Consider the following 60,352-nt stretch of genomic DNA (forward strand, 5'->3'; position numbering starts at 1 on the left):
TGGCTCCAATACGCAGCATAATATTTAGTTAACATTTTAAAAAGAAAATAGGATAGATATACCTTGATAAAGAATCTTATATAGCTTTGAAACCGGTCGGTAGAAAATAAAATAAAATAAGTGATCAAAAACAAAGTTAGTGCTTCAAATATTACATTTTTATGGATACATATTTATAATATTAATTATTAAACATATTATCCGATCATCGTAGGGCCGTTATAACATTATAACTGACCTCTAATGGCTACCAACTAATTGTGTACGCTAAGTAAAAAATAGTGTGCTCATAGAAAAGTTAAAAACTAAAATAAAATAAACATTATAGACATTTGTAAAACATTAAAAAACATGAATAAAAATCTTAAACGTCAGTAGTAAAAATATTTATATTATACAAAGGTACTTCTTAATATTAATAATGTATTTGAATATTTTCTATTTTTGGCGTCCAAATCAACTGGAAATATTAAAATCGACGAAGAAATAATTTTCTAATAAGTTTTAGTACAAAAGAATCACAGAAAGAGTAAGACCTTATCAAGGGCGTAATGCCGATTAAAAATAAATTGATATGAAAATATATCCGTAATCGCTAATTAAAATCTTAATTTACAATGACAGGACAGTATAAAATTGATAACAGAACTAACATATAACATTAATGACACTCAATATCGTATTGATATAAAATAATAAATGAAATTTACGCAGAAGTTTGTTCATTATTTCTACAGGTATCTTTGACAGGTTTGGCCTTTTTAGATATGAATCCTTCCTCAATGTCCTGCAGTGTTCTTCCCTTAGTTTCAGGCAAGAAAAAGTAAATGGAACATGTTCCTAATAACGCTATTATTCCGTACGTTAAAAACGTTCCTTCTACTCCTAATCCGCTGAACATACTGGGGGCCAATTTCACTACTATGAAGAATGCGATGAAACACATGCAAGTACAGATTCCAGAACCGATTCCTCGTAGATCCACAGGAAAAACTTCTCCCGTCATTACCCAAGGTAAAGGTGTTATTCCTGCAGTTGTAGCTATAATGTAACCGATCAAAAACATCAACGGCACCCACGAAACATCGGCATACTCCGTATAACTCTTGGATGTTATATATCTGAAAGTCGCGAGTCCAAGAAGTGATATGACTGTGAAGGCTCCGCTTGTAATGGCTAACGGGCGTCTCCCCACAGTTCGCAGAAGCACACACGCGATCACAGATACAATTAACCGCACTACATCTATGATCAACATGGCAGCGTACTCGTTAAAACCGCTTCCAAGAGTCGATTTCATAATAGAAACGGAGTAAAAAGCGATTGCGTTTACGCCAGAAAATTGTAGAGTAAAGAAGAATGCGACCATAATTAAAAGTGGCTTGATAAACTCGGGGCGTTTAAATGTTTCCTTCAGGTTTTTTAGTTTTTGTACGCTGAAGAATGGAACTGGTAATCTTGTTTGCATTTCCAAAGCGGCTTCGGCCTGCTTTTTCAACATAGCGTCCAGCTCTTCCAGCGATTTTGGGTCAGCTCCTCGCAACCATTTGAAAGACTTAATCGCTTTTTCAGATTTTCCTTTTGCGGCCAACCAAGACGGACTCTCGGGCACGAAACTCATGATCAGATAGCTAATGAAAGGAAACACAGAACTGATTGCTGCAGTTAGTTGCCAGTGGCAAAACGTTCCTATGATATGAACTATAAGAAGCCCGGCAGATATAGCCAACGCAATTCCAGCTAGCAAAAATCCTCGATACTTTGGATCGCTGATTTCTCCTATATATATTGACCCTACGGGCCCTAATAACCCTACGCAAATCCCCGTGAGAAATCTTCCAGCCAAGAGCTGCGGCAGGTTGGGAGCTGTTGCGATGAGGACCCAGCCGATTACAAAGGGTACCGCGAGGAGTTGATGAGTCAGGCGACGGCCGCACGGTTCCATCATCAGACCAGATATGATGCATCCGGAGAACATTGGAAGGGCAGCCATGGAAGCTGAAATGAAAATAAAAGAATTAATTATGGAGTAAAAAAAATCTAAAAAAGATATGGAGAACGTACATGTAATCTCTTCAGCATTATAGATCATGTCAGATTGTGCGCTTCAGCTCTGCAATTCTCAGTTTAAATTAATTAATTTCTTATTTAACTGCCTGCCAGGAAAAAAAACAGTGTAAAGAAGTAAATTGCCAGCCTACCAGACCATTTAGCAGAATAATATATTTCTGCTTTGACATCAGCTTACTAAATGAGGAATGTTATTATTGTAATTCCAAAAATCAGTAAAAAAATACGGTTTTTAATTAAACAATAAAAAATGTACCCATATACATTGATATAATTATATATATATGTACACTAGATGATGCACTAACCACCAGGCGCGTTCCGCTCATACATACTGTGGATGCGGCGCATCCCTTGACTATTTGAAAATAATAATACGTAGTTTATTATTAACACTAAAAAATATCAAATGAAAATCTTCAAATATTCCTTAAATAATCGCATTCCAATTCCATTTTTCCTATATCGACCTAGGTACTGAAGATCAAGGTACCTTGGTCTTGACAGTATTTGTTATATACGCTGGAATCTGGATACTTTGAGTCCATTCCTATTACAAGTGATCGAATTTCCTCGCAAGCGCATTAAGGTTCATAGCGTTGTCATATTGCTCTACAAGACTCATGTAGATAAGAGCATCCAACTCGTGTAATGCAAAGGAAAAACTACTCTTATAAGATATAGCATAAAGATTTAAACAGCGTATTATAAAAATTTGGCAGAAATCGATGAACATCTCGAGTTTTAGATACTTATAGAAAAATTAAACAGCATTATTTTCGTAATATAATACCTCAAGCGTATTTTATAAAGTGATTCTATGATATATTTATTTTAAATTTTAATTAGATCCAGGCTAAAGCCTTGCGGGACACCCGAAAAAGTATAGAAAAACTCTGACGCGAAAAGACCATAGTGTTCTTTTTGAACTGACAAATGGCTGCGAAACATTTGTGTTAGCAAAAAAATACACAGATTATCAGCGACACAAAAAGCTATGTAAAGGAGACTGCTGGGTATTTAGTTGAGAGACAAAAGAGCTAACACATGGATAAGACCTAAATCAGAGGCCACCGATGTGGTTTACAGGGTTGCCAACCAGAAATGGAGCTAGGCTGACTAAAAAAGTACAGGACAGGCAGAAGAAGTATCGGCAGGCCTCAGACAAGTGGTCTGCTGACATAAGACGGGTTGCAAGAAATGGTTGGATGCGGTTAGATACCATTGAACAAGAGACGGCTGATGATGATGATGCTGCTGATGATATTATTCTAACAAGTTGAACTTCGCGGAAGCTTGTGCGAACAGCAATTTTTAAAAGTAATAATGAGATAAGCAGTATAAAACATAGCATAACGTTATGGTAATAAACGTTTACACAAATATTATTATTTGATAACAAAAAAATTAAGATGTTTTATGTAAATTGTTTAGTAGACTCTCATTTCTACTATCTAAATAATTTTTATTATTCTTCACGTTGAATAAATATTTAGTTCGTTTTTTAAGGTTATTATGATTATTATTTAATCGATTACATCATACTTTTTATTATATGGTTCAGAAAATGATAAATAATAATATTGCGCAAGATCCAATGCAGTTTTTTATACGATGATTTTTGTGCCAAATATAGATAAGGACGAGGTTGTCAATTATTATTTTTTTTTTTAATGTTCGAGATTAGCAATTAGCAAAAATTGACAAATCTGCTTTCCTTCCATCGTTTTACTTTTATTTGCTTTTTATATATCTTTTTTTTTTTTTTCATTACGTATTTTTGTATTATTTAATTTAGTACTCAGTCTTATTTGGCATTTTATTTATTTCTTTTATTTCTTACTATAGTATGGAGTGAGTTTCTAGAAACCATATCTCAATTATGTTTTTATATATATATTCTTGTTCTATTGATTTCAATGATACTATTATTTTTTTCAGAACTAGGTACTATATTTTACTATTATACTTTTATTTTGTTGATTTTAATAATACTGTTATTTTGTTTATTTGAATATGTATGAATCTAAATTTGTATAATTTATATTTTAATATTTATATCTGTTTATCTTTTTTACATTGTATTATTTGGAATTGTATTATTCATTGCTTATACCTTGTTTTTCTGGATTGTTGTTCTATTGCATCACATGTCATTATGATTTAATCTAATTCATTTTATTATATATTTTTAATTGTTAATTATTATGGCTTGACACGGGCACAGACTAAAAAGCCTTAATATGTTTATTAATATTTGAACGAGTGTAATTTTGGATGAATAAATAAATAAATAAATATTTGCTGTTTTACACGGGGCAGTTTCCGTGATTAAAAATTGCGCTTAAGCATGTAGTGTACGTAGATGTATTCGGCGCCATGACAGATAACGGGCAGTTTCACAGTTGACAAAACAAGCTATCTTGTGACGACACATCTACTGACAATTAGCAATAAACTTTCAACTTTATTTAAAACCAAAATAAAACCTAGGATAAAAAAAGTAACAGGCAAAACAAATGAGGCCTGTAAAGTGCACTTTTTTTTATTTTTTTTTATTTGTTTATTTTTTCATACACATATTATTTACAAAGAAATATAATTACAAAAATACACTTTAGAAAAATACATCTTAAAATTAAGCTATAACATGAATTGTAAAAAATGCCCACAAAGACTTCAGCGTCTGAGCGTGGGCCATCCTTTTTTAAAAATTAAAAAGTTAATATCATATATATATGGTATGACATGAACATGAAAAAAAGAAAAGAAAAACTGAATTAACTTATGCTGATATTACGAAAACATGATTTATTTGCAGAATGCATTTATTTTTAATTTTAATTATTTTTTTGAAGAATGTGTCTATCTGTTCCTTCCATGCTGATCCAAGACCTCAAACCTACTTTAAAATGTACCAGTGATTTGATGTTTTGTAGTTCCTCGGTTAGAAGATTGAAGGATCTTGGACCAACATGTAAGGAGTGCCTCTGTGCGAACTTAGTTCTGCATCCTGGAACTGACAGTACACACGGATCTATTACGAATACGATTTAAATTATTACTAAACAATTTCCTATTCAAGTAAACATATTTTATGCACTGAAATAAATGTATATAATTTTCTAAAACTAAGGAGTCCGCTCTCTACGTATAATTTGTCATGTCTTTAGCTCACTCAGAAACATCCTGGACGTTAGCACTCTTAAAAATGTCTACTTTGCGCTTTTTCAATCGGTGGCTGTTTATGGCATAATTGGCTGGGGAGGTTGCTCGACAGTTGTCATGAACCCCCTAATCAAGACGCAAAAACTTATTCTTAGAGTTATGTTTCGGTGCCCTCCGACCTACCCATCTGAACCAATATTTCAATTGTTAAAAGTTCTTGATATTCGTCAAATCTTTATCAAAAATGTATTGACAGTTTTCTGGTCAGGCGACTACGGAAGGAGGTCCCAACAGAATGCCCGTACGAGGTTTTCGCGTAACCTAAACTACTTAATACCGAGAACGCGTACGATGTTTGCTCGGAGACACTTTTCATATATAGCTCCAAGAGTGTTCAACGTCTTGGATGAACATATTAAGTTCTCCAAAACAACGTCTATATTTAAGATGAAGATCCATAACTAGATTGTATCGAGGGGTAGAGACTACTGTATGAGATTGCTTCGGGAATAAATGCATAACATCGCTGCGGTTTTCATTATTATCCATATACGTATATCGTATATGTGTATGTCATCACTGTCATACATATTATTATATAACTTTTGATTCCATTTTCGACTTGTATTATAAATTTTTATTATTTTTATTTTTCTATTATTATTTTGTATATTGTTTTGATTATTTTGCATATTTTTTTTGATTACCTGTATATTATTTTAATATGTCAATAAATATTTTTGATTTATATATCGAAGAGTCCCGACTTAACACGGAATTTTCTAACAAGTTGGGACATAAAAAACATATAATTGTGTCTATGTAAAATTGTGTATTTTGTGCATTAAATAAATAAAAAATAAATAAATAAATAAAATTGATTACTAGGAAATAGTCTATGTTTTTTGTAAATTATTTGAATTATATTTTTCGGTGCAATTTCTATTGAGCGACTATGCGACTTATTTCAGCACTTTGAAGAAAATGAGTTATAAATGCCACATATTTCTTCAAAATATTTTGAACACAATTTTTCGAAGTGAAGAATTAAATTAAGCCATTAAATCCAGTCCAAAAACCAACTTTAAAGTGTGTGTTAGTTATGTGGGGTCAAGTTCACCCGGAAATGAATGCCCGCTGTCAGCTGACCTACGATGGTATTAAGGACAGTGCAGAAACAAAATCACACATTTCTTGTGGGCAAACAATGGATTACCAAAACACCTAAATTATTGCTGACACGTGTCTATATCAGCCATATCGATACAATCGCTGACAGCCAAGGAAGTAGTTCACGAAATGATTTTCCCACTAGGAAGTAAGGTGAACACTGGACAGCATAAAAGCAGCATCTCTTGTAGTTAAATTACTTAGTTCATACAATGCCGTTATTATTTTTATTCTTACAGGGGGTTCAGTGCTATGCAAGCTCCTGACGTCACTGCAAGCCGTGAAGATCTATTGTGACGGGTTCCCGAGAATAGTTCTCGCCCTCTAAGCCCAGGTCTATGAAGAGCCTTGCTACTGTGTGGAAGGCGAGAGTTTACATTTTGCTAAATCTCCCCCTCCAAGCCCAGATCCGTAAAGTATCAGGCTATTAGGTAGGGGGTGAGCTCTTTAACATCCTCAGGGTTAACGAGTGGTGCCCCGAGGATAAGACTCCTTTTATGATGTAAAGCATCACATAATATGGAATGAGAATATGTTAATCCTCACCTGCACTGCAGAATTTACATCTAAAATAATTATAATAAAATTATGAATAAACTTATCAATGAAACTTCTTGGTTTAGTTTTCCTTTTTATTATTTTGACCAACGAGCGCTTTCGCCTAAGTAGGCATCTTCAAGACTGGTGAATTGTTTACAACATTTACAGTTTTTATACTATTCTAAACATATTTTGGAGATAATATCAAATAAGTATTTGAACAGGGGACAGAAACATAAATATTTACAACTAGTTTGCTAAACAGTTAATTTTTGGGAGTTTTTGGACCGAAATTGGGATTAAGCTTTTATTATTTAAAAGGTGGGAAAGGAACTGTTCCTTAAAGCGCTCGTTAGTCAAAATAATAAAAAGTAAAACTAAACCAAGAAGTTTTATTGATAAGTTTATTTATAATTTAACATAATCATCAACTATGGAGTTTTATCAAAAAATATCAACAAAAAACATCAATATTACATCTGGAAGTTTCGGAAAGATTCATTCTAGCGCGGTGTTCGTTCAATAATGCAGTTAGGGAATAGTTTGGACAGCCTCAAATAGTTCTAACATGTAGTTCAGTTCAACACTTATTTTTCCAATTCCATACTTCGCTTTCATACGTAAGGGTGTTGTGTTTACGTGAACTGCTCTTTCAGACACTTATCAAAATAATCAATTGCATTTATCCTTGAGATATATGATTATATCTGTTTATATTATCACTTACGAGAATTGTGAAGTGCGTTTGATTACATTTTTAAATCTTGAAATAGTACACACATAAACACATTTTATGTGTGCACATAAAGAGCAAACGCAGTGTCGACTTTTCTTCATACTTCAGTATTACCGTGTTTTCTCCCTGGATTATGGCACTAGAGCAGTGATTTTTTTACACACTATAGATATTTACAACAGAATTTTCTTTATTGTTTTTTAAATTTTTTTATTGTTTCTTATGGGCGCTAGGACCATCCAAAAACCCTTAAAAGCGTCGAGTTTTATTAGCCATTTTTGTGTGCACGGTATACAAATTAGTGTAATTGTGATTCTCCACTGTAATTAGGCCTCCTGTGCCTCGATTATAAACGCTATCTTCATCTGTATATATCGAGACGGTATACTTAACTTCTGTACTATCTGTATCTTACCTCGGTATGTTCTACCTACTTGTCATATCGACATCATATGATCGAAACAAGCCAATGAAATGACCGCAAACAGTTAGTCCGCGTTCCTCAACATTTAAAATGGTTCTTATTTATATTTTAAATAGGCTTCTTAATAAAAAGTGCTCACTTCAAAGCGATTATAAACTCCAATAAATCCCAATTCAAGCAAAAAAAATGCTCGCTTGAACATGAATTTTGCATGACTTTTGGAAATCACCTAGACGGTACGCTTAACGATCGTCTGTATGTCTCTACCGATCGACTACAAAGCCGGCTCCTTTAACGTCTCGATACATACACTCGGAAAGATAGTAAAACAGATGGAAAAAATATAATAACTAAATTATTTTTTTAGAGTGGTAACTTTCTGACGCGTAAAATCTGTGTCTGACGCCTAGATACTCTTTTTTGTTAATAGGACAGAACCTAACGACATTATTTTCACATCTAGGCGTTCGTTTTATTAAAGTGACAGTTATGTCGGAATTTCATTCTACTTTAAAACATACTTATTTCTCTTTCATATTTTTAATAGGCTTTTAAGAAAAAAAGTGACTACCTCAAAACGATTAAAATTTTTAATAAATCATAAATAAAGGAAAAATTTCTCGGTGGAACAAAATTTTTGACACTTTTAATGCGTAGATGAACGTATCGAGGGGTTCTAGACCCGTCGGTATAAACCGATGTACTTACATCAACACTTGATGGTGCACTATGCGTTTGTAGTCGGTCGGAAGACTTTTATCTTCAACTATGATGTCATTCTGAAGCTATGTCATTTAAGAGCGTAGATGTGTGTCAGTAGTATATCTTTATAATCGCTAAAGGGAATTTATCTTTAACTATACCGTCAAGGTGAAGGTATGGCGTCTTTATCTTCCCATTATAATCGAGGCCCTGGCCTGTTGTGGTGCAAAAAAAATTGGCTATTTGTCCCACAATAACCAATTCGTAACCTACTAAAGCTAGAGATCAATCTCTTAGACAGGTTTGTTGAATGGAACCAAGGAGAGGTTGAAATTCTCTCTCGAATAATTTTATAGAATACTCCCCTTATATTTGATTTAATTCCCATTGTGCTTTCCATTGACTTCTTGCCTCATTCTGGATTCGAGGGGACATCTCCAATCGAGCTACAGTAATTCATTTTATAACCATCGTGCGATATATCAAAAATGACTTAAGTAACATCATTTTAATAATCAAGAAAATAGTCATGGCGTCTGGCAATATATCACTTTTGAACTTAGTGTTCGATAGAAAGTTATTGGTTTAAATGCCGGGAAAAACCGTTAAAACATTTACAAAAGCACGTTTGGACATATATTAAACTAATCCTTTTATACACTATGAAGGTAAGCCGTCCTCCGACATAAAACAACTATTTATTGTAATTTTATTGAAATCGGACATATTAAAGCAATGAAAATAGGAGATTACAAATTTCTTTGCATAATTCAACGAAATAATGTGAAGTTTGGCCACAAATCCAAGGCTGATGGTGAATTTTGATTTAAATATGGTTGTTTTGCTAAAAATTGTGGAGATATTTGAATGGGAAAAAAGATGATGTCATTTTGAAAGTAACTCACAAGAAATTCCTTGCTAGTCAGTTACAGAAACAAATATATAATTCACAATGAAGGTTTAGTGATCCCGACAATATGCATTAAATCTGTGGGTCAGCAGCCATAGATCGGCGACACACACACGTGCCAAATTATTTTACCAGAAATCTAAAGTGTCGATCAAAGAAAGCAACTTAGCATTTTCAGCTTAATACAATCATTATAGTCTGCGAGACTAACTTTTTAGGTCATCATTTCATGGTGCATTAGGCACTGCAATGGTGCACCAAATACAGCGTATTTCCATTATCAGTTACCCTATGATAAAAAATGAACGGGAATTTGGCAAAAACACGTAAAATTTTGATTTTCAATATTTTTTATTATCCCTTGTAAAATACTCGCCATTTGCGACGACACATTTTTGCCAACATTTAATCCAATTGTCCATGCACTTTTTATAGGCCTGAAAAGGTATTGCCTTTAGCTCTCGCAGCGAATTCTCTTTTATGGCATCAATCGTCACAAAGCGCGTTCCTCTTAATGGCAACTTTAGTCTTGGGAAAAAAAAGGCAGACGGGGAATGGTCTGGAGAATTCGTGGCTAATGAGATTAGTCGAATTATCGGCCAAAAATTTCGAAACAATCACCGCTGTATGAGGTCGTCGTGTAAAATCGTGGTGTAACATCCACAAAATTGTCAGTTCTCATTATTTCAGTGTTTTTGGAACAAGGAAGCAAGTCACGCGTTTCTTACCCAAAACATCTTAATGATGAGAATAACACAGCAAGCTTTTGGATTGGTACACATTGATTTTTCAACACGATTTGCTTAGCTGATTCGAAATTTTCTTCGGTACTTGACGTTGCTGGACGTCCAGTATGTTAATCTAAGCATTCATGAAAGCATTAAAACCTCTTTTACCATTCGTATGCCCGTGTTTTCGACATACACGATTCTCCGAAGTCTTTATTCAACATTCCCAATGATTCGGCAAATGAAATTTCACAAGCAACACATAATTTGAGGCACGCTTGTTGTGCCAATTATTTATCCATTGTAAAAATCGCCACACAGCAATTTCTCGGCTCACTCGAACAGATGCTGATAGGACACTGAGCATCCGATCGCCGTCAAACTTCGACAGATTATCAAAAACAGTGCTGTCAACGATTCAAATACCGATCGGTTCAGCGCGAACACTTCGAATCAGTAATTCCCGTTTATTTTTTATCATATGGTACATGAAGGTAAGATGATCAATCTAATGCTTCAGGTGCCAGACCAGGAACAGTGAAATATTGCGGTGAATCTTTAGAATAAATATTTTACGTTGACCCTGCCAGAAATTGAAACTAGGGCCTCAATCATGGTTGGCGTACGCGCAAACACTACTACACTACACTATCAGGCAGACCTATCAAGCATTGATCGCCAAAACACCAAAACCGACAAAAACAATATTTTACAGGAGAATATTATGTGTATAACACAAGCGTTTGTCAATAAAATAGATATCGAAGCATATTAAATGATATTATATTTCATTTACATTTGTTTTTTTTTCTTCTTTTTAATGCTAGTATTTTAACCGTATCTTATTTTGTTTTTAAAATTATAAATGGGATATTCTGTAATTTATTTTTGTTCTTCAATTTTTAATTACTAACGATATATTTTCAAATTTGTATTTAAGCTTCAATTTTTATTATTATCGGTATGTTTTCCAATTTAAATTTTTGTTAAATTTCTTAATTACTAATTTTATATTATGTGTATTTGTGGTTCAATTTTTATTATTATCGGTATGTTTTATAATTTATAATAATTGTGTCTCATTTATTTACTATTAATGGCATATTTTCTAATTTATTTTTATGATTCAATTTTTATTATTATTACTTGCATGTTTTCTAATTTATATTTATTTTGATTTTTTCTGATGTTATTATTATTCTTTGAATTTATTAAGCATCATTTAATGAAATTAAAAATTAAAAAAGAACACAAGAACAAAATAAGGTCCTTCCTAAACACAGGAATTTCCTAGCTAGTCGGGACCTGAAACAAATAAACTCTGTACATTTTAAAACTGTGAAATACTAAAAAAAATAAAACATAAATAAAAAATAGTCAAAACAGAGAGTCATATATTATTGAGGGTTAACATAAGTTTTATCCATTTTTTCCAAATGAAGAGAGCAAAAGTACACAATAAAAAAAATTGCAACAAATTAGTCAATAAGTATTTATTTCTTTTTACCAGATTTTGGTAACACTAAAATAATATTAACTGACATTCAATATATTTTCGAAAATTGCATTCATGTATAAAGTGCACTCCTGTTGGTAAGAAGAGCCGAGTTTGACATTTGCAAAAAGAATTTTACATTTGAAAATAAATTATTTTATGTTTTGGAATTCAACCATAAATATTTGAATACTAATAATTTTTAGATTTAGAATTCAATCATTAACAAGTACCTAGATACCTACTTATCAATGAAAAGACTTTTTCTAAGCTAATACAATAATAGTCGGGTCCGCTAGTAAATAATAAATGTTCAAAACATTAATAGACAGTGGTTTTGGTTAACGGGAGCCCGACTCGCTGGGCATGTTCAAGCAGACATACGTTGTGACAGATTGGGATTACAATCATCTCCGCAGCAAAATGCGACCTGTTGCAATTGCTGAGACGGACGTTCGAGGTACGATGTTCCTCTAATTCATCTAGTATCATCATCATTAGAGAATTAGGCATCCACAAACAGCCTCCAGACTCTTCTTCAGCCGCAAGCTCAAGTCAGGTTCGAGTCCCTTAAGTCTGACGTGAACTGCGGACGAACACACAGCAACGGACGTAAAAGCAATCACAGTATCTTGTACTGCAATTTTTTATATTTTAAATGGCGTATAACTTTTAGCTATAGAATTACAATATACCAGAAGTCGCTTAGAATCAAGTTTGCATTCACCGCACTGGGTCCGAAAATGGCCAAATTCCCCTCCCCTGCACGACATCCCCCCTGCGCGCATGCATGAAGTGGTCACGTAATGTTGACAAACCGCTAACAATATATTATCATAACACAATTATAAGATAGTTTTATTTTATGTTATGTTATGTTTTACCACAAAAAATATTTTACTGACAGTACTATGAAAAAAACTGGTATTTATATTTTATTAGACAAACCTAAAAAAAAAACATTTGATAATTATTTGGTAATTAAGTCAAATTAATACAGTTTAATATTTACACTAAGGCTTGTTAATAGAAAGCTGGGTAAAAAATTCGACTACCCCTGGAAATACTAACAAAACGTCCGCCTTGTTTTATTTAACTATCTGACAGGCGATAAAATAATTGAATCCTTAAATAACATTATTTGCAAATTCGCTACTTAAACGTGAAATATGATCCCACCCCATTCCCTTTTAATCCCAGCAGCATTTTGACACTTAAAACGACACAACACGGCGCAGTTGAATTCAAATCGGCAGTTGCGTACTAAGCGACGTCTATAGAGTAACTAATGGCCAAAACGTAAAACTATTCATTTTTGAGTAGTATTGTCAGTATCAGTTTGATGTGCGTACGCGGTTTGTAGACTATTATAATTGTATGCCTTTAGCATTTTATTTTAATTATGGGACTCATTTTTATATTAGATAAAAAAAACGACACAACTTTTGTTAACACCTAATCGGTACTTGGAGAGCCAAATTTTAATGAGAAAGTTTAGCAGTTTTTTAAAAACATATTTTTTAGTATTTTTATGTATTTTATTATTATCGCTATGATTTTTTAAAGTTTCGAAATTTTGATATTATTCCGCCCGAGACGTCACAAGTATTCATCGGTGAGCTTTGCTGACACTTAAAAATAGAGCCCCGTAGCGTAAAAATACATTAAACATTGAAAAAAACGGGTACCGGAAACCGGAAATCTATCACAACACATGTAATTAAACGCTGTAATTTATTTAGTACAATAGTCCAGAGCTTACTTCTTCCACTCTTTGGCTATGCGGATGTATGTTATCCAGATGCTAACTCTGAATTACTTGATAAGTAAGAACTATTGCAGAATGTTTGTATACGAAATATCTTTGACCTTCGCAAATTCGACCACATAACCAAATATCGCACGCAACTACACTGGCTCAGTATCAGGCATAGAAGAAACATTCACATTCTATCACTTCTTCACAATATCCCACTTGGCCGTTTATCTGAGAGAGCTCTTCCAGCCTCTATCACAACACGGACTATCTCTTCGTTCTAGTAACGAGAGAACCTTTTTGATACCTTTTCATCGCTCTAATTTTCTTGCTTCCTCTTTCACAGTAGTAGCCGCTCGATTGTGGAATAATCTACCCACTAATGTTAGAGACGCCCCTTCTTTATTTACATTCAAGTCAAGATTGAAATGTCACTATCTAAATATTTAAGTTGTTTCTTTATCCTTCTTCTTTCCTTTCCATCCCCTCTCCGCTCTTCATAGTATAGTGTTATTTTTTTTAATCGTTTTATTTTTTTTAATCTTTGTTTTTCATTTTGTATAAAATCGTAAGATTCAATATGTCCATGTACTTGTAATTTTCTCAATCTGAATGATTTGGGTGGGTAGGAAGAAATTGCCTTAAGGCAATATGCCCGCCCTTATATGTACATACATTGTATATGTATATAAAGTGTCAAGTTAATAGAATAAATAATTAACTGTATGATTCTAAAGAACATGACATATTTCAAAGTAGTTTGTTGTGGGAAAATTTCCCATAGCACTGAACCTCCTCATTAAAATGAGTAAGCTTGTTCTGTGAATTAAAATGACCCCTTTATAAGTCTTTTGTCAACAAACATTTGAAAAACTCAAAATATTGTAGTTAAAAATATGCTCATTTTTCATTTTTAACATGTTTAATTGACTCTTTTGCAAAATTAGCTTTATTGCACATTAGTCGTTTTGCATTTTTACTGTCGTTATCAACCTTAAAATGATTATAATTAATAGAAATTCATTTCGACTCACCTCTGCGTAAACAATCAACACGGCAAAATATTGTTTTTTCCTTCCTCAATTTATTGAATAATGAATAAAATTATGGAATCAGCCAAATAAAAACTATTAGTGAAATCAAGGAGTTACTCACCAATCCATGATGATGTGTCTACAGTAAGAGGTATGGGACTATCGGGCAGGGCTAGCTGGGGGAGGAGGGTGGCGGAGTAGCCCGAAGTCATGCCCGCAGAGAGGGTTGCTATTATGGATCCTGATGCGGCAAACGTCTAAAAGAAAACCATTGTGTCAGTCAAAAAAAATAAATTATTATCAAACTCGCAGCTGCGAAATACTCCCGAATAAATTATCTTAAAGATAAAAAAAAAATCAAGAGCGAGTATATTTATATAAAATTTTGAAAAACGAAATATTCCACTAAACCATTGACACATTAATACACAGACATGCCCTGAGCCCTCAAAAGATTCCACTTAACTCATTCCAAACGCGTATTTAGTTTTTCTTCGACAGCCGCTAGCTAGGCGTGAAGTTTAGAATCGAAACAAAAATGAATGTTTGTCTAGTTCTACGTATTGGTATGTTAATATTTATTTAATTCAAGAGTTCGCAACAGTCGAATTTAGAATTAATGATTTTATATAAAAATATTAGGTCAGTTATTTTCCTGCGATCCTCCAGAGTAGGTAAATTAAAAAAGTTTGACAAAGACATGTAGTTGATTTGTTCTATAGGAATATGCAGTTTGAAATTAATGAATCGTAAACATTTTCGTTGGACTCTTTCAACATTATTTATATGAATTTTGTAAAAAGGGGACCATATAGTAGAGTTGTACTCTAATTGGCTTCTAACCAAGGATATAAACAAGAGTTGCATTATTTTAACTGATTCAAAATCCTTTATGGTTCTAAGAATGAAACCCAAAGTTTTCATACTTTTAGAAGTAATGTGGTTGATAATATGTTTTGAATGCATCACGACTGATTCTGAAGTTTACTAGTTGATGTAATAACCCCACGTTATTTTATTTTGTATGACTGTGGTATCAATAAGAAAATAGCATAGAAGACAAAAGAAAACATCATGCAAAATTTACCTGTCGCAAAAGTGGAGAAAACCTCTGATTTGTCGTTGTGCTATCTGCAACTAACGGAAGCTCCTTTTCTTTGGTATTAAATCCTTCCGCAGCAGTCTTTTCAAAAACCAATGACATGTTTTTCTTCAGGTTGGACACACTGGAGTTTTGGGAGGGAATTGCTTCCAAACTTTTTGAATTTGGAAACTCCTCCGATTGCTTTTTGCAGTTTTGAGCCGTGTCATTTTGTTCACTTGACATTTTGATATATTTATGTATCCTATTAAACTAGGACTCGTGTATATATTCTGAAACAATAAAAATAATTTAATTAGCAAAATAGTACATCAAATCATTATATCATCATCACACCCTCATCTGGACCTGTTGGTGCATAGAGCACCGCATTGGTAAACAAAATTAAGTTTATTTTGCAGGGGCGAATCGTCCATATAAGTGATTATGCGCAGCTAACCATTATTTTTGACGATCAATAATATTGTTTTATAGTATTTATATTTATGTAAAAATAGATAAAATAATTGTCATTTGTTTTAAATTAACGGCACCGCTTATTATAGTTCTCGAAAAATATAAATAAAGCGCGCCCAGCGCCCAGTTAATGAAGAAACTGGTCGATTTCTTCATAGAAACATGTATACTGTATTTAAATTCATAAACCCAGTTGCTGTTATTTCCTCTTTAAGTAAGCTTGAAGATTACGGATATAATTCAAAGATCGTCTATTTGAAAAATATCGAACATGATTTCCTAAGGCCTATTTTTCTTTCATATTAAACATTTGACATATAACATAGGACATGTGGCGTTCGAGTGGCCCTTTTTGGCATTATTCATGTCTAGAAAGAGTCGGCATAGAACTTTGTGTTGACATGAAAATAATATTTATATTTAAAAGGTATTTTTAAGTAAACTTTTGTATAAGTATTACATTAAAATAGTCTGAAAATAATGAAGAATATATCTGCATATATCGCGAAGGTAATAATTACTGTTTCAGTTGATTTGATAGATTATTAATTATGTTGTCAACAGCTGATGTTCACAGAACCACAGAAAAAAATTACATTTATTTTTTTATTTTTTTTAAACAGTTCTACATACATATTTTTCGTAAACAGATATAGTGTATAAACTCAGAACTAATTACAGATTTCCACATAGTATACAAAGTTAGTAAAGAAAATATACATATTTTAAAATAAATATATAAATTTATATATTTCTTATACAGGGTGTTCTTTAAACCCTGTCACATCCAAAACCACGATGAGTAGTATGACCAAGAAGACATATTGGCACATTAAAATAAATTTTTAGAACAATTAAAATTAACAGAAATAAAATATTAAAAAAAACAAATTGTTGATTACTTCTGTAAGGGAGAAGCCAGGAGAGGGGAGGGGGAGTCTGATACACCATCAATCACATGGCCACGCCCCCCTCGCTTCTCCCATGCAGAAGTAAGCAACCATTTGCTTTTAAATATTTTATTTTTAAAAAAATTCTGCGTTCTAAATATTGTTATAAATATGCTAATATGTCTTCTTGCCCATACTGATCACCGTGGTTTTGGATGTGACAGGGTTTAAAGAACACCCTGTATATTATGTACTATATGTAGATACAAATTTATTATCATTTTTTGTAGATTACCTATTTAAAAAATCACCACTCGCTACTGGATTTTAAAATTTTTATTTATTTATTCAATTGTAAAAATACACGTGAATAAAAATTCAGATGCATAAAAAAGAAATACACTCAATAAATACGAAAACCTCACTAAGCCACTTTTTGTGGCTTGTTGGTGAAGTTTACCTATATAAATATTAGTCCTGCTTGAAAAAAAATCTATTCATAATTAATTACAGTCAAAATAAGGAGCATTAGTTATGTAATTATCGTGTACTAGCACGAGCCACTGTCGATTTATTTGTGATCCACTGTACCCTGTACCCAGCCTAGAGGACACAGTGGATCATTTCCCATATTTTAATAAAACCGCTGTAATTCTTTATATTGTTAGTGAACTTAAAAAAATACAATGCAGTCCGAATATGCAATAATTATTACGTTACAGCGATACCAAATTTAGCTTTCTTTTTTAAACCATTATATTACAGCCCTACAAAAAAGGGTGATCCACTGTTGGCACTCTGACCCTACATTAAATTAGTTCACAATCCTGCCGTCATAAGAAAGAAGGACGCATCTAACTTTTTTTTTTTTCGAAAATGAGTTAAATACATATTCAGAATCAGGAAAAAATACGCATCTACTAAAAATACATCTATCTTCCTAAAATAACCACAACCCTATTATTTTCACTAATAAATTAGACTTAACTGCAAAAAGTCTTGAAGATTACTAAATATAAAAGGCTGTTCTGACTTATATAATTATTAAAGACTGATTAAAATACTTATTTTTTCTTCTATTCCGCTTTTAAAAACATCTGAAATGAATGTATCTTCTTGTTTTCAATTACATTTAAGATTTGCTGGTAATTTCGAAGTTAATTGATTATTAGGTCGGCGTTACTAGTTTGAAAAACAGTAAAGGGCCAGTAACGTCTATTTTATTTATTTGAGTAGAATCAATCGGCATTTTAACACTAAAAAAGAAAGACGTTTACTTAATTACTAAATAAAAAGGGCGTTTCTAGCTAGAAACGTGTTTACATTGAAGTATAACATATATTCTTTTATTTTTTTACTAAAAAGAAGATGAAAATGTTAATTTTTAAATACATAACGTAAAATTTATTAAAATAAAAATATATATTCCGTTAGGGCAAACCATAATACATACTGTCGCATAATAATGTAATGAATTTTTGTAGTATTTTTCACACAGCGAATTTTTCAATCGTCCTTCTTTCTTACGACGGAAGAATAGAACATATTAGCAGTAAATATAGAACGGCTCTTTTCCTGTATTTCATTGGTAATAGTTCTACGTAACTATTTGTAACTATTGTTAAGAATTGTTTAAACTTCTTTATTAGTTAACAAAATACAACAGGGATGGAGAATATTTTAAATAAGGGAATATGGAAATCTAGGCATTTACAGGGCTTATGATCATTGTTAGTGTTTTATTTTTCTTTTTTTGTTTCTTTTCTTGAATTAATTAATTTATTTTATTTTATTTTTATTTTTTAATTATTTTATAAAGATATACTAATTTCACAATAAAATTAGTACATATAGAACGGCTCTTCTCCTGTATTTCATTGGTAATAGTTCTAGGTAACTATTTGTTACTATTGTTAAAAATTGTGTAAACTTCTTATATAAGTACAAAATATTTCTCTTTATCTTTTTTTTTACATCATTATATATATTTTTACATAAATATATACTATTTACCTAAGTATAAGTTTTAAATAATAATACATACATTTTTTTTTTTAGTTTAATGTTATTCAAAAATGTTTTCTTAGTTTTTTTTTAAACTGGTTCAAAGTATTTCTAATACCAAATTTTATTTTTTTATCGATAATTCTATAACTGGTAATATTTTATTATTTTATATAGTTTACCCTTTTAGACTTTCATTTACATTTTTTTTTTTTTACATTTACATTTTTTTTTGCACCACAACAGGCCAGAAGGCCTAATTACAGTGGTGATTACATCACAGAGCACCCAGGCTTGAGAAAAATCACATTTTAATTTTTGTGTTCTCACCGGGAATCGAACCCGGAACCTTCCGTGCGTGAGTCAAGCATCTTGACCACTACACCACGGAGGCCGCCAATTAATTTGTTAATTAATAATATTGTTTTAAATGCTCTGTATTACTTATAATTATGCTTACATGTATGTATATTTAATTGTATTTGTAACTAATATGTAAAAGGCACTAAGTGCCGTTTATTTCAATAAAATAAAAATATATCAAGTCTAAAATCTATCTCCTAAATTCCAATTTATCTAGACCGAAATGTTCTAGGCGCTGATCATAAGACTGAGGGGTACTGCCCTGGATACATTTAAATGTTACGATACGAAGAAATTTTTTAAATTTTTTAAATTTTGTGTTATTTAGAAACGTCATGTATTCTGCTCACTTAGGAACATCATGGAATTGGCACTCTCAGAAATGTGTATTTTGCTCTTTTCCAGTCGGTGGTAACCTCTGGTATAGTGGGCTGGGGAGGTTGCGCTGCGTCTATAATAAACCCCCTAATAAACGTACAAAAATTAATACTAAGAGTGATGCTGTGTTGTCTTCCCACTTTCCTATCTGAGACATTGTTCCAATTATGAAGGTCTGGACATTAGTCCTTTTTTTAAGAGTCATTGACACATTTCTGGTCATGCGGTCGCAAGAGTAGATCACAGCGAAATGCTCGTATGAGGTTTTCCTGTAATTTAAATTATTTAATACCAAAAACGCGTACGACGTTTGCTCAAATGAATTCTCCTTTGCGGCCCTAAGAGTGTTCAACGTCCTGGATGAACATATGAAGTTCTTCAAAACGAACGCTATTTTCAGAAAGAGAGTACCCGTTTGGATGTTGTCTAAGGGAAGAGACCATTGCAGGAGACTGCTGCGAGATATTGCATAGATTTATTTTCTATTAACACTTTGAGCACCGGCCGAATACACAAAGAATTTACTCTGTGCCGGCCTATTTTTGTGAAATTTCATGCTTTATTAAGGGTTTCTTAAACGTGTCATAATTATTAAAATACTAGATTAAATCAATTCTTACCTCTCATATTTATTTGAAATAATTTAATAAGTCATTTTTGTATGATAGTTTTGCCAGCATTGGTTTTTATGGAGAGCCACATTACAATGTTCGCACACATACCTACAGCGTCTCACTCCTTTTTTTGTGCTTTGTATCCCGGAGCCGTGTAAACACGTGCTTATAATAACCATGCGTTGTGTCCCGGTCCCGTGTTTTAACGTAGTTTACCAGCAGCGAAAAAGTACTAATAAAAGTCACTAGATGTCAATAAAATGCACTTTTTTGAACAACTGGTAAATCACGTGAAACACGGGACCGGGACACAACGCGTGGTTATGTAATCACGTGTTTACACGGCTCCGGGATACAAAGTGTTAAGCATGTTGTTTAGATGTTTATTGAAATACGAGTATATGTTTATGTTAAATAATAAATATTTTTTTTATTTTGGCTATTATTTAATAATGTACACGCTTCCACTCTTCATTTTGTTGTCTCTTAACTCAGCACAGGGCTATTGGCCTCGTAGAGTTAGTGATACGTTTTTGTTTTTTTTTGTAATACATATGTATTTGTATAAATAAATAATTAAACATGAAAATATTAATATTAATGATGACAATTTGTGTACATACATAAAAATATTAAATAAATAAATGGCAGCCATGAGACTAAAATTTTAAAACTGGGTCATTGTTAATAATACGAAAGAGTTCCATATAATTTATTAAGTTAATCACGAACATCAAACGAATATTAATATTAAAATTAATTGATTAACACATCAAGCTTATAACACCTTCTGAATTTTTATGACTGTCCTTGACGGATCATTCCGTGTTTTTGACTGCAAACATAATTTAATTGGATAGTTTATTTTATATTAATTATTTTGCTACTTTTAATAAATTAATTCACTGAATAATTAATTATATTTATTATAAATAGAAGAATTTAAATGCATCCGTACTCGTTTTAACTGCACACTATTTTAAAAAAAAAAGCTGTAACAGCCTCAAGAAAATTAAACTGTATTATTGATATTAAATAAAGCTGCTTTTAAAAATAACAGCTTAAAAGCCACCTCCTCATTTTCTCTTGAAAAACAAAAAAAAATGGTTTTATGAAACTGTTTCTTTAAAAAAAACCGTTTTCAGGCTTGTGTTGCAAAACCATGGCCACTTTCCTCACGAATATTAAAAATTGATAAATTAACCGTTTTATAGAGCAGCGTGAAAGACCAAACCACGGACACCTCCCCCCCCCCCCCTTCCATCGCCAAATGAATATTTAAAACTGTTTCTTAAATAATTTAATGTAATAAAGTTTGATTAATGCTTGTAAAACTGCAGTTTCTTGTACCAGATTTATTGCTCAAGCTGCTCTAAAAACTGTCATTTAGAAACAGTTAAATTTGCTACTGCTACTTCTTTCAATATTTATTTTAAAAGTTTCATTGATAAACCTTTACGGGTTACATACATTGAAAAAATAGTTTTACTTTTGAAATTCACATTCTACCGTTAATGATATTATTTTTAACGTCTTTTGTAAAGGTTGTCTGAGTCTTTTGCTTAGTTTTGTCTGGTAGTTTATTGTAAAATTTCAGTCCGTGGTTTATTAGTCTCGCCTGTCCTTGTCTTGTTTTAGAAAGTTGTTTATAATATTTTTCTGATATTCTCGTATTATGTCCATGTTGACTACAATTTTTTGCAAGTTTTAGTTCTTCGTTTACAATTACATTAGTGGCCAATTTATGGATAAATTTTAATGATTTTAGTTGAAAGAGTTAAGTTATATTTAATTGCTTAGTTTGTTTAAAAAGTTCTCTAGTTGCTGTTAGATAGGGAAGGTCATATATTAACTTTAATATTTTATTTTGCTGTCTTTGTGGTCTGTTTATGGCATTTTGATTTCCTGTTCCCCATAGTAGTTGTATATAACATATTAAGTTTTTACATAGGCTTCATGCATTAGAATTTTTTCCGTTTTTGGAACAACGTTTTTGATTTTTTTTTTAAATACTCGATAATGTCACGACTTTGATAATTAAATTACTAATATGAATTTCCCATGTAAATTGTCTATCTATTGTTAGTCCTAAATATTAAACATGTTCAACTTCAGTTAGTCGTTCATCATTATTAAGTTTTTTTTCTTCGTTTCCTCATTAAGGTTTTTTAAAAAAAAAACACAGATATTTTTTTATAATCATTGATCAATAAGTCCACTTATATTCACTACGCACTCTCGCATGCACACAATACTCACACACCCATACACATATACACACACCCTCACACACCCTAATTAACATGTACAACAATAATAAAACGGATACACTAAATAAGAGTACGCATTGTTTTTTATTTATGTTATTTTATTGCTATATTGACTATTATTACTGTAATTTATTGATATACATTCAAAAAAGCTTATTACTACTACGAGACTTTATTGATAATCTAGTAAAATTATATTTGATTGTATAAATTGCATCTATCTTAATTAAATTTTATTAAAATTAATCTGTTATAAATTCTAATAAACTGCTTTAATAACATATTATAAAAACTAAATTTTGGTCTTTATACAATTTTTAATTTTTCTTTTGTGACTATTGGTGTTTAAATATAATTGGTGAAAGATGTTTAGTGTTATTATTTATTATTTTATAAATTGTATTTATATTGTGATATCTTTTACTTTTATTTTTATTTATTTATTTTACTTTTTGTACATAATGTTATTTGTACATTGGTGGGCTTATTGCCAAATGGCAATTTCTTTCAACCAACCAATAAAATAAAGGTTTTATTTTTATAATTCAAGTTACAGAACATATTCAATAGAAAAAAAGATTAAAAAGCTAAAAGTATATAAAAATAGAAATAAACGTATTTGTTTATAAATTACCTTAAATCAAAACTATTACTCAATGGGAAAAAGGAACAAAGAGGAAAGAGGAAAAAGGAAAGGAGGAGAGATTAAGGAAGAGAAAGGAGATGTTTTTTTTAACGTAATTTAAACAGAGATAATGTAGTAACATCTTTGATGGTGGGTGGGAGATGATTCCACAGTCGAGCCGCATGGACACTATATGAGTTAGAGAAGAAAGAGGAATTGTGGATGGCTATTAAGAGAGTGCCTTGAGAATTAGAACGAAGAGGTAAACCAGGAACTGATAAGCGTTGAAATTTTTCACGCAGGTATATAGTAGCGTTAGGACTATTGTACAGAAGTGAGAGGGAGTGATAGTCTCTCTGCTGTCTAATTTTGAGCCATTTCAGTTGCCTACGATAATCAGAAATGTGGTCATATTTCCTAAGACTAAAAATGTACCTTATGCATGTATTCTGAAATCGTTCAAGTTTATCTAGTTGCTCACAGCTTAATCAATCGTGGAAACATCAGCGTAATCTAGAATGGGTAGTAGTAATGCTTGTACAAGGGTGCATTTAGTATTAATGGGTAAGAATTTTTGCAACCTTCTAAGTGAGTGTAGACTGAAAAATATTTTGCGGCTTAACTAATTAGTATGAGCTCGCCAGCAGAGATGTTCATCCATTTGTACTCCTAGATTTTTTACGGATTTCCTGTATTTACTGTTTGTGAACTGAAAATAAATAATTTATGTGAGCATCTAATTTGCTAGTGCTACTTCTTTTAAATAACCGAAACGCCCATCTACGGTTAGGAGGCGAGGAATCTTTTTTTTTAGATAAGCTCAGTAGCATGAAGGTTGGTAAAAAAAAAATGGCTTTTAATCTGAACAGTTGATCTAATAAAGTTTGGATGCTTTTTGAAGGAAGAATAACTTTGACAAAAAGCAGTACCCGAGATATTGGAGCATCAGCAAAGTCTGCCTGCCTATAACGAATAATTATTATAATAATGATCGGCCATAAGCCCTGTAAATGCCTAGACATCCATAATCAGTTTTAGAATGTTATGTTGTACAATGAATTTCAAATACACGAGACTTATTTAACGTTCTTCATTTTAAAAAAACGTTTTTTTATCACGGTGATTGGCTGGATTCGAGGTAGGTATGTAAATGCGCAGAAGGTGTGCGCGGTAGTTGATGACGTAACGAATCAGAGAAGGAATAAGCCTCTACTTTCTACTGCCTTCGTCATCCAAGATAATTTTGCAACTCTAAGCTAAATCACTGTTTTGTTGCAATCCATTAAACTCATTTGGACCCGATAAATTAATCAACTAATTTACTTAAAGACAGTTTATTACACATTATTTAAAAACGTCAACAGATAAAATAATTGAAAAAATATAGATGATCAAATTTGGGCAGAATGGTGAATGTTACACAGTGTATAAAGTAGCCACTGACATTTATTTGTTTGTTTATAAATACACCTGGTCCATGAAGAAGTATAAAAATTCAAAAATAAACATTTCAGGCGTTGCCTAGTATGTGGGTGATATAATTAAATCAGAAGAATCTCACCCGTATAAATAAGGGTTTCAGCTCTTTACTTCAAAAACATTAACAGATGAAAGAATTGAAGGAATATAGATTTTCAAATATGTGCAGAATGGTGAGTGTTACACGGTGTGTAAAGTGGCCACCTTAATCAGCCAATGACACTCTAGACTAGAGACTTATATATTACCTTCTATAAAATGTTCTTCATCATCATCTCTGTTGTAATATGTTATCATTATTTGAGACATAAGTCCCAACTCCATGGGACTAAAAGTCCTATCCCTGATGGGACGAGCAATTAGTTGACACGGAGCCATGAATATATCATCATAAATATTTTATAAGATCAGAAATACAACAATAATAATAACAATAAAAAATCAAATACATGGCACATCAATATGGCAAACAGTAAACTCAAACATTTGGAATATCATCAAGGAGTTTCCCACTCAAATTCCTCCCACTAAGAAAATCCAGTCCTTAACTCCTCTCTTGAAAATAGTTTTTGTCCTTGAGAGCTTAATACGCTATTTCAAAATATTGAACACTCAAGGTGCGATAAAGGACATATGTCTCTAAAGCTAGGGTTTCCTAGGACAGCGGTGCCCGTATTTTAACGGCCGTAGTGAACGGTGATGCAGTGGACAGCCGTCGTAGAGGTGACTAGAGTGTGGTTTTCTAGGAAAACGGTGTTATCAACACCATTTAACACCGTTTTCCTAGGAAACCACTCTCTAATCACTTTTACGATGGCTGTCCACTGCATCACCGTTCACTACGGCCGTTAAAATACGGGCACCGCTGTCCTAGGAAACCCTAGCTTAAGCAAAAGCCGTACAGGTTTTGGGTATGGCATAATTTGTGCTCTGGGAAAACCTCGTACAAACATTTTGCTGAGATCTCTCCTTATTGTTAGACCAGAAGTGTGTACCATTACTAATTAATCGTGAAAAACAGCACTTTTAGAAGAATTAAGGCTACCAAAATGGCAGTTTTAGTGATATCGCCATATTACTAAATCAAAAACATTAATTTAAACGTAGTCAAGTCTATTAAGGACCATGGACTGTAAACAAACCTAATGAACATATTGATACTATGATTAATAAGTCCCTATAACTCTTGTATTGTTTACGGTGATTCTAAACAAAAATATGAAACAAATTATTTATAGATGTCACTTTTTATTGAAAAATGCCATTTTTACGTTTATTTTCAATGGAAATTTTACATAACTTGGTTTGCGGAAACAATATAATTCAGGTTTTTTTTACAAAATGGTGTACAAAACAAAAAATAACTTATCTTATTTTTTGTTTTGTTCACCATTTTGTTAAAAGAGCCATAATTATATTGTTATATTATTTATTACAATTAATATAGCGTTAAATTTACGCAAACCAAGTTTCGTAAAATTCACAATGAAAATAAACGTAAAAATGGCATTTTTCAACCAAAAAATATATAAGCGCCATCTATGAATAATTAGTTTCATATTTTCGTTCAGACACTTTCCATTATGTTGTTTCCCAACTCAGCACAGGGCTCTTGGCCTCAGAGAGTTCGGGATACGTTATTATTTTTTTTTTCTAATATACGTATTTGTGTTGATAAGATCAAGAAAGGGTCTCTGAGATGGTTTGGTCACGTAGAAAGAATGGACGACGAAAGAATGGTAAAACAAGTATATATGGCGAAAATGAACGGCAACGTTAGACGAGGACGACCAAGGAAGACGCGGCATGATCAGATAAACCAAAATCTTAAGTCTGGTCATGTCAAAAGCAGGCAGAACCGAAGGGCATGTATGACAAGATGTATGAATGTGGAAGAGGCTAGGATTGTATGCCAGGATAGACGTGTGTGGCGGTCCATTCTCTCTGCCTACCCCTACGGGGAAATGGCGTGATGGTAGTAGTAGTAGTGTAAATAAAAAAAAAAGTAACTTTCTATTCTGTCTACACATTAAAAATGTTTTTAAATTACTTAATATGTTAAAAGACATCGGGTCGAAAGAGGTTAAGCTGCATTACTTTAAGAACTGTTTTAGATTTAAAGTAATTTAGTAATTACAAACTATTCTTACATCACTAATTTAAGGCCAAGTCGATTAGAATTTCTCTTGATGAGTTAAATACAGAAACTGTTAACTGTTTTAGGCGAGTGGTCCCGCGGTAGCGTTGCAGGCTTACAGATATGAGATCCGGGGTTGAAACTCAAACCCCGCTCTATCATTAATTTGTTTATATTTTTCTAAATGACCCCAAAATTGAAATATTTCTTCGTTGATTTCTAGCGACTGTCCGACACAAGATTTTCAGCCGAAATCGAAACCGAATTTCAGCTTCCAGGTAAACTAAGGTATCTCCAAAAACCGATCTTTTCAGGAGAGACAAATTAGTGATTTTTTATACTTTTAACATTTTATCGTTTTCAACGAGAGGCTTTAAAGCAAATTTTAGTGATCGATGGAAACAAGATTTTCAGCCAAAACTGAAATCGAATTTCAGCTTCCAGGTAAACTAAGGTATCTCAAAAAACCCTTTAAAAACCGAACTTTTCAGGAGAGACAAATTAGTGTTTTTTTCACGTTTTAAACATCTTGTATTTTTCAATGAGATGTTTTAAGAGGCACTTCGCTAATAAACTACAATGAAATATTTAAAAATGCGAGATAATAAGATTTTTTTAGATGAAAATCCCATATTATTTTATTATCCTATAGGGGTTCGAACTGTCTGTAGGGTCGCAGTGAGTCACATCTTGCTGGAGGGTGTGATTCTATTAAATGCTGCGAATGCCCAGTTGCATTCCACCGGCAACACTACTGACTAGTCCAACTCGTAAGCGTCCACGTGGCGAACCCTGGGCAATGGGATCACACTCACAACGGCGTGATACAGCAGATAATGAAAGGATGAAAGGCAAATTTCTGGCGCCTTCAAACCAGAACCAACCAGCTAAGGGAAGGTAACCCCGACAGAAAATCCACCAGAGAAGGCAACGGGAAACCACTCTGGTCATCTTTTCCCAGGAGTTACTACGTCGAGAACATCATAAGCAGTCGTCCTGGCTGCGAAATGTAATATTAGCGCAGGACAGATGCATATGCTTTCGTTGTAGTGATCGCCAACGTCGGGGGGACCCGGCAAAGCACTAGAAGAAGAAGATGGGTAATATACAATTATTCTGAACTTCTGAGGTCCACGACTTGGGTATCGTCTTCGATCAAAAACTATCCTTCATTAGTCCCATAAACTACATAAGTATTAAATCACTGAAAATGTTGGGCTTCATATTATGTGTGACTAAGGAATTCAAAATCATTTTGAAGTTCGAAGGCACTTTGAAGTTAATGTATACTTCATTAGTGAGAAGCCAATTAGGGTACAACTCTTCAATATGGACTCCTTACTAAAATTGACACCAAAATTCTCTGGAAAGAGTCCAAAAAAATCTTAAGTTATGTAAATTTTCAATTTGGAATTGGTCATGAATTTTTGAATTACGATTTTTGAATTAAAAACATAAAATTTGATAAAACTTAACGATCGAAAGAAATGATAGACTTATTAAACTTATTCAAAATTATAAATTCAATAGGGATTACCCAGAACTGTCATCTCTCACCAACTTCAGGGTGCCTGGAAGAATGACTAGACAGGTGCCACCGTTTTATAATTTATATGCAATAGTTGGATGGGGAGGGGCTTATAACGCTCATCTTAGACCCTTAAAAGTTCTACAGAAAAAAATAATTAAAATAATACTTTATAACCATCCTTGTTCTCAACTACCAAACTGCTCAAAGAGTTTAATGTTTTAAGAGTGGAGGATATCTACGGAAAGTGTTGTATGCTTCAGGTGCATAAGGAGAGCCTCCCATCGGACCGTATTACGGGAAGGTTAAGAACAGGATGCCTCGCTCTACAAAGAATTATAACTACCACGGCCAAACATCATTATACTTGCATAGGACGGAAGCTTTTCAATAATTTACCACAAAATCTACGTCAAGTAATAAATTACGGAAAATTTAAGGATAAATTAAAGAAAAGCTTCTTGACATAATTAACATTAACTGTATTTTAAAAAAGAGATGTATGTTTAATATGTGGCTGTGTTTATAAATTTTGTGTTTTTATTTAATGTTTTTTAGTGTTATATTTTCTTCATTTTTGAAATTTTTTAATTTTTTATTTATTTTATTATTTTGTTTTGCATTTTTTGTTTCTTTTTTATGTTATTTTGTAAACTTGCCAAACACAAGAGCCAGACTCTTTTTTGGCAAGTTCAACCTTAAGTGTACCATTTTTTTACTGAATGTATTGTTTTTATTAAAAAAAAAAAAAAAATGTTATCAAAAATATTAATAATTTTAAAAAAATAAACAAAATATTGTAAGACGTCACTCCCCATTATGAACACAAGAATTTTTTTCTTTTACCTGATGGGAAACGTAAAAAATATGTGTGTTTAATTAATATAAAATTGTATTTAGTACTAATATTGTAAACTCATATTTGTAATCTGAATAAAAAACTAAGATTTTTTTTTCAACAAATATTTGCGTTCATATGATTTATACAAATATAACAATGAGTTTTTAATAACTCACTATTAGATAATGGGAATCAAGTTGGGGTAGAGTGGTGTTCGAACCTCGGACCGTTGATCCGTGAGTCCGCAACATTAAGCCACGGAACCACAACCCAATTCAAACTATTTAATGTAAAGGAATTACAAAAATATAAGTATGAAAGGTCACGCGGCCGTCTTACGAGCCATGAGATGCACCCGAGTACAGCCAAACGTTATACGACATATCCCTGCCTCAGGTTTCGGCCAATTTTCGAACGAAACCACGGCCGAAACGCGTTTTATTGGCCGAAATTTTAATCGATCACTACTGTTTTTTTTAGAGGATATGCGGGTCAGAGAAATTTGATGAATACAGTTTTTCTGTCACTCTCAGCAGATGTTTCGAATATCTACCGTGCAAAAATGACTGTGTTACTGAAAAAAGGTGGCACGTCGGACTGTTTACGTCTTGCTGAAATCGACAAAATTGAGATTTCGCAGTCCCGTTTTCTACACCCCAAAACTGTACCGATTTTGTGTTATTTTTAATTTCCCATAAAAATTACACAATTTTGTTTCGACAAAATATGTTTAATTTTTTTTTTTTAAATCAAAATTACGAGATTTTCCTGTGTTATCAATAAAAAAAATCATCATCATTTCCTTTCCGCACCTAATGGTGCATAGGGCACTGCATTGGTACACCCATAGCAGCGTACCTTGATCATTTTTGTAACATGAAGGTAAGGTGATCAGTCTTACCTTCAGGTACAAGTCTAGAAACTATGAAATATTCTAGTGTAAAAACACCCTTTTAAATAATATTTCATACCAAACAGGTAGGGAATCGAACCCGAGACCTCTTTCATGGTAGGCAAATGCGCTTACCATTACACCACGAGGCTAACAAAATATTTTTTTAAGAAAACATTTCTATATTTAAAAAAATTGTTTCGCCGTTTATTACCTCGATCGAAAGCGAACAGAAGGAGGTTTACTTGTCATTCCTTTTTTTAAGGCCTGTAATAAAATTAAATAATATATGTGACGTATAAGCAAACACAATATCTTGTCGAACAGAAAATTTTCTTTCGAATGACGCTTTTCCGTTTTGTATTACTTTTGATGCTCATTTTCAAATTTATAAAAAAAGACACAACTTGTGTTAGGACCTAATAAGTTGTTATTGTTTTACATTTTTTTAAGAATATTTATATTGCTATAATTAAAAAGTAACAAAATAACATGATTGTAGAAATGGTTTGTATTATATCTATTGTAATGACTTGAAAATGACCTCCAATATTTGGCGAAAAGCCATATCGCTCGGCTCGGGAAGAATTTTTTGTTTTCGCGAACATTGTCAACACAACTTCAATATATTGGCATTAGAAATTTTCTCAACAGATTTGAAGCTGCTCAGAATATGGAAGTCTAGGCATTAACAGAGTTTCTGATCTTGAAAATTAGTGTTTTTTTATTAAATTATATTACTTATGCAGGGTTTGGTCAAGTGTTACCAATATAAAATTCTGTAATGTTGTTAATTTTTTTTTTTTATTAAAAAACTTCAGTATATCGTAAAAACATTTTTTTTTTTTTTCAACCTTAAGCGCGGACGTCCATATTTTTAAGCTGATACTTTGGCCTCTAGAATGGATCATTTGGAAAAGTCATTGGGTTTAAGTCCGGGGAATATAAAGTCCATTGTTGTGATGAAATGAAGCTGGGAACTTTTTCTTGTAAAAACATTGGGTTTCTTTATGGGATGGTGCTGAGTCTTGTTAAAACGTCCAATGGTTTCAAGGTAACAACGCATCATTTAAAAAAAATTCACGGTAGATTTGCTGATTTACCTTTGCGACCGGTTTAAAGAAAACGAGTGGTGGGCGTCCTGTGGCAGTTACCGCAGCCCAAACCATTACTGATGAGGGCGCTTGGTTTTGCAGAGCAATTCACTGATCTTAATTGTCTCTTAATTTGCACTGTAACCATACACGATTTGTTATAGATACGTATTGTTTTTCTTCTGTTGATTGAGTGCATGTTGTATAGGGCAAATTATTCTAATGTTTCCTATATGTATTTGGGTTTCGTGTCGTTTGATTGATTTGTTTGCATTACTACGTTCTTCTTTCTTTCCGATGCGGGATCTGGAGCGTGCGGCCGCGGTCTCAATTTGGAACTAACACTGTATTCCTCCACTGTCATACTGGGAAATTAGAAAAAGGTGATTGTGCTGACCATGTGTATTTGATTGATCACAAACTGACAAAACTGCAGTGAGGGGTACAATGAAAGTTTTTAAAGTGTATTTGTTTTGTTATATCCGCGGGTTGATTGTAAAGAAATATTAAATTTTCGCTTAATTGGTTTAAAAAAAAAAATTGATTAATATGCGAAACTGAAGAAAGACTCAAGTCTTTATGAACAGTTTCGGGAAAGGGGTGGATGCTTTCATTGTAACCATACACGATCGTTTTGTTTTGCTGAACCTTAAAAAAAATTCACCGGAAAAGACCAAATTTTCTAGCTCGCCACCAACGTGCAAGTGCTTTAACATATTTGCTCTTGCTAGGCGAACTGCCTTTTGTGCAGGCGTTAAATTTTGCACTTTTAGTATTTTGTAGAGCTTCAATCGTAATTCATTTTTTAATATGCGCCCCATGCTACGAGCAGACGCATTGAGATTTTTCTCCAATTTAACTGCGCTTTGTCGTGCATTACGTTGAATTCTGGCCTTCACCTTTCAAACCATTTCTGTCGATGTTGCTGTTTTTGGATGTCCGACTCCATGGCGTTTTTTTATACTAGCAGTATCATTGTAACGTGAATTGGTCCGACACACAAACATTTCGTTCACATGTAAACGTCGTAGCTCATTAATAATGGCTAGTTGCGATTTTCCAGCCAAATACAGAGCAATAAAACTGTTGAGTTTGAATCCCATTTCGAAAACTATTTTTAACTGAGACGTAAAACGGCTTAGGTAGAATTATTAACAATATAACAGACTGATACGTGTCAAAACATGAACGCACTGTCATTAGTCGTTTGGTTGCTACAGCAGCGCGAAGTTAGTAACACTTCGAGTACCTACCCCTGTATATTATGTGCTTATACGTAGGTACAAATTAATGATTTTTTTTTGTATTTTTATTTATTTATTTATTTAACTTTTTGTACATAATGTTATTTGTACATTGGCGGGCTTATTGCCAAATGGCAATTTCTTCCAACCAACCAATAAAATAAAAGTTTTATTTTTATAATTCAAGTTTCAGAACATATTCAATTGAAAAAAAAAAAAAAAAAGATTAAAAAGTGAAAAATATATAAAAATAGAAATAAACGTATTTGTTTATAAATTACCTTAAATCAAAACTATTACTCAATGGGAAAAAGGAAAAAAGCGGAAAGAGGAAAAAGGAAAGGAGGAGAGATTAAGGAAGAGAAAGGAGATGTTTCTTCAGACGTGATTTAAACAGAGATAATGTAGTAACATCTTTGATGGTAGATTACCTTTTAAAAAAATCACCGCTTGCCACTGTCAGAATCCCACAGGAACAATTATTTGTCCCACCTAAGCGTCCACGCATCTAAAGAGCTCCCAACATGATACCTAAGTTCAGACAAACTGAAAGAAGAGTGCTAATTCGTACTATCGGCCATCAGATCCACATTCGACACTGATCGCATGACCCAGGTCAAACCATTACGTTTTTAAAATTTTTATTCATTTACTAACAGACTATTAAACTAAGCCAAAAATTAAATATTTAAAAAAAATGTGTATCATATTATCAGCGCGACGATTTTTTAAAGTTTTGTATTTCTAAAATTACTCCGCGTGTGACACCTTAAGTTCTTTTCCGCTTCTTCTCGGTCACTTCTGCCGATTGGTCCGTTTACGTACCGTAAACCGGAAATCTTTCACAGATTATTTATCATCGGTTGATTCATATGAACTAGTGACGTAATCAAAGTAAAATTTATTTTGATATTTTCTTTCATACATTTTCTAGAAACTTTTCCGTACAATATAATGCTCTATTTTTTACCGCGCCTACTTTATTTATGTCAAGTTTCCCGTAGGGTTAAAGTTCTTCATCGTACGAAATGGGCCAAACTGTTTAATTAGTACTTTAGAATCCGGCTTGTATTAGGTTCAATGCAAAATTAACGCCGTTAAGTGAAATTAATCGTGCAATTAAATTTATTTTCGCAAAGGTTGACCTTACCCCCCGCTATTTCCGGTTTATCGTTCCAATAACGCCAAGTTCTTACATTCGGATTCCGGAATTACAAGGGTATGTCAATAAAACAGATACCGAAGAAGATTAAATGATATTTTATTTCATAGTCAAAACGAAGAGCGATATTTGAACATTGAATATAAAAAAATATATGTATTATTTTTATTATTCACAGATAAATATTTGTGTTGTTATGATTCGGACAAATACTTCAATATTATGGGGAATTTTCATCGATTTATTTATATACATGCCCAGTAGGGTGGGTCCATGAAAGGGGTCTAAAAAGTTTCCTTTTAGATAACTCGGAATGCAAAAACTATCGAAAAAATATTTGATACTATTTTTGGCCTTCAACCAGAGCTTGAAGTTTTTGAAAAAGTAATTTTTTTGCGCTAAACCGGCTGTCATTTCGTATTTAACTAAGAAAATTAGTCCAATTAAATTGTATAATGTGCATTAAACCTTATTTAATAAGAATCTAAGGGTGTGAGCACTTTGTTTTGTAATAAATGGGTAGCATTGTTTTAGTGAGCCATTGTTTTCTTCAATATTAGCCAGGCGCTCAACGGAATCAGTTCCGCGGAGTGAAAACTTTTTGCATTTCGGTAGTTTTAAAACGTGTTCGAATATGTAATGTAATTAAATTATATCTTTATTAACAAAAAAAATATTTTATGAATATTGATAATTATCAAACCTCGGTTGAAGGCCAAAAGTAGTATAGAATATTTATTTTTTTTAATTTACGTTCAATGTGATCCAAAATGCAACTAATAAAATTTATCCGAATGAAATGAAAATTTAAATTTACAAAATTACACCAGGGATGGAGAACATTTTAGAGAAGGGAATAAAGAAGTCTAGGCTTCCACAGGGCTTATGACCTGTCATTGGCTGGTTTAAGAGGCCATTTACACACTGTAACATTCACCACTCTTTAACTTCACAAACGTCAACAGATGAAAGAATCGAAGGAATATAGATGTTAAAATATAGGCAGAATGGTGAATATTACACTGTGTGTAAAGTGGCCACTTAAACCAGCCAATTCATTTATTTATTTTTTGCACCGCAGCAGGCCAGGAGGCCCAATTACAGTGGTGAATTATATCACGGAACATCCAGGCTTGAGAATTTTTTTTTTTTTTTGTGCTCTCACCGGGATCGAACCCGGAACCTTCCATGCGTGAGTCAAGCGTCTTGACCACTACGCCACGGAGGTCGCCAATGACAGGTCCAAAGCCCTGTGGATGTTTCGACTTTTTTTTTTTTAATTTAAAAAGCAATACTTACTTCGGTTTTTATTATTTACTCAAATATTTAAATTTTCAGACCATTTCTTAAAAGTCGTAAATAACTTGTGCTGGAAAAATGGAAATCGAGTTGTGATAGAGTGGGATTTGAACTTCGGACCTTTGGCCCGTGAGTCCACAATACTACCACTGGACCACAACCCGGTTCAAAAAAACCACTTCTATAAATCCCTTCTCTAAAAAGTTGTTTATTTCTGTTGTAATATGTTTATATTATATAATATGTAATATGTAGAAGGCTTTAAGCCGTGTATCAGTATTAACAAAATAAATATTTATTTAATTTATGTGTAAGATTTAATTATTTTTTATGATTAGTGGATTAAAGAGAAAAATATGTTACGCGGAATTCTCAAGACAAAGAGATATTATTTTTTGCAAACACGCGGAAGCACGTAGTATGTTGTTATTTTTTGTGTGGAATTTATATAAAATATCTCTAAATTCATCCTTGATATAATAACTTGTTTGAAACTGCGAGAAGCTTCTCGTCTAACATGACGCGAACGAAACGAACGAAAACGTTTGCGTTCGTCAATACGAACGTCGAAATGTATGTGGTGGATGTTTATTATAATTAACACATTGGCCTTTTTCACACCAAAGTAAAAATGCAACCAGCCAGATAAAAACACTTACGTTTGATTGACGTTTATTTAAAATGAAACACTAAGTAATATTTCCCTTTTAATGATTTCGTCAATAAAGGATCTTGGCATAACTTTGGATAGTAAACTCTCCCATCGTGAACACATTGATAATATTGGAAACAAATCTCTCAAAGTTCTCGGTTTTATCAATAGAATGACGACGGACATCAAAAATATTAATACTATCAAAACTCTTTATTGCTCACTAGTTCGACCCCATCTAGAATACGCTTCTCCTATTTGGTCTCCATTCTACAGGACTCATTTTGACCATATCGTGTCGTCCAACACCGTTTTTTTTAAAGAAAAGTGGCATGGTTGCTCGGATTACAAAGCGGTTATTATTCCTATTTTGAAATAGAGCAATCTCTTAATATGTCTTCATTGGAAAGACGTAGAACTGAGATGGACCTTATATATATTTTCAAAATACTTAATGCCTTATCAATTTCTTTTCATGTTTCCAACTCTATTTATTGAATCTTCTATTTATTGAATCTGCTATTTATTGAATCTTCTAAGAGCAACTTATGTTTTTTTGCCCCAATGTCCAGAATGTGTAGATTAGTCAATTCGTCACCCGACTTGAAATTTTTTGGGATAGATCTTCCGGCTTTTCGTAGATCTCTTTGTGACTAAAACAGTATGGGATGAAGTTAGATTGACTTATTGATTAATGTCTTTCGTTTTGATGAATAAACTGTATAGCATTATTGTATTGCCTTTGTTTGTCTTTGCTACATAGTTTTATGTTCTTTTTGATCAGTTTCTTGTATTTATGTTCTTTCATGTAACTGTTGTAATTGGCTTAGGCCGTATATATCTAAATATTTTTTTTTTTTTTTTATTATATTGAAAACATATTATACATAATTATATACAATATTCCCAAGGAGTTTTTTTTAAAAAAACTCATTTAGGGACATACAGATAATAATTTTTTTAGAGACGTTTTTAGATTTTAAACTATACTATTATTTAACAAAAGCAGAAAAATTAAAATTATGATATACTACAAATTAAAAAGGGTATGAAAAATACTTGAAAATAACAGAATAAACAGAATACTAGGCATGGAAATAAATTCAAAATAATGTTTACATTATGCAATCTGGGAAAGAAAATTGAAAAAGTTTAAAAATTACATGGATGTATATATACATACTGAACTAGTACAAAATAAAATCATTTTTTTTAATTAACAAAATATGCGCACACCCAATACAGGTTAATTTTTTTTATCAAAAACGTTGAAAAAATTGAAATTATGTATACAAGCCAAAAAAAGTATATAAAAAGAAAAAAACACAAATAACATTTAAATAGTATTAAAAATTACATATACAAGCAAAAACGGTGAAATATTAAAAGGTATATGTTCAAGATGCGCATTCTCTATAAACTAACATTATTTATTCAAAGTACTTCTGGAAAAAATAATTCTTCAATTCGCACGTCCTGTTTCTATATTTTGAAATAGGTACTTTAAATTTTTGTGGCAATTTATTAAATTCCTTGAAACCTATGTATTGTAAAGATCTAGTACCAAACTTCGTAGACTTCACAGATCCAATATATATATTGTTTTTTGATCGAGTACTGTACCGATGGATGTCTCCAATGAAAGCTGGCTTTATGTTTATTGAAGTCACTATCTAAACATTTAAATTGTTCCTTTATCCTTCTTCTTTCCTTCCCATCCCCTCTCCTCCCTTCATAGTTGAGTGTTATTTTTTTTTTAGATATTCTTATTTTGTTAATCTTTGTTTTTAATTTTGGTATAAAATTGTAAGATTCAATACGACCATGTATTTGTAATTTTCTCGAACTAAACGGTTTCGGTAGGTAAGATGAAATTGCCTTAAGGCAATATGCCCGCCCTTATATATATATATTGTATATGTATGTAAAGTGTTAAATAAATAAATATATATATGTTATAAATAAAATTAAAATAAACAAATAAAAAAAATTTAAATGGCTAATAAAAAAAATAATAACAAACATAACGTAGCGTTAACTGTAGCGATAACATCGTTTTGCGAGTAGTCATCGAACTGGTAAAAAAAAAATTACGTTCGCAACCCGAAGCACGAAATATAAAACTTTGACGTCTGAATTCGTGTTCGTTTAGTTCGTTTCGTTTTCAAATTAACGAAAACTTGCGTGCTAACTACTCTGTAATGTGTTATATACGTTATACCACAGAGCGTAAACTTGACCTTTTTTCTTTATATATACAAGGAATATACATATTATATACATACAAACACTTAACTATCTGTTCAAGTTGGCCACAGATCAACTTTGTCGTCACTAGAAATTCAACATAAATCTCAGTTAACCGTTATCAAACGCGATAAGAATATTCAGGTTTTGGAAGGTTTCTGGGTTTGGTCAATGACATTAAATAGACACTTTATACACGCGAAGAAAATGACTTTTTAATTCGTGGGTGATTCCCTTCCATGCCCTTATTCTCTAACGGACTTTCATCGTAATCAGACGTGATACGTGATGCTACGCAAATTCGCAAGTCGCCACTCGGGAGGAATTTCGGATTTAACATACTCTACTTTATTAAGGAGTTTGTAAGGCTCTTTTAGTGTGCATACGAGAGCTAATAATTAATGTTTTCATTCATAAATTTCATGCGCGTCCTTTAACATATCCATCAAAACAGTTATTCTTGGATGTGAGTCAACTTTACCTAAGAGGCACTGTCACGCTTCTCGTCGAACAATAGGGAGAGGTCTCAGCAAAACGTCTGTACGAAGTGTTCCCAGGGAATGAATTAAGTTAAACCCAAAACCCAAATGACTCTTCCTGAGAGACACCTCTCCTTTATCGCACCGAGAGTTAATTTTGGAAGAGCGTATTAAGCTCTCAAGGACAAAACCAATTTTCAAAAAATAGTTTCAGGACTGGATCTTCTTCAGGGAGAGGGATTTGAGTGAGAAAACCCTTGATGGCTTTTCAAATATGTTTTTTTTTTTTTTTAAATTTATTTTTTATGTATTTTAAATGTTTTTTTTATTGCACGTTCGTTTATAGTTTTGATACACCATGTATATTTTAATCATGTTTTTGTTCTATGTGTATATATATATATATATATATAAATTATCCAATACTGTACAATGAATAAATATCCCACTACGTCTTGCAGCTACAGAGCGCATGGACGGTTGGGATTCTTGTTCTTTGCCTCCAATTATGATATACAAGAGCTAGATTACAGCACGTCTTGCAGCTACAAAGCGCATAGACAATAAGAAATCTAGTCCCCATTTACATTTTTTATTTTTTATTTGACAATAAAGTTTAGAGATTTAATGAAATTAAAAATAAAAAAAAACGAATTTACAAAAACAGAAGTTAGATTACAACAAGTCTTGCAGCTAATGAGCGCATAGACAGTTGGAATTCTAGACCTCATTTACTAAATTTGGATATTTGATAACATTTACCTATTGAAGCTAGATTACTTATCGTCTTGCAGCTACAAAATGCATCGACGAGTGAAATTCTGGCAACTTAAAATTATCAATTAATTTACAAAAACAAAAATTGAGCATAATTAGTAAATAATTATGGTGATATTGATTGTTATACATATATTCGTCCAACTCAGTATTTTGATTCCATAGAGTTGGGACTCGTGTCTCAATAAATGTTAAATGAGTATATAGTAAATAAAAAAATCTAAATTTGCTATCTCAAAAACGGCAGTTTCGTTAGTTGGTAATAAATTTAGTCCACGGGTTGTGCGTTTATTTTTAATGTTGGTAATACCATAGATAGAGCGCGCGTACGATATAATATTGTTGTCTATACTCCTTTCACCCCCACTTGACCTTTCACATTTCAGGACATTGACAGATGATAATAAACACAGATAAAATTTTGAGGTCATGTTTATTAATTTGATGTATTTTTTAGCATATTCTAAATTTATTTATATTTATCATGATGACTTCACAGTAAGTAGTAAGCATTGTTTTCTCCTGAATTTATTTTTATAACTTTAATCGCCTTACACCTCAAGCTGTAGTAGTATTATAAAAAACAAAATAAGAGTATCATTTAAATCGACAGTAAAAGAATATATATATAAAAGCATAATTGAAATGATAATTGAGTAAATATGCAATTAAACTAAAGAAAAAATCAATCAAACAATTATTTTTATATCCTTTTACACTAATTGAGAAATGATAATAAACGGAGAAGAATTCTTTACGCAAATACTAGATCCAAAAATATATCCAACTCTACCAAATAATGTTAAACCTGCTCTTTATACAAGCAACAACATATTAATCATTGCTTAATAACAAAGACAAAATAGTAAGTAACCCTTTACAAAGTTGACTGACAGTTTACTTTAAATTGACTGCGAAAAACATAGACGACATAATTTTAATTTGCAGTTAAATTTGTAACAAACCTATGATTTCAAGGATAATTTTGTTTCTCAAGCAGCTCTTGTATATGACGCATACATGGGTATTTATCAAATCACATGGTATGACGTCAGAGTCACAATTAACGTCAGTAAGAAACTTGATTAGTTTAATGTGAGTAGATACAATATGTTATCGACTCAATATTGTTGTTGTCACTTTAACTAGAGTTAACTATTAACCCTTAGCTACACGCGCGATTGGGAGATACGTTAGAACACACCCTACGGCACTCGTTGAGATTATTATTATGGATAACTTATATAGCGACATTTTCGTAATAAAATACCTGAAGGGCGCTTTACATAGTGATTCTATTGCTAAATTAATTTAATTGAAGCTTTTAAATTTGTAAGTTAATTAAAACAATTTATTTTGTTGTCACACGCTACGGATTTATTCAAATGATTTAGAGAACAAGTGGGTTTTAAGTTTTTTTCCGAAACATCACTTAACTATCACAGCCTCGCACCTCTGCTGGGAGAGCATTCCATGCCATAGGACCTGCGACCGCAAATGCGCGTTCACAATTTTTTTGCGAAGAGGTATAATAACTTTTCCTCTCGCCGTAGACGTAGCTGATCTAAGCGTGAGACGCCTGTCAGCTAGTTCATCTGGAATGCATAGTTCCCGTAGATATTCCGGAGCAGAGTTGTGCAGTGACTTATACATAAGCCAACAGAGTTTGTATTCGACCCCCTGTGGAAAACGTAGCTAGTGTAATTCCCCTAAAAGTAGTGGAGTGATATGACTGAACTTAGAGATTCTGAAAATAAGTCTCGCTGCGGCATTCAATACAGATTGTAGGCGAGTCATTTTGAGATATACAGGATGTTCTTTAAGCCCTGTCATATCCGAAACCACGATGATCAGTATGGGCAAGAGAACATATTAGCATATTTAAAAAATATTTAGAACGAAGAAAATTAAAAAAAAACAAATGGTTGCTTACTTCTGCAGGGGAGAAGCGAGGGGGCACGGCTGTGCAGTTGACGGTGTATCAGACTCCCCACCCCCTCCTCGTTTCTTCCCTGCAGAAGTAAGCAACAATTTGTTTTTTGAAATATTTTATTTTTCAAGATTTTAGTTGTTCTAAAAATTAATTTTAATGTGCCAATACGTCTTCTTGCTCATACTGATCATCGTGGTTTCGGATGTGACCGGGTTTAAAAAACACCCTGTATAACTTGAGTAAACGTGAGCGTTCGAAATATGGTCCCTCAACCTGCGGCCAATTAGCATATTTTTGATAGAACAGACTTTAGTCTGTTGCGAGCGTTCTCCGGCTACTTTTAAACTTTTGTCTCCTCGCAATTACTAAAATGTCAATAAATGTACGCTTAGACACTGCACAAATCGATCTGGAAAATATATAAAAAGCGATGGTATAACCTTTCACCGGCAAGTAATGTTTATATCTTAATCAATACTTGTTTAAAATAGCTATTTTTATGTCAAAAAACGTTTTATTAATATGTTACCAGTATTTATTAGTCGTAAGCTATCTCCTGTCTCTGTCCTGCTCAGTTAGTCAGGCGTATAGTGAAACGATAAACAAAGGTTACACGTATAAAGAAGGTAGCGACACACTGAATAGAACTTACAGTAGACCGATGTAAACAGTCGGTGCTTTTTACTATACTACGTGTTTTGCTTGTCAAAGTCGACGTGATATGACGTGACGTGTATGTCATCTCTAAATATTATATCTCAATAACGGCACTCGTAATTCAATACTACGGGAAATTGGATTTTAAAAAATGTTTTCTTGCGCGGAGAGAGCGCATTAAATTGTACGGCGAAATTTCTTAAAAATAAAATGAAAAAATTTTTTTTTTTTTAATTAAAACGAACTACATTGAAAAACGTAACTAGTTCTTCCGAATCAACCAATGATAGTGTTGAGATAGATTTCCGATTTACGGGAAGCCAATTCACAAATCAGCAGAACTCACCGAAGAGCACTTGTGACGTCACAAGCGGAGTTATTTCAAAATGACGCAACTTTAAAAAAATCATAGTGCTAATAATACTATTAGATCATTGGATTGCACCGCAGTTTCTTGAAAATGTACGAAAAAAATAATAAAAAATATTTAAACAAAAACGAACTATACAAGCATCTCTGGTCTCGATATTATTTTTTTTGAGGCTATTGAAATGTAGAGTCTCAAATATGTGTTTTCAGTTCAACGAGGATTTTCTAGCAAGTCTGGGTAATTCCACGGGCATGGGTCGCTCCTGGTCGGGTAACCATAAGCTGCGTCTCTATCTCTCTGTTATTTTTATGGAAATTTCAATTAGAATTTATTAATTGAGTATCCTGGTTCCACTGTACGCTTATTGTAACTTTTGTTTTAGACTTTATACTCTAACTAGCGGACCCGACAGCCGTTGTCCTGCCCAAACGTTGGCTTGCCTGCAATTAGCTTGGAAAAAGACTTTTCATTGATAAGTAGGTACCTAAGTACTTGTTTGTGATTAAATTCCAAAACCAAAAACGGTTAGTATTCAAATATTAAATTTAAGTAGGGACCTAGGTACTTGCTTATGGTTGAATTCCAAAACATAAAATAAATATTTTTTCAAATATGGCATTCTTTTTGCGAACGTCAAACTTCGGTCTTCTCACCAACAGAGGGGAATACGATTTTTTAAAATGTATTGAATTGAATATTATTTTAGCATTATTACAAATCCAGTAAAAATAAAAAAATGGGCAGAAATTATAAGGAATTTAAAGGAAATAATCTGATTGAGATCCACAAAAAACAAATGCTGTTTGTAAACGTTCAAAAAACTATTTTTATACACAAAAAAACAACATCTTTCCATTTTTTTGTAAATGCATTCTCCTCGAGTGCAACCCTTGTAGATCGATGAATAGAACATTTATGCTCCTTACGTCTTTTTTACATATAAGATTGAAGATTTTAATATCTACGAACACGCACAGCTCAAATATCTATATTTCTCTGAAAACCGCACGAAAATCGGTTAAGCTGTTTAGGAGTTTAGTGACATCACACGTACAGAAAATTTGTGTATACAAAGATATAATAAACCAACAAATGTTTTAAAAATATTATAAAATGCTACTGTATTTGATTTTTACTATTTCTTACGATTTAACGGCAGAGTCTAAGTACACCAATTAACTCTTGTGTGGCTGTGATATCACACTAGTCGACATAAGACACAAGACTTGATATATCTCTTTTATTTTTTTAAATGATGAACTCATATTTTTTGTAATCTTCAAATGGACATTTTCACACCAGATTTAAAAAGTGAAATTTGTATAACTATGCTGGATGTTAATACAAAAATATTGATCCTTACGCGAAGAAAGATTGTCCGCTAATTCAGCAAAACATCTGTATAAGAAAAAGCACGAAGATAGAACTCATTACAAGAAAGACAGAGACGCTGTTCTGTGGCGGGTATTAATGTGAAAGAGACAAAAAAAGTAAGTAAAGTAAAGTGTAAAACAGATTCAGTCTTCAGTCGCGCGTATTTATAATTTTTTTGTTGTTGCTATAACAAGGCTAAATTACATGTTTCTTTGCATAAATAATGGAAAACGAATTATTAAATAGTATATTTCTATGGTTTTTTTTCAAATGTCTGAACTTAAGAATATTTCGTCTTTTAATAGTGGTAACACGATGTTACATCACCGCGCGTAAAGGGATTATTTACCACAGTCTTTTAAGAGTTAATAAGCAAATCGTGATTTATTTACTAACAGTTTTGCATACTAATTAGCGAATCATATTGTTAATATTTGTAATATCTATGTTTTGTAGATAAAACAATGATGAAAAAACATGTTTACTTTCGTAATAAGATGTCAATAGTTATTACAAAATATATTATGAAATATATTCTTCATCATCAATGCTATGAATCAATAGTATAGTATAAATTATTTTGCGCTTGATTTTATTTCCGCTGTAGAAAAAATTGTGACAATTAAATTTGAGATTATTATCAAAACTATAGAATTTGATAAAAAAATATAGTTAACATATTACAACAGAGATGAAGAACATTTAAGAGAAGGTAATATGGAAGACTGGGCATCTAAAGGGCTTATGATCTGTCATTGGCTGGTTCAAGTGGCCACTTTACACACTGTGTAACATTCACCATTCTGCCCATATTTGAACATCTATATTCCTTCAATTCATTCATCTGTTGATGCTTGTGAAGTTAAAGAGCTAAAACCTTTAATTATGCGGGTGAGATTCGTCTGATTGAATTATTTCACATAGGCAACGCCTGAAAATTGTATTTTTTTCAATTTCTATACTTCTTCATGGACCAGTTGGATTTATCAACAATATTTTGCGTTTGTCCAAATTTTTGTAGACAAAGACTGGATTCAACTCCCTGGGGAGCTGTTTGTATTAACATATTACAACTGAGATGAAGAACATTTAAGAGAAGGTAATATAGAAGTCCAGGAATCTACAGGGCTTATGACCCGTCAATGGCTGGTTCGAGTGGCCACTTTATACACTGTGTAACATTAAAGGTTTCAGCTCTTTAACTTTACAAGCATCAACAGATAAAAGAATTGAGGGAATATGGATGTTCAAATATGGGCAAATATATTTAAATTCTTTGGCAAGAAGTTGCTTAGAATTTAGTTCCATCATTTAGTTGCCAAATAAAACAAAATATTCCTTAATAATAGAGGGTGCAGAAAAAAAATCTCCATTATCTCAGAGTATGGATATTACCCGTGGCTTTTCCTGACTGACTTCTTACTAGGAATGCTGGGCTACCAATCATTTATTTGTTTATTTTATTTGACACCTACAACAACAACAACAACAAACCATCACGCCGTTTCCCCGTAAGGGTAGGCAGAGAGGATAGAACGCCACAACACTCTATCTTTGCATACATACCTCGCTTCCTCTACATTCATACATCTTCTCATGCGCGCGCGCCGATTATTCCGACTTTTGACATGTCCATACACATTCATCAATCAGTCTAAGATTTCAAACAGTCCAAAGGAGTTTGTATTTCACAAAAAATTTTGAAGTCGTCAGGAAATAATAAAATTTGGAAATTTTTATTTCATTGCTAATGTCATTTATAAATATTGTGAACAACATTGGTCCAAAATTGGCGTGAAAAGCTGCAGATTGATAGAGTCCATATGACACATACTGCTTTCGATCTACAAGATAGCTTGAGAAAAATCTTAGAAAAAAGTCACTGAAAATAATTAAAAAAATTGTTGCAAAATACTGTACTTGTTATTTTTTGGTGTACTCTTGTTATACGTCCAATTTTTTAACAAATTACAACAGGGATGGAGAATACCTTAAAGAAGGTAATATGGAAGTCTAGGTATTTACAGGGCTTATGACCTGTCAAATCAACAAATGAAAGAATTGAAGAAATATGGATGTTTAAACATACCTAGGCAAAATGATGAATGTTACACAGTGGGTAAAGTGGCCACCTAAACAGCCAATATATATATAGTTGGATAATTTATATAGCGCCATTTTTGTGAAAATCACCTCAAGGGCGCTGTACAATTAATAAATATCCCAGTACGTCTTGCAGCTACAGAGCGCATGGACGGTTGGGATTCTAGTTCCTCGTTTTCAATTAAGATCAATAAAAAAATATAACAGATAGGAGCTAGATTACAGGACGTCTTGCAGCTACAGAGCGCATAGACAGTTAGAAATTTAGCCCCCATTTACACATTTTAAAAATTGACAAATAAATTTAGTGTATTAATGATACTAAAAAAAAATAAAAATAACATGAATAATAAAAAGGAGTAAGATTACAACACGTCTTGCAGCTACTAAGCGCATAGACGATTGGAATTCTAGACCCCATTTATAAAATTTAGGTATTTTTAAGTTGGTATATGAAAGCTAGATAACCAATCATCGTGCAGCTACAAAGCGCATGGACGAGTGGAATTCTAGCAAAGTTAGAATGGTATCAATAAATTTATAAAAAATAGAGCATAGTAGTAAGTTTGTCAAGTGTTCATGCCAAGAACTAAACAATAAAAAACTAAAATAAAGCACTGTATCAACTCCATGGTTAACAAAGGAAGATAGATGTCCGAAGAGAATCTTTTGTAGACAGTAGGTAGATACCGTCACCATGTGGTCCACTAGGCTGCTGGAGAATTTCTGGAAACGCACGTGTGTAGACTGGGGGATTATGCCTATTGTTCCAACGACTTGGTGTCCATTTTGGTCCGTATTATTTCATTTTATGAGACACAACATTCCTGTTCAATTCACATTTTTAAATGAATGTCATAAGATGACATGTCATAAGCCCCGTAAATGCCTAGACTTCCACATTCCCTTATTTAAGGTATTCTCCATCCCTGTCGTAATTTGTTAATCTTAATTCGTGTTTTTTTTCTTTTCTTTTCATGGTCATGTCATACCATATATATATGCTATAAACTTTTTAATAATTAAAAAAGGATTGGCCCACGCTCAGACGCTGTGTAGTCTCTGTCGGCATTTTTTCCAATTCATGTTATAGCTTAAATTTAAGATGTATTTTTCTTAAGTGTATTTTTGTAATTATATTTCAATGTAAATAATATATGTTTGGAAAAATAAACAAATAAAAAAATTATATAAAAAATAATTTTAAAAAATGAATCCCGAGGGGGTGAAATCCAGTCTTTTGTCTACTAACGTTTGCACAAACTCAAATATTGTAATCCAATATATTGAACAATAATAAAAAAATCTTACCTTTAGTATTTCTTGAATTTTACTAACACATGTGTCATTTAATATTTCATCACTAATAAATCACATTATAATTTGAAAATATTTCATATTGCTTTTAAAGTACCTAAAAATCGATTTTGGTATGGTTACAACACTATTGTTAGAAAATTTCAAAAATAGAAGCAATCGATAATGAATTCAGTGGGTCGTCATAGAGTTGTCACGTCTGATAATTTTATCGGTATTTTTCGCCGACGCGACGCGGCTGTTTTTTCGGGAAAACTTTGCTTTTCGCTTTGTTGATCTTTTAAATTTGATTCGCGTCCGTCGGTTTTAATTTGAATTTTGGCGGTTTCAACGTGCTCCCTCACTGAAGCGACCCGCACAACTGACAGCTGACAGTTCAGTTCTTCGCTAGAATTTCTCTGGCATAATATGCGAAAGTGGATTGTAAACACAATACTAATATTGCGCGGCTGTAGAGAATACCGAGCAGAGACCAGTTTCGGCCAAAAAACACAAAAATCATTGAAGTTACAAATTCACACTCTGAAGTAAAGGGCCGTATACATGTAGATAATACAAAAGATATGACAATAAAGTCATTTGGATTTGTTAATAGCGCTACATTCGGTTTTGAAAATATATTAACTCTAAAAACACTTTACTGTTCATTGGTTCGTCCCATTCTTCAATACGCCTCCGTAATATGGTATCCTTCTAATATAAATCGCATTGAATCCGTTCAGCATAAATTTATAAGAGAAATTGCGTTCAAACTAGGAATCACTTTAACTATACCAACATAGAACTTTTTCTGAATATATCCAGTCTCAGTACGTCGATTTAATGCAGATTTAATTTACATGTTTAAATACTTAATAGTTTATTTGATGTTCCGACTATTCTCCAAAAAATATCTCTTAATGTTCCTTCACGTAGACTCAGAAATAATGAAATTCTGCTCCTCGGTCATCATAAGACTATGTATGGTTTCCATGCACCTCTATCCAGTATGATTGAAAATCAAGATCCAAATTATTTTGATTGTTAATTAAGTTTTTTTGCAAATAGGCTGAAGAAATATTAACAATAAATTGACTGAATATTTGTAGAATTAACCTGGATTCCAAAATGCATGTCTAATGTATTAACTTGTCTTTGCTTTTCTTTGTTGTATTCCTTCTATTGTTTGTTACTCTATTATTATTGTTTTTCGTTATATAATTTGTTTTAATTGAACATTGTCCGTAAATTTGTCAAACAAAAATAAAATAAAATAAAATGTCCCAGCTCCGTCAACAGCCTCGACCGCGCAGGACAACGTTGGGAGAATACAAAAATTCGGCTGCAGTTCAGTGGCTTGTTACCTTACAGAAATAGATATAAACACTTCAATATAATGTAAAAAAGAAAAAAGTAATAATTTACATAAATTTAACAATAGAGTAATTTCATATAAAGAACAGATAGATGAGTGTTGTCAAGTTGAAGAAAGTGATATTGATATTGATTTCCAGTTTCCCTGAAAAAGCCCCCAAAATTGAAATATTTAGGTAAATCATGAAAACGAAAATGTTTTTTTTTTTTTCATAAAATATTTTTTTATTTTTATAAATTTATTTATTTAAACGGCTTTTACATACATGAATGCATATAAAGACAAATATGTGTTTTACACAGAAGTAGAAAAAAATCAAAATGAATTTATATATTAGTAAAAAATATATGGATACACATAATAGTACATGCATATATTGTAGTGCAGAGAACAGAAGTGCATTTTTTCGTAAAAGTTATATTAAAAGAATCTTAAAATTAGAAGAAGTTCGAAAAATAATAATTCAGAATGCAGATATAATTCAATAAACGGTACACAAATGAATGAAATACAATTGATAATATATTGTAAATTTTAATTTAGCATGTTTATTTGTCGGCCTCGTGGTGTAATGGTCAGTGCGTTAGCCTGCCATGCAAGAGGACTCGTGTTCGATTCCCGACATAGTTGATGTGTTTTTACACTAGAATAATTCATAGTCCCTGGACTGGTACCTGAAGCGTAAGACTGATCATTTTACCTTCATGTCACAAAATGATCAAAAATATGCTGCGATTGGTGTACCAGTGCAGTGCTCGATGCACCATTAGGTGCGAAAGGGAACGATGATGATGTTAATTTAGCATAATTTTACCGTGCCGTGTGGGTTCTGACGATACGTGTGCAATGGGCGCAACGGTACCGCGATTCGTTTTCAATGCGACACCTACCGCAGAAAACGGTATTTTGGTGATTGCGACACTGTACACATAAAACCAGCTGATCAACAAAATGAACATTTCTCAAACAAACACAAATCATCCGTGTCCGTTCAACTGAGTACATTATTACAGTTTTCATATATAACTTTTAAAATAACAGTTTAATTCTGACCACATAAAATACATAGAAGTGGTACGCGCCAGATAGCTCCCTAACACACCGGTCCACGACACAACAAAACAATGTAACCAGGCCTTAGCGTGTTCTAAAGTATCGTTTTCACGTGGATAAAACAATAGATAAGACACAATTGTCATGTCCCAGCTCCGTGAACAACCTCGATCGTGCAGGACAGAACTTTGGGACAATACAAAAATTCTGTGGCATTTCACACGTGAGCGCTGCGAAAATGAATACGCGACGGCAATTATTACGAGCGAATTCACGAAAAATGATAATTATTTTATACCAAGATATATTGGAATTTTTAAAGGATGAAATAAATAATTTAAAAAATATTGTATTCTGCCTCCAACAAATCGCTACTGTCATAAGGTAACGTCCTATCCGTGCGCGTTCACATTAGGACAATGCAGCCACGCGCGGTGGTAGGAGTAATGATTGTTCCGTGGAGATAGTCTGCCCGTCTATCTCCGTGACAATGTCTCGGAACAATTTTCTATCCTACATATTGCTGTTTAGACGTGGAAAATAGTCGAGTTCTGGGACAGATCCATATTGTATTGTCCAAGTGTAAACGGCTTTTAAGGTTTTACAGTGTTTTAATTTTTATTATTATTATTATAAAAGTCTTTATTTAATAAAATACACATGTTATTTCAATATGAAAACATTGTTAGAATTAAAAACATATTTGTCCAGATAAACTATTGAATAATATTTTTTTATTTTTTGTTTTTTATTAAGTTTCAAATAAAAGAGTTCAGACATAATATTGTGCACATATAAAATAATGAACGTATATTTATTTTGTTTTTGATGCCTTAAAAAAATAGTATTAAGTTGAAAAAAGTAAAAAGACTTAAAATAACCAAACAAAATGTTTTAAAATAATTTATTTTAATGTAGAAAAATAAATTAAATAAAATACAATTTAATTAAAGAACAAAAATATATTTAAAAGACTAAGACTAGAGTCAACTCTCTGGGGAGCTGTTAATATTAACATACTACAACAGAGATGAAGAACATTGATAAATCCACCTGGTGCATGAAGAAGAATAGAAATGGTAAAAATAAAATATCAATATCGTTGCCTAGGTGATATAATTAAATTAGATGAATCTCACCCCCACAAATAAAAGTTTGAGCTCTTTAACTTCACAAACATGATACAAAGTGTTACACAGTGTGTAAAGTGGCCAACATAAACCAGCCAATGAATGGTCATAAGCCCTGTAGATACCTAGACTTATATATTACCTTCTTTAAAATGTTCTTAATCTCTATTGTAATATGTTAAAAATATATTTGTTTTATTTACTTTTAGTTTTTTTTTTACCCTTATCTGTTGGTTCCTGAAACATGTTTACTTTACGACACATGATCCTCAAACTTTGTACCGTAGACTTTTGTAAGTTAATTTATTACAACAAATACCTACATATTTATTTAGCACTCAATAATTATTTTAATTTAATTGTATAAACATTTTTTACATTCGTAATTTATGGTAAAATAATAATATGAATCATATTAACTCCTTATCAGATACTAAACCAATACAATAATACCATTTCTTGTGTACCTAAATGATAATTTTTTTTTTTTTTTTAAAGAGGAAGTTAGTTTACTGATTGTTTATAAAATTAATGAAAAAGAAAATGTTCTTTACATCTGTTGTAATTTAGATAAATCTTCGTTTAAAAAAATAACCAATTATAATATAGCCAAAACCTGAACGACAATTGCAACAATACTCGTAAATAGTGTTTGACGTCTGTCGAAGTGCTACTTAGTTTTTCGTGTTTTCTCAGTGTTTTAATTGTTCTTTAAGTGTTAAAAATTGTGATAATCTTTTCTTTTGGTGCACCAGTATCCTTTGCATATGATTTTTTACTTTTTTCTGTTTTATTTTCAAAGAAATTCACAGAGAATCTTATTCAGACTTTGATTTAAGCTTTTCTTTTATTTTGGTTCTAACGAAATATTATGTTAATCTTCCAACTATGGATGGAAATGAAAAACCTCCACATCCACGTTCATTTGGCACCCTGATTTTCAATTTGTTTATTAATGATGTTGCTAAATCATTATCTGACTCTCGCTTTTGACTCTTCGCGGACGACAACAAAATTCTCAAAATAGTTCAAACTTTACAAGATTGTTTTCTACTTCAATCAGACATTAACTATTTTAACCAATGGTGTAAAGTCAATAGATTAGAACTTGCTAGAATGCTGTAACTATTACAGTGTTCATGAATCAATAATAATTCAAGTTTATTGGTGAAAATATTAGAAATAAAAGATGTCCATGCATATCTACAAATTTGGATAATAATTATTAATAATTATAAGTAACAAATTTCATCACTTTTGCTTTAGAATTACTTACAATAAACAGCTAACACATTTAATTCCCATTAAAAAAAATTCAGTAATTAGAACTAAATATTAAAAAATGCAAAATAATGACATTTGAAAGAACAAAACAACCGATTTCCTTCGAGTACCTAATAGAAAACTTCAAAATGGATGTAGTTAAGTCCATCAGAGATTAAGGAGTTGTTTTGGAGTATAAACAGACATAAAACGAGCATATATGTAGTAAATAAATTACAGAAATTACTTGGCTTCATTAACAGAATATCCTCTGATTTGACTAATATCCGCACTATCAAAACTATTTATTGCTTAACTGTTCGTCTTCTTCAAGAATATGCCTCCGTGGTCTGGTCTCCATTCTATGTGAATCGTATAAATCACAGCGAATCAGTCCAACATCGCTTGCTTCGAAAAGTAGCGTGGATTCATGCAATAAAGAGAGGTAGAGAGAGTCAATGTTAAATATTTCTAGTCTACAAAAACGTAATGTTAATATTGACTCTTTATTTTATGTTCGGCATACTAAATTATATAATCGATGTGCCATCATTACTGGGACAGATTAAATTCCATATTCCGACTTGTAGGTTGAGAAACAATGAAGTACTGTTCATCGATCAGCATAGAACTAACTATAGCCTTAATTCTCAAATGATCCGTCTTTGTCGAATTGTTAATTTGAGACAAGATCTGAACTTTCTTGGTTAACGTTTGTAATGATTTAAACAAGTACTAAATAAATAGTCCATATCTTGTCTCGATGTCCCTTATGTTTGTTAATGCTTCTTTCTTATTTTTTAATGTTTTTAACTATTCTGATATTGTAATATTAATACCCTATGAATTGTGTGAATGGACTTCTTCTTCTTACGGTGCCTTGTCAGGTCCCCCCAACGTTGGCGATCACTACAGCAAAAGCATCTCGGTCCTGGGCTACTCCGAGGCCTGGACAACTGCTTGTTGGATGTACTCGCCATAGTTATTCCTGGGAAAAGATGACCAGAGTGGTCCCGTGGGTTTTTCTGTCGGGGTTACCCCTTCCCTTAGCTAGTTGGTTCTGGTTTGGAGGCACCAGAAACTCGCCTTTCATCCTCTCTCTAAATCCTTTCTCTAAATGGACAATCTCCGTAAATAAATAAATCCCCCTGTTGGAATCCAAATTCCAAATGATACGTTTTTAAAGGATTTGGATGACGGGATTAAATCCCCAAATCTAAAATCCAATCCGAGAAACAATCGTCCAATGATAAAAAAAATAAATGATTCCTTAGAGGAAGCTCTTCCCTCAAAGTCGGCAAACTTAAATTTTGAACGTGCTTTGGAGGAAAATAACATCCCAATCGTAAATTCAGCTCCATCGGAAGAATCTTACATACAACAAACGTTTTATTTTGAGAGATATTGTGCATCATTTCTGGTTTATTTATTTTATTTGACACTTTATATACATATACATTAAATATACATATAAGGCCTTAAGGCAATTTCTTCCTACCTACCCAAACCGTTCAGTTTGAGAAAATTATAAATACATGGACATATTGAATCTTACAATTTTATACAAAAATTAAAAGCAAAGATTGGTTCACGTTCAAATGAATGTTTTGGAAAATTCTGCAGCCACCATAAACTGCACGGAGGTTGGAAAACAACAAATGCAAATGGTGTTACAGATGTCACCAGAGAGAGCATTAAAAAAAATTGACCGCAATAGAATATCAATTACATTTAAAAACTTTTTGACAGCAAATAATTTTGTCAATAATCCAGTGCTCAGTCAACTAAACTAGAAATCAATAAAACAACTTTGTTTTTAACCACTATTCTTTTTTTTTTCCACCGACAGATTTCAAAGCAAACAAGCTTCTTCGTCAAGGTTTACGTACCTAATGAATTCCTTCCTATTTTATTTTTATCATGTTTACTAAATACTACACGTGGACCCAATAAATCAAGTTTTTTTTCCGTACAAGGGTGGTAATTTGATATCACTATTTTCGAAGTTAGACAGGAAAGAACTAAATGAAATATTGTTTATTTGGTTATCAATTATTGTTTTCTTATTATGAATCGCTTTTTTAATTTCTAAGATTTCTAAGTTGTCTAATTTTAATATGTTATTTTAAGCAGTACTTTTAAGCCAGTGTCTTTATTGAATTTATGATCAGATGATTTAAAAATTCAATAGTAAAAAAAAAAATAGTGGTTAAAAACAAAGTTGTTTTATTTATTTTATTATAATGAATAACCACAAAGTTAGTGCTTCAAATATAAACTATTAATTCATTTAAATTTATCAACAATATTTTGAGTTTGTGCAATTTTTTGTAGACAAGGACTGGATTCAACTCCCTGGAGAGCTGTTTTATAAACATATTTCAACAGAGATGAAGAACATTTAAGAAAAGGTAATATAAAAGTCTGTTCATTTCTTGTACAGTGAACAGAGAAAGAAAACTTAAGTACTTTGGGCATGTGATGAGAGGCGAAAAATATAAAATTTTACAAGTCATTCTACAGGGAAGGATTGAAGGGAGACGCAGTGCAGGTAGAAGGCGCATCTCTTGGCTTAAGAACTTGCGCGACTGGTTCCATTGCAGCACTCAGTCCTTGTTAAGGGCAGCTGCCAATAAAGTAAGAATCGCAATGATGATTTCCAACCTCCATCGGGGAGAGGAACCATAAGAAGAAGAAGAATATAAAAGATTACTTCTGTATTACCTTCTCTTAAATATTCTTCATCTCTGTTGTAATATGTAAATATAAACAGCTCCCCAGGGAGTTGAATCCCGTCCTTGTCTACAAAATTTTTGACAAACTCTAAATATTGTTGATAAATCCACCTGGTGCATGAAGAAGTATAGAAATTGAAAAAATAACATATTCAGGCGTTGCCCAGTATGTAGGTGAACTAATTCAATTAGATGAATCTCACCCGCATAAATAAAGGTTTCAGCTCTTTAACTTCACAAACATCAACAGATAAAAGAATTGAAGGAATATAGATGTTAAAATCTGGACAGAATGGTAAATGTTCCACAGTGTGTAAAGTGGCCACTTAAACCAGCCATTGACAGGTCATAAGCCCTGTAGATGCCTAGACTTCTATATTACCTTCCCTGAAATGTTCTTCATCTCTGTTGTAATATGTTAAGTAAAAGTTCTGTTTCTTTCATCACGAGATACTTGTTTATCGTTGCATCATTCACCAAGAAGCGCTTTGTGCGAAGACATCTCCAGAAGAAATTCTATATTTTGGAACTAGTAATCAAGATTGTCGACACAATTAGTCAACTATCGCCAATGAGGAAGTTCAGCGGTTTTTTTCAAATTTTTTATTCGTTAATAGACTGTTAAACTAAGTCAAAAAAATTTTTTCATTAATTTTTGCACATCGTATTATCGGCGCTACGATTTTTTAAAGTTTTGTATTTCTGAAATAACTCCGCGTGTGACGTCTGAGGTTCATTTCCGCTTATTCCCATTCAGTTCTTCCTATTGGTCCAGAAGCGACAAGCAGACCGGAAATCTTCCATAGCTCTCAGATCATAGGTCGATTCACATGAACCAGTGACGTCATTTAACGTAGTGCGTTTTTATCAAAATATTTTTTATTATTTTTTCTGTACATTTTCAAGAAACTTTGCTTTACAATTTAATGCTCTAATTTTTACCCCGCGTAAGAAAACATTTTTTGTATCCAATTTCCCGTAGGGCTGAAGTTCCTCATTCGAAGAATTTTTTAATCAGAGAGAGAATACGCAAATCTTCTACCACATAATAAGGTCCTAAAATGATTTGGCTCGCAAAAGAAATCTTAATTCTTCTACCGCTGATCTTTGGCTCTTTTGACTAATGAGTTTGCCGACAACTGCACTAGAGGGTAGCGTTGCTAGCATGTAATTAGTACGTAAATTAGAAAGTACATTAGAACGTAAACTTTACCCCCTAGAGAGCGTTCAGACTCATTACTGCAGGGCCCCGATTTCATTTTCAACTGTCACAAAAAATATGGTGTCAACTCTAATGTATGGGAGCGAAGTATGGAGTTGGAAAAATGATGATGAAAGTAGGTTAAACGCTGTCGAAATGCGATCCCTCAGGCGAATGTGTGGTAAAACGATGTATGATAGGTGCACAAATGTCGAGATCCGTAAACTGTGCAAGGCTGAGACACGCATTATCGACAGAATCAAGAAAGGGGCGCTGCGTTGGTTTGGACATGTAGAGCGAATGGACGGCAAAAGAACGGCTAAAAGGATCTACGATGCGAATGTTGATGGATGCAGAAAACGAGAAAGACCGAGAAAGACATGGCACGATCAAGTCCATCAAATACTTTTAGATGGTCGTGTCCAAAGTAGGAATAATCGGCGTGCGTGCATGAGAAGATGTTTGAATGTAAAGGAAGCAAGGTCTGTATGCAAAGATACAGTGATTTGGCGTGTTATCCTCTCTGCCTACCCCTACGGGGAAACGGCGTGATGGTTTTCTTGTTGTTGTTAAAAATATATAAAAATAATATCTTCGTCCGCAACCTTTTATTAAAGATGATTCAAAATAATATTTAATTTTTCATACCGAAAATTCGCTTTTAGACCATTGAAGCACTCGGCTAGTTTCCTATTGTAATCGGAACCCTGGTATTTGTCATGTTTTCAAAGTGTGCTGTAATTTTAATTAAATGTCGCACGTGTGCAAAATTTCCCGGAAAGGTGTTATTGAACTGCATTTTGGAGCGGTACCTACTTTAGTATGGAATTAATAAAATATGTAAACATAACTAATAACAAGAGACATTTACCCAAGCGTCAACCACAACCATAATACAAGATACTCTGATAGGGATCTGATACTAAGTGAAGGGGTCAACACTGTTCTGGCATCGAGACAACACTATAACGTAGGCAAAAAGGTCCATAACCTTTTGCAAGAATCGTGGAAAGACGGGAGTGTTGTCAAGTTACGGAAGGTGTTGACCCCGCTCTTTCATGACATTGGTCGTAGGGAGTCAGAAAAGTTGATGCATGCCACGGATTGGAGAACCTTACTGGATGTCAAAAATAAAATATAAAAAATAAGGAAAAGTTTAAAAAATATATATTTATAGATGACAACCATGAAGTTTCGCATAAATAAATTGTCTATGTTTTTATGAATGTATGTATGTGTATGCGCATGGGTGTATGTACGTGTGTGTGTATGTACATATGTATATATGTGTATATTTATATATATGTGTGTATATATGTGTATGTCTGTATGTATATGAATCAAAATGTGTATCCGAATAAGTTTATATTTTGTTTGTCTGTGCTCTATATTAATTTGGTAACTATTATAATATATTAAAATGTAATTGCCTAGCTTGGAACGGGGTATGCACCCTTGTTAGCTGGGCAAAGTGAACATGGAATTGTATTTTGATAAAGAGTGTGAATAAATCAATTTAAAAAAAATAAATTAAAAACTACGCAGAATGAATCATAAAACTATGCAACAATAATTATTATAAATACAAAAGCCACGAGTTTCCATCGTGTGACTTTATCAAATACACGAGAATGAGTCTTGATGGAAGTTCATTGTAATCTTTATATATATATAATTCCTCTGTACACGTGTGATGTCACTGAACTTCTCCTAAACGGCTTAACCGATTTACGTGCGGTTTTCAGAGAAACATAGATCTTTGCGCTGTGCGTGTTCGTAGATATTAAAATCTTCAATCTAATATGTTAAAAAGAAGTAAAGAGCATGAATATTTTATTCATCGATCTACCAAGGTTGCATTCGAGGAGAATGCATATACGAAAGAATGGAAAGATGTTGTTTTTTTGTGTATAAAAAAGTTTGTTTTTTAATGTTTACAAACAGCATTTATTTTTTGTTGATCTCAATCAGATTCTTTCCTTAAATTCCTTTTAATTTGTACCCATTTATTTCTTTTTACTGGATTTTTGGTTATACTAAAATATTATTAAATTCAATACATTTTTTAAAATCGTATACCCAGATAAGTACACCCCTTTGTTGGTGAGAAGACCGGAGTTTGACGTTTGCAAAAAGAATGCCATATTTAAATTAAAAAATATATTTTATGCTTTAAGTACCCTAGTAGAATTTTTCCAAGGTAATAGCAGGCAAGCCAACGTTCGGGCAGGACGACGTCTGTCGGGTCCGCTAGTTTATTAAAGAAATAAAAGATGAGTGATAATTGCCATGCCAATATTAAATATTTATAGTGCCATAATCTTCTTCACAATATTTTTAATACTTCCACTTTGCCTGTTTATCTGAGAGAGCTCTTCCAACCTCTATCACAACACGTACTATCTCTTTTTTTAGTAACGAGAAAACCCTTTTATCGCTCTTATTTTCTTGCCTCTTCTTTCACAGTAGTAGCCGCTCGATTGTGGAATAATCTACCCACTACAGTTAGAGACGCCCCTTCTTTATTTACATTTAAGTCAAGATTGTAATGTCACTATCTAAATATTTGAGTCGTTCCTTTATCTTTCTTCTTTCCTTCCCATCCCCTCTCCTCTCTTCATAGTAAAGTGTTAGTTTTTTATGTATTTTTATTTTCTTAATCTTTCTTTTTTAATTTTGTATAAAATCGTAAGATTCAATATGTCCATGTACTTGTAATTTTCTCAAACTGAACGGTTTGGGTTGGTAGGAAGAAATTGCCTTAAGGCAATATGCCCGCCCTTTTATATATAAATTGCATATGTATACAAATTGTTAAATAAATAAATAAATTAAATACGGGAATACGTATGAAAAAAAGTCAGACCGCGTTTTCTCTTAATAAGGAACTTAAGCTCTACGGGAAATTGAATAAAATAAATGTTTTCTTGCGCGCGGTAAAAATTGAAACATTAAATTGCACGGCAAAGTTTCATAAAAATGTACGAAAAAAATAATAAAAAATGTTTTCATAAAAACGAACTATTTTGAACGGAGTCACTATTTCATATGAATCAACCAATGATAAGAGAGTTATGGAAAATTTACGGTTTGCTTGCCGTCAATGGACCAATGGGCAGAACTGATCGACAATAAGCTGAAGAGAACCTCTGACGTCACACGCGGAATTATTTCAGAAATACAAAACTTTAAAAAATCATAGCGCTGATAATGCGATATACAGGGTGTTCTTTAAACCCTGTCACATCCGAAACCACGATGATCAGTATGGGCAAGAAGACATTAGCATATTAAAAAAAATATTTAGAACAAAGAAAATTAAAAAAAAAAAATATTAAAAAAAACAAACGGTTGCTTACTTTTGCAGGGAAGAAGCGAGGGGGGCGCGGACGTGCGGTTGATGGTGTATCAGACTCCCCCTTCCCCCTCCTCGTTTCTCCCCTGCAGAAATAAGCAACCATTTTTTTTTTTCTTTATTTTTTTTTTGAGAATTTAGTTGTTCTAAAAATTTATTTTAATGTGCCAATACGTCTTCTTGCTCATACTGATCATCGTGGTTTCGGATGTGACAGGGTTTAAAGAACACCCTGTATAAAAATTAAAAATAAATAATTGGGTTAGTTTAATAGTCTAAATAAAAAAAACAAATTAAACCACTGAACGTTTTCATTATTATTTTGGCGTTAGGGTTAAAAATAAAGTACATGCTATGCTATTCTCATTAGCACGCTAGAGAAGGTAACAAATATAATTAATTTTGCTCACCGCTATAGTAATATTATAAATATTATGTCAGAGAAATGATGGTGATTTATGGGAAACTGTAAATTGCTGTCTAATATTGTCACATTGTATGATATAACTTGGCTGTCCTCAGACAAGATAAACAAACACAACACAACTGTCTGTAACTAAGTGTTTAGTTCTTTGAACTCACGAGGGCAATTAAAAAGGCTATCTTCATCGTTACATACCGAGACGGTATACTTAACTTCTGCACTATCTCTATCTATCTCGGTTTGCTCTACCGACTCCAATCTCGACGTCGTGTGATCGAATTCAACCAATAAACGTCGCCGAAAATTTACAAAACGTTCCTTACTTAATTTAAATTTAAAATAGTTCTCATTCAATATTAAAACCTTTCGAATCTGCTCAAAAATCGATTATTAAAATATTTTTTTAAAAGCCCTTCGGGTATCCCAGCGTCAAGTTGTTCGGGGAATTCGATCTATAAGATATAAGGCAATTATATATATCTAGAATAATTATGTTTGTGAAAGCAAATTATTCTACCAAATCACGAAAGGAACACTCCCACACTCCCAGAAGTCAAACTAGAGGATGGGTCATGGGGTCTACCACAAACTCTGAATTCAAGCAAAGAAATTTCAGGTTTCTGTGCCCCTAATATTCAATATGTTACCCGAACATTACAAAACCATGACCCAAATTCAATTAAATAAATTTGTAAAAAAGTGGTTACTGGGTTTAGGTAGAGAAAAATTGGAAAATTTACTCGAAAACATTCTTAAATAATAAATGGTATAAATTTATATTGTATAACTGCATAAAAATGTCTGCCTTAAAACAGGT

General features: G+C 32.6%; 1 protein-coding gene across 1 annotated transcript; it reads right to left on the minus strand.

Annotated features, from left to right (window-relative positions):
* Nucleotides 1-434: 434 nt before the first annotated feature.
* On the minus strand, nucleotides 435-47,409 carry LOC148284572 (trehalose transporter 1-like protein). Its single transcript, XM_088238179.1, has 4 exons — nucleotides 47,015-47,409; nucleotides 15,821-16,107; nucleotides 14,855-14,990; nucleotides 435-1,998 (listed from the first exon to the last, which is right to left on the minus strand). Exons 2-4 carry the CDS (start codon nucleotides 16,058-16,060, stop codon nucleotides 707-709), a joined length of 1,668 nt encoding a protein of 555 aa, XP_088094305.1. The 5' UTR covers nucleotides 16,061-16,107; nucleotides 47,015-47,409; the 3' UTR covers nucleotides 435-706.
* Between the last annotated feature and the right edge of the window lie 12,943 nt (nucleotides 47,410-60,352).

The sequence above is a fragment of the Micrasema longulum genome, unplaced genomic scaffold, assembly GCF_059751315.1.
Source record: "Micrasema longulum isolate JH-2025_06_02 unplaced genomic scaffold, ASM5975131v1 h1tg000109l, whole genome shotgun sequence".
NCBI lineage: Eukaryota > Metazoa > Arthropoda > Insecta > Trichoptera > Brachycentridae > Micrasema > Micrasema longulum.

Excerpts from the sequence above, each read along its gene's own strand:
- LOC148284572 (XM_088238179.1), bottom strand. The coding sequence starts at position 16,060 with ATGTCAAGTGAACAAAATGACACGGCTCAAAACTGCAAAAAGCAATCG. Across the intron at positions 14,991-15,820 it reads TTTCTCCACTTTTGCGACAG|ACGTTTGCCGCATCAGGATC; the intron begins GTAAATTTTGCA and ends GTTTTCTTTTAG. Across the intron at positions 1,999-14,854 it reads AGACACATCATCATGGATTG|CTTCCATGGCTGCCCTTCCA; the intron begins GTGAGTAACTCC and ends TTTTCATTTCAG.